The following is a 72,089-nucleotide window of genomic DNA, read 5'->3' as shown; positions in this document are numbered from 1 at the left end:
CATTGCAATTTCCTCTGTCCTAATTTTTGGCAACTTTTGCTTGGAAGGCATAGGCAAAGACTATGGGAGACCCACTCCCCTATAATGGGAATAATGTTTTTAATATGCGGTACTGCATGGCTCTTGTAAGGGGCATTGCAAGTTCCTCCATCCTAATTTTGGGCAGCTTTTGCTTGGAAGGCATAGGCAAAGACTATGGGAGACCCACTCCCCAATAATGGGAATATTGTTTTTAATATGCTGTACTGCATGGCTCTTGTAAGGGGCATTAAAATTGTTTGTTAAGCTACTGTGACCTCCACGTCTCTTCCAAGGGGCATTAAAATTGTCTTTTTAATTTACTGTGACCGCCATGTCTCTTTCAAGGGGCATTAAAACTGTCTTGTTATACCACTCTGATCTCCTCGTCTCTTCCATGGGGCATTAAAATTGTCTTGTTAAGCTACTGTGACCGCCATGTCTCTTTCAAGGGTCATTGATATTGTCTTTTTATTCCACTGGGAACTCCACCACTCTTCCAAGGGGTATTGATATTGTCTATTTATTCCACTGCGACCTCCACCACTCATCCAAGGGGCATTGATATTGTCTTTTTATTCCACTGTAACGTCCACCACTCTTCCAAGGGGCATTGATATTGTCTTTTTATTCCACTGAGACCTCCACCACTCTTCCAAGGGCCATTGATATTGTCTTTTTATTCAACTGGGACCTCCACGTCTCTTCCAGAGGGTATTAAAACTGTCTTGTTAAACCACTTTGAACTGCACGTCTCTTCCAAGGGGCATTAAAACCGTATTGTTAAGCTACTGTGACCTCCACATCTTTTCCACGAGTCATTAAAACTGTCTTGTTAAACCACTCTGAACTCCACAGCTCTTCCAAGGGGCATTTAAATGTTGTTTTGAATTACCTCTAACCTACACGACTCTTCCTACGGGCATTGCATTTCCTCCTAATTTTAGTCAACTTTTGCTTTTCAATGCATAGGCGAACGCTAAGGGAGACCCACTCCTCAATAATGGGTAGAAGATTTTTAGTACGCTGTAATCCACGTCTGTTTCAAGGGGCATTGCAGTTCCCCATAATTTTTGGAAAGCCTTCCATTCACTGCTTAGGCCAACAGTGTACAGGAGACCCAGTTGCTATAAATGGAAAAAAAGGTTTAGTAAAGGCCATCTCACCTCCATGTCACTTCCAAGGGACATTGGAGTGCCTCGAAATTTTTGGTAGGCATTGCACTCACTGTATGCTCTATAACTGTGTAGCCGTACCTCTCCTTTTGGTACAGAAACATATCCTACAAGACATGTGTGGTTAACTGGCCTGATATTGATGTGAATGGTCCCTGTTCCTCCTGCTCTTTCTCCTTTGCCACCACCTCATCCATCATTCATCACCAGAAGCTTTGTTTTACGGGAGTCATAGAACTGGGATAGTAGCAGGAACACATCCAGCAATCCTCGGAGGAGGTAGGATATGCGCCAAAATGCTGACCACCTCAGGCCTAGCCGCTACTACATACATGCACCTGCATACCAAGGAACAGAAAGCAAAGGAGATGGATGGCCTCATGATCATGAATTATTTACTCGTCGTGTAGGAGGCCGACCACTGCTGCTGTCTGCCTTCTGAACTTTGTGCTGAAGCCTGATTGACCCAGGACTCACAATCCTCTATGTCTGGATGACGTATTGCATCCCAGTGTCCAACTGTGTCCCGGCTTTCACAATATTAACCCAGTGTGAAGGCGTCAGTGAGATGGACCATCCCTGGCCACATTCACTTGTCCACATGTTTGTGGTTAGGCTGTCCTTCGCACTAAATCCACTGGGGAGGGCACAGGTAATGTTTTGGTATGCACACTCGTGTATAAGGCGCACCGGGACAAATAGGGTCGGCTGGGGACCGTTTATGGACACCCGGCCACCCCCAGGCGGCTGGGGACCGTGTGTGGGCACCAGTTAACGGGGCGGCTGGGGACCGAGTATTGACACCTGACCGCCCCCTGGCGGCTGGGGACAAAGCGTGGACACCCGGCTGCCGGGCGGCTGGGGACTGAGTATGGATACCAGGCCGCCGACGCAGCCATGACGTGGTGGCCAGATTCCACTTCCACATGCCTTAAAGGCCCAATTTCAAGTGCAAGCAAGCTAGCTGTATGGTATTGCACCTGGGGGTGGGTGGGTGGCACGCTGCATACTTGCGCTTGCATTGCAAGGAATGGGTGAGGTACAATTGAACACTGCCCTGGGACAAGGACTTGAACGGGGATACTTGCAAGTCTGCAACGACAGGTGCAGGGCGGGAGGCATCTTCGCATGTGCCATGAACAGGGGGTTGGCGTGCACACACTACAGTGGAATAGGCTGTCCTTCCCACTAAATGAACTGGGGAGGGCACAGGTAATGTTTTGGTATGCACGCTTGTGTATAAGGCACACCGGGACAAATAGGGGCGGCTGGGGACCGAGTATGGACATCCAGCCGCCCCATGGCGGATGAAGACCGAGTGTGGACACCCGGCCACCGGGCGGCTGGGTACTGAGTATGGATACCAGGCCGCCGACGCAGCCATGACATGGTGGCCGGGTTCGGCCTCCACAAGCATAAAAGGCCTCATTTCAAGTGCAAGCAAGCTAGCAGTATGGTATTGCAGCCTGAGGGTGGGTGGGTGGCAGGCTGCACACTTACGCTTGCATTCCAAGAAAACAAAGCAGATGCTAACTTCTATCATCATCATCATGCTCCTCACCTTGGCACTCTCAACTCCCCTGATGGAGAAGCCAGGGCCCACCGGAAGAGTCTGGTTGTCTGGTGAGCTCGTCCATTGCTGCCCTAAAGCAGGCCAGTCTAAGAAAAGTGTGGGGAAGGTTAACGGGACAAATAGTGGTGGCTGGTGACTGAGTATGGAGACCTCACTGCCGAAGCAGTCATGAGGTAGTGGCCAGGTTCGGCCTCCTCCAAACTAAAAGGCCCCATTTCAAGTGCAAGCTAGCAGTATAGTATTGCAGCCTGCAGGTGGGTGGGTGGTTGGCTGCATATTTTCGCTTGCAATGCAAGGAATGGGGGAGGTACAATTGAACACTGCCCTGGGACAAGGACTTGCATGGGGATAGTTGCAAGTCTGCATCTTCTGATGCGACAAGGATCACTTCTGATGGGCACACTTTTAAGCAGTGACGTGGGTGTCAGAGATGCTTCCGGGGGTCTTCCCCATTCTGTTCCCATGTCTTTTAAGCACTGTATGCATGTGTCACACAGAACATGGCAAGATAAGGTTGTAAAATGTTAAAATGACATTTCACAGTGAATGCATTTGTCACGGTTGAAAGCAATATAAAAGTGCAAAAATACATAAAAAATGCTACTTGTGAACATAGCCCAAGGTGTGGAGGAGTATTTTTGTTTTTGGTTATTTATTTTACCTAATACACAAGTCTTTACCCTGGAAAGGATGTTCCTTATCATATTTTACAGGAAAACAGTTTCAGTTTCGTTTTTGGATGCTTCATTGTGAGCCCGTAAAAGTGGCTTAATACCTCTGACCACGTTGTTGACAGCAGTGACCTGGAGGTCAGAAATGCTTCCTGGGGCAATCCCCATGCTGTCCCCATGTCATTTTAGCACTGTCACTATTGTTTTGGGCACTTTTTAGGCTTTCTACAGACTGCTGGGGGTGCCGCCGCAAAAATACTCGGGTCTCCCATAGACTAACATTGGGCTCGTTGCTCGGGTCGAGCACCCGAGTATCACGGTGAGCTCGGCCCGAGCTTCGAGCACCCGAGCATTTTAGTGCTTGCTCAACACTATTGCTTACCAACCACTAATTGAACTGCCTTTAACAAGTGTATGCAATACAGAGGGAGAAAGCATTCCCTTAACATAGTGTACGCAGTGCTGATACTTATTAATGAAAATGGAGTGACCAAACCATTTACTTACTTTTCAATTTCACACAACATAATAAAATTCACTGCCAGGTTGGAAATTGAACAAATGCTCAAAGGAGAGTGACATATCCACTGAAATTACCTACTTTTTCTCATATGTTTTCAGGACAACAGAACTAACTGTAATAAGTTTTTATTACTAGTGTTGAGCATTCCGATACTGAAATATCGGGTATCGGCCGATATTCGCGGTATCGGAATTCCGATTCTTAATTCCGATACTTTTAGAATATCGTATACTGGAATCGGAAGTTCCCATAATGCAATGAGCCAGTTTCATTTTATTCAGCCAATGAGGATCCTTAGAAGTGTGGGCACATCCTGTTAGGCATGTAAGCATGTTAACTAATGGCATGGCTCTGATTGGTTGCTGAAATTATGTCATGATGCACTATAAAAGCCGCCGCCGCCATTTTGAGCTCACTCTGCTGTGAATTCAGTTAGGGATAGGACGCTGTTGTTCTGAGGGACAGTTTTAGCTACCTATTTGCTCTATTCTGCTTTACCCAAGCTACTATATAAATCGCTGTGCTTTGCAGTGGTAGTGCACAGTTCTCTGTGCTGCTCACCGCTGTCTGCAAGGTCTCTGTGTGTGAGTGCAGCTCACGCTGTAGTGTGTGCTTCAGCCAAGTCTGGTTGTAGTGCGCTCAGTGTGCGTCACTGCCTCATACATTGTCCTTTTTTGCTAATTGATAATTTTTCCTGATTTCTCCTATTAGTGTGGTGGTTCCATCCGTATTCAGCTAAATTGGTTCCAAACACACTATATAGGAGTAGATAGAGAATTTTTTTTTGTCTTGCAGCGCTAGTGCACAGTGCTCTGCATCTGCACTGTTCACGCCTGTCTGCCAGGTCTATGTGTGTGAGTGCAGCTCATGCTGTAGTGTGTGCTTCAGCCACATCTGGTTGTAGTGCGCTCAGCGTGCGTCACTGCCTTATACATTGTCCTTTTTTGCTAATTGATCATTTTTCCTGATTTCTCCTATTAGTGTGGCGGTTCCATCCGTATTCAGCTAAATTGGTTCCAAACACACTATATAGGAGTAGATAGAGAATTTTTTTTTGTCTTGCAGCGCTAGTGCACAGTGCTCTGCATCTGCACTGTTCACGCCTGTCTGCCAGGTCTATGTGTGTGAGTGCAGCTCATGCTGTAGTGTGTGCTTCAGCCACATCTGGTTGTAGTGCGCTCAGCGTGCGTCACTGCCTTATACATTGTCCTTTTTTGCTAATTGATCATTTTTCCTGATTTCTCCTATTAGTGTGGCGGTTCCATCCGTATTCAGCTAAATTGGTTCCAAACACACTATATAGGAGTAGATAGAGAATTTTTTTTTGTCTTGCAACGCTAGTGCACAGTGCTCTGCATCTGCACTGTTCACGCCTGTCTGCAAGGTCTCTGTGTGTGAGTGCGGCTCACGCTGTAGTGTGTGCTTCAGCCACGTCTGGTTGTAGTGTGCTCAGCGTGCGTCACTGCCTCATACATTGTCCTTTTTTGCTAATTGATAATTTTTCCTGATTTCTCATATTAGTGTGGTGGTTCCATCCGTATTCAGCTACATTGGTTCCAAACACACTATATAGGAGTAGATAGAAGAGCCTTTCTGTAGCATTGTGCCCTGCAGCCCCAGCCAGATTAGTATTAGCCTATTTTTTGTAGCCTCATCTATTGCATTGTAGGTTACCTTCCTGCATTGTAATAGCTACAAAAAGTTTGTGATACTATCGGTATTACATCTTTGGGCACATCCAGTGTCTTTTTGTGACAAAAAAAAACCTAAATAAAGTTCACCAAACACTCCACTTCACAGTTGTGTAGGCCACATTAGCTCATATTAAAGTCTAGTCCACACTTTATAAAATTAGTGTTTCTTATACCTGTTAGCAGCTGTTCAGGAATAAGCACACTAAGCCCTTACTACTTTTCTGCCTATCTTTATCAGTCTACCAAGATGAAGAAGGCAGGGAGTAAGGCATGTGGTCGTGGGCGTGGAGTTTCTGCAGGGAGAGGACTTGAGGATTCTGTGCCTGCAGGGAGAGGACATGGGGATTCTGTGCCTGCTGCAGGCACCAGTGACTCAGCATCCCCCAGTTTTACCAGGGAACAGTCCTTTATGCGCAGCTTTGTAGGAGCTAGCCGTACCCCACTGCTGCGAGAAGACCAAATTGAAGCCGATGTCGGAGGGATGGCAGCTAACGCATCGACTTCAATTAGTTCCAGATCCTCTCAGGTCCTGAGCACTGAAGAGCACCCATCTGTCTCTTCACCACCTGCCAAATTGCCCAGGCAGTCAGAGAGCCCTGGACTGGAGCCATCTCTACTTCTGTTCTCTGAATCTCTTGGCTTGGAAAGAGGGGGCCAGCCAAGCAGAATTCGAGAATTTGAAGAAGAGGTAGTATGCAGTGATGCGCAACCATTTTGTCTCTCTGAATCTGAAGAGGCGGGTGGGCCAGTGCCTATGGTCAGCAGCACACCTCTGTACGCATCTGATGATGAGACTCAGGTGCCACTTTCTGGTGCATACTGTTCTGTCGAGACAACCCAGGAGAAGCAGTTGTTTGAAGAGGGTGATGTAGATTATGAGGTCCTTGACCCATCATGGCGTGAGGGACAGGAAGGTGGTGGGAGCAGCTCTGAGGAAGAGATTCCCCGAACAGCCCAAAAAGGAGGGAGAGGGAGGGGGCAGACTTGGTTGCCTGTAGCCTCCACCAATTAGGAGCATGGCTCTACCAAAATCCAAAGCAGGCGCTCCCAAGACTTGCAGTGCCTGGTCCTTTTTTGACACAGTTGCAGATGACATTTGCTTTGTCAAATGCAAGCTGTGTAAGCAAAAGGTGAAAAGAGGGAAAAGTGTCAGCAACCTCAATACCACAAATATGTGGAAACATGTGCGGACCAAGCAAGTGGTGGAGTTACAAAAACACACTGAAGACCTAGGTCAACCTACAGTGCCACCTACCACCTCTTCAGCTCGTGTTGTAGCCTCTTCCTCCAGCTCACACACAGATGGTTCGGCTTCCTCACAGGATCACCATGGAAGAACCTCTGGCACTGTTGTAAAGAGACACAGTGTAATTCCACCCACAGCACCACTTTCCCTGTCTTCCTCACACTACGAGGCCAGTCTACAGCCATCATTAGCACAGGCATGGGAGAAAAGGCGCCCATACTCGGCAAACCACCCCCGAGCACAGGCTCTGAATGCTGGCATTGCTAAACTACTGGCCCTTGAAAGGCTATCATTCAGGCTGGTGGAGACTGACACCTTCCGTAACTTGATGGCATTGGCAGTCCCACAATACAACGTGCCCAGCCGCTTTTATTTCAGAAGGCAAGACGTCCCTGCCCTGCAACAGCATGTGGAGGGAAAAATTAAACATGCGCTACAAAACACCGTCAGTAGCAAGGTCCACCTGACCACCGATGCATGGACCAGTAAGCATGGACAGGGACGATACCTTTCCCTCACTGCCCATTGGGTAAATGTTGTGGAGCCGGGTACAGATCTTGAGAGTGGCGTTGTACATGTTCTGCCAACTCCAAGGATTGCAGGAATCCAGTCAGTACACATTGACTCCTCCTCATACTCCAGTTCTTCTGAATCAGCGCTGCAGGAGCCGTCACGGTCTACCTCCACATCGACCCGTGAACGGTTACCTGTTATGGTGACCAATATGAGCACAGCCGTGGCCAAACGTCATCAGGCCGCATTAAAATTAATTTCTTTGGGGAATTGAAGCCACACAGCGCAGGAGCTCTGGAATGCCATCAAGCAGCAGAGCAACGTGTGGATTGTGCCAATGAATCTCCAGTCAGGCATGGTAGTGTGTGACAATGGCCGAAATCTGGTGGCATCTCTGGGCCTATGCAACCTCACTCACATCCCATGTCTGGCACATGTGCTCAACTTGGTCGTGCAGTGTTTTTTTTATGGACTATCCGGATCTTGATGCACTGCTTCACAAGTTCCGCATAGAGTGCGCTCACTTGCAGCGTTCTGGCAACGCAAGATTGTGCATTGCAGCTCTGCAGCGCCGATTACGTCTTCCGGAACATCACATCATATGTGACCTACCCATCAGGTGGAATTCAACGTTACATATGTTGGAGAGGTTGTGTGAGCAGCAGGCAGCAGTAATGGAGTACCAGCAGCAGCAGGCGCAAACAAGCCGCAGTGCGCGCCGTTCACACTTCACCACCACTGAGTGGGCCTCTCTGAAGGACATTTGCCACGTTTTGCATGCCTTCGATTATTCCACGCGGATGGCAAGTGCAGATGATGCTCAAGTCAGCTTGACTATCCCCCTTATCTGCATGCTTGAAAAAACACTGCAAGCACTAAGGGAGGAGGTTTTGGAAGAGGTGGAGGATGAGGAGTCACAAATGACATCTGGTTCTGTACAGTCTGCGCAACGTGGTTCCTCACAAAGGCCTAGGCAGGGGACACTTTGTGAGGAGGATGAGGAGGAGTCAATGGAGGAGGAAGATATCTGTCCAGAGGAGGGAGGTACACAATGCTCTAGTAGTCAGTATCTAGAGCGAGGGTGGGGTGATGCAGAGCAGGCAGAGATCACGCCTCAAGCAGGGGACAGCGTTTCTTGGCCAGTTGGCAGTCTGCAGCACATGGTTGATTTCATGCTGCAGTGCCTGAGAAACGACCGCCGCATCGCCCACATTCTCAAAACGGCTGATTATTGGGTGTCCACCCTCCTAGATCCTCGCTACAGGGACAACTTACAAAGCCTCATAACACCGTTGAACCGGGAGCATAAAATGCGGGAGTACCAAGACTCACTGGTGCATTCCATCATGTTCTCCATTCCAACCGAGAGCAGTGCTGCTAGTGCTTTACAAAGCAGCTCAGTGCGTCGAGGCAGTGGAGGAAGCTCTGCACAAAGAGGGAGCAGAAGCAGCGCCTCAGCACAAGGCAAGACCAGTATGGCCCAAATGTGGAAAAGTTTTGTGTCCCCGCCACCACAAATGTCTACACCATCACAGACGGCTCCAGTCAGCAGGAGGCAACGTTTCCATCAGATGGTGACAGACTACATGTCTTGTCCTCTCAGTGTACTCCCAGACTGCTCTTCCCCCTTCAAGTTTTGGGTCTCTAAGCTGGATACATGGCCAGAGCTTAGCCAGTATACATTAGAGGTGCTGGCTTGCCTTTTTGCTAGTGTATTATCGGAACGCGTCTTTAGTGCCGCAGGTGGTGTACTAAGAGACCGTCGCATGCGCCTATCCTCCGATAACGTTGACCGGCTTACTTTTCTGAAAATGAAAAAGGCCTGGATCTCGCATGAATTTTCCTGACCTCTTCCAGAATAAATAATTGGTTGGCAACAGTATCCAGGTCCCCTGTTGTGTTCATGTTTCCACCACCTGAACTGTAATCCCTGAGCTCCAACACCGCCAGTTGCTGCTCAGAAGTGCCATCTGCACAGTTAACACTTGCTCCAGTGTTATTGGGGTTCAGTAACGTCAGCTGATCCCAGCTGTGTGTCCTGCAAATTCTCCTGCTCTGTCCACATCCACTGTACTACTAATTTAAAACTTGCTCCAATTACACCTCTGGCTCCTCTGTTTTTAGTATTTACCCTGGGCTCCAACACCGCTAGTTGCTGCTCAGAAGTGCCATCTGCACAGTCAACGCTTGCTCCAGTGTTATTGGGGTTCAGTAACGTCAGCTGATCCCCAGCTGTGTGTCTGGCAAATTCTCCTGCTCTGTCCACATCCACTGTACTACTAATTTAAAACTTATTCCAATTACACCTCTGGCTCCTCTGTTTTAATTATTTACCCTGGGCTCCAACACCGCTAGTTGCTGCTCAGATGTGCCGTCTGCACAGTCAACGCTTGCTCCAGTGTTATTGGGGTTCAGTAACGTCAGCTGATCCCCTGCTGTGTGTCCGGCAAATTCTCCTGCTCTGTCCACATTCACACTTCTACAGATTTTAAAGTTGCTCCAATTACACCTCTGGCTCCTCTGTTTTCAGTATTATCCCTGAGCTCCAACACCGCCAGTTGGCGCTCAGTAGTGCAGTCTGCACAGTCAACACTTGCTGCCGTGTTATTGGGATTCAGTAATGTCAGGTGTTCCCCTGCTGTGTGTACGGCAATTTCTCCTGCTCTGTCCACATTCACACTACTACTGATTTTAAACTTGCTCCAATTAGGCCTCTGGCTCCACTCTGTTTTTAGTATTTACCCTGGGTTCCAGCACCGCCAGCTGTTTCCCAGCAGTGTCTTTGGCACGGGTACTCCCTCCTGCCCAGCCTGGTTCCAGCACGCCAGCTGTTTCCGGGTAGTGTCAACGTCACTTTGCCTCCAATGCGTTGTCCTGTCGTGTTGTGGTCGGGTTAGTCGACTCTATGATGCCTGCAGTTTAGGTGACTCCTATGTGGGCTGCGGGATCTGGCAATGAAGGCTGGTTCAATAATGCCAATAAGACAAGTACCCCCTGCAGGACTGTGGGTTTCGATAACTGTAACAGGCTCGCGGCCTTGCAACTTTTTTTTTTATGGGTACCTTCTGCTACCCATCCGGGTTCCAGTACCGTCAGCTGGTTCTTGGCAGTGCCTTTGGCTTAGGTGCCTCCTTCTCAGTATCCAAGTTCCACCAATGTCTGCTGGTCCTTGGTAGTGCTTTCTGGCATAGGTACCTCCTGCTTAGTAACAGAGTTCAAGTACTGTCAGCTGGTCCTCGGTAGTTCCATTGGCTCTTGTACCTTCTGCTACCCATCCGGGTTCCAGTACCATCAGCTGGTCCTCGGCAGTGTCTTTGACATGGATACTCCCTCCTGCCCAGCCTGGTTCCAGCACGCCAGCTGTTTCCGGGTAGTGTCAACATCGCTTTGCCTTAAATGCGTTGTCCTGTCATGTTGCGGTCGCTTTAGCCGACTCTATGGTGCCTGCAGTTTAGGTGACTCCTATGTGGGCTGCGGGATCTGGAAATGAAGGCTGGTTCCATAGTGCCAATAAGACAAGCACCCCCTGTAGGACTGTGGGTTTTGGTAACTGCAGCAGGCTCGCGGCCTTGCAACTTTTTTTTTCATGGGTACCTTCTGCTACCCCTCCAGGTTCCAGTACCGTCAGCTGGTTCTCGGCAGTGCCTTTAGCTTAGGTACCTCCTTCTCGGTATCCAAGTTCCACCAATGTCTGCTGGTCCTTGGTAGTGCTTTCTGGCACAGGTACCTCCTGCTTAGTAACCGAGTTCCAGTACTGTCAGCTGGTCCTCGGTGGTTCCATTGGCTCTTGTACCTTCTGCTACCCATCCATGTTCCAGTACCGTCAGCTGGTCCTCGGTAGTTCCATTTGCTCTTGTACCTTCTGCTACCCATCCGGGTTCCAGTACCGTCAGCTGGTTCTCGGCAGTGCGTTTGGCTTAGGTGCCTCCTTCTCGGTATCCAAGTTCCACCAACGTCTGCTTGTCTTTGATAGTGCTTTCTGGCACAGGTACCTCCTGCTTAGTAACCGTGTTCTAGTACCGTCAGCTGGTCCTCGGTAGTTCCATTGGCTCCAGTACCTTCTGCTACATTTCCAAGTTCAAGCTTTTTGAAATGGTTCTTGGTAATCACTCTGGATCTCCCTGACGAGGACCCTGAAGACGAGGACCCTGAAGACCACCCCGAAGAAGACGAGTACCCCGAAGACGAGGACCCTGAAGACGAGGACCCTGAAGACCACCCCGAAGAAGACGAGGACCCCGAAGATGACGACCCTGAAGATGAGGACCCTGAAGACGATGACCCTGAAGACCACCCCGAAGAAGACGAGGACCCCGAAGACGAGGACTCTGAAGACGAGGACCCTGAAGACCACCCCGAAGAAGACGAGGACCCCGAAGACGACGACCCTGAAGACGACGACCCTGAAGACCACCCCGAAGAAGACCAAGAAGATGACCCTGAAGAAGATGACCAAGAGGACAAAGAACAAGAAGACAACCACCAAGATACAGAAGAACAAGAGACAGAAAACCAAGAAGCAGAATACATGCAGAACAAAAAGCGGAAGAACATTAAGCATAAGACTAAAAATCAGAGCAAAAGATATTATCTAAATTATAAGCAGAAGATGACTAAGCAATGTATGGGGGTGAGTCCGTTCCTCCTCGTGGTGCCCCTGGAAAAGACCTGCGGCTTCAGGCCAAACTGAACGTGGACCAATCCTGTTGTAAATCTTTTGTGACGGGCAGAACGAAAGGTGTAATGTTCAAACTTTTACAGATATCAACTACAGGAATGCCTGTCACAAATAAGAATATGATGAAGAAGAAGAATATGAAGAAGATGAAGAAGTAGAATATGAAAAAGAATAATAGTTGAATAAGAAGAATATGAAGAATGTAAAAAAAAGAATAATACGAAGAAGGTGAAGAAGAAGAAGATGAAGAAGGTGAAGAAGAAGTTGATGTAAAAGATACTGATGCTGAGGATGATGAAGGAGAACGTGTGGGAGAAGTAAAAAAGAAGGTAAAGAGCATGGAAGTAGTGAAACATAAATATCTGACAAAATATAAAAAAAAACTTAACATAGTCAATATTTCCGTAACTCAGAACGTCTTAAAAAAAATATTAATTCCTGCTATTCCATTTGATTGGGGTAAACCTCTATGCCTTTATTGTCTCCCCCACCTCCCCCAATACATTCTACATTATTCTTAGTTGTTTTCCTTCATGTAGAATTAACCTACAAGGAAAGAAAGGGTTTATTTTTATTCCGATATTTGTGTCCCATTGACTTGCATTGGTTTCCGGCATCGAAATCGGCGATATCCGATACTTTTTGGGTATCGGTCCGATCCAATCCGATCCGATATTTCCCGATATCAGAAGGTATCGCTCAACACTATTTATTTCCTGACCACTCATAGACCATAAATCTGAAATTGGTTTTGGGTTTACGAAGTTGATCAGTATGGTGATGTGAAAATGACAACTAGCCTATTCCACAGTTTTCACCTACATTTGTGTTCTTGGGATACAAAAAAAGTTTACACAAGATTGACCATCATTCAACAGAAGACAAGCCTTGGCCTAGACTGGAAATAAAAGTTTACATTACTCAACAGACAGCTGGTTCTCAAAGGAGTAATGAAATGAAAACTGTATTTACCTCTTTGAGTAATCTTGTAAGAGCATAGAAGAGTATTCAGCACCCCCTGAAGATGTTATACTATACAGTATGTAATGTGCTATAGTGATGCATTTCCCAGTTGCTGCATTGATTTATAAGTTAATGGTAAAAACTAATGCTAGCTGATGGAGTTTTTGGGAAGGAAAGGGCTAGCAATTGGTGGGAAACTCAGAGAGGGGCTAGAGCAAAATAAGGGGTTGTAGAGGCCTAATACACCAGAGTGCCTGTAGTTACAGCACAGTGAGTATCAGGCAGACAGAAGGCAAATTCTATCAGAAGAGGAATCCCAAAAAAGTAGCAGAAGCATTAATTTGGAAGGGACTATAGCTGGGAACATTTGGGAACAATGGTGGAGTAGAGCTACTGGGAGTCCTGAGACTGCTTTGGCCTGGCAAGGTCACCCTGATACAGTAGTGAACTGTGAGGTGGCAAACTAGTGTGCAAGATTTTAGAGAAGGACTTCTATGTCTTACCTCATGAGAACATCTGAAAAGGTATCTGATGCAGCCAGTTTGGAGGAAGTAGTGACAATGGATTTTGCGAAAATGGTTTTGTATGATTGTGAGACCATAATTATGAAGAAATGTAAAACACTGCCATGCACAACCATCTCTATGAAAACTTTGTCTATGTCATCTGTGAATACCATCCAGTCTCATACCTTTGTTTACGTCTTTCAAACATCATTTGCTTTAATAAAATATTTTCTGTTGTTAGCTATAATAGCCTTTCTTGCCTCCTTGTTTAACTCCTTCAACACATTCCATCTAAGGCTATTGCTACCGGCCTTCAAGGAAGCATTACCAATAGCATGAGGGAAGACATTGTCACCACATCACATCTGTTACTGGTGTTTAGGATATCCAAATCTCTGTAGGCCAAATGGAACCTCATAAAAGTATGCCATTCCTGATGTCACTGGACAACAAAGTGTCTAGAATTGCCACCAGCTAAGGATCTACATAGAACGGACGAGAAGCTCTCAATGCAATGCTTTTGAAACATTGTCTTTGCTCTTCAGTTACTTATAGCATTGTTTCCACACCTTGCTGAGATGGCATATTGTTTAATACATGTAAGGATATAATTTTATACTAATGTAAATGTGCAAATCAGGCGTTTCTTTATTTTCTAAATGCTGCAATATAAATAAAGATAAAATAAAAAATGAAGCAATTCAAGTATGTGCAAAATAAAAAGAATATAACATTTACCCTTTAGCAAAATGTATATTAATATTAACCTGGAAGTTAAGTTGTTAAACAATCATTGAAATGACATCTTATAACATAAGATCTCAAAGCCAATTAAATTTTGCTTTTAAAACTTTGAAACACCTTATTCCATCTTTCATCTCCCATACTTATCTGTCTGCTAACTAATGTCTGATTTTCAATCTTGGATCTGTGTTAAATGTAGCATTGGAAAAATGAATCCATCTGAAGAATCTTTTAATTAAATTTTCCCCGCTGTCATGTGCTTCTGACAGCAACATTAAATTTTTGCACGCATTTGCTAGGGAAGGTATATGAAGAAATAATGAAGCTTGGAAATAGTGTAAGTAGATGAACTTTTTCAAGTAAATAAATCTATAGCTACAACTTTAAAAAAAAACACCAAACCCCTTTGTGCTACCATAACAGCTCTGACCCATCACAAGACCTTTATATCTTCTCTGGTATATGTGGAATTTTCTGTATCTTCCAGGGTGTGGCCTACATGGATTAGACTCTTAAAGCACATTTTTAAGCAAATTGAGACTGCGACCACATAATGTGGTATGCCACTGTTTCTAGCCCTTTTTCTTTTTTGTGGGGTGGACAAGTAAAGACATAGGGCTAAATATGGCTGCTTAATAGAGCACTCATGGCTTTTCAAGAAAGTACATTTCCCAACATCAGTACTGTCTAGCATTATAAAACACAATAGGCAATCAGGAGATGTGTGGCAATGGCCACCCTGGAAGCACCAATACACTATAGCTTTAATACAAATATGGCAGCCTGGAGATGTATCGCTAGTCTGACTGTGCAATGGCAGATCAAAAGCAGAAACTGCATGGTAGAAAAACAGAACATGGTAACAACAGTACAACGGTATAGATGGCATGTTGGACAGGGAGTAGAAAAAGCCTATTGAGGGTGAATATTTTCACCAACCATTGTATGCTCCCATTGCTCCTTCAAAAGTTGGATCCCCAACAGAGAAAGGCACATCGGACTCATACGTGAGGGAGCACAATCAACACATCTTCTGGAACTTCTTGCATCTTTTGTAGAAATAAGACTATCACTAGGAGAAGGCAAACAGCTTGAACCTTGCTCATTTTGCTGGAAAGTTTTCTTTCCTACATATGAGCTGGTGATGCAATTTTATGTGCTGACCGAGTGACATTGTTTCTAGTTGATATAAGCCAGGATGCACATCTCAGTTGTCTTTGTGTGGAAAATGGCCACAGCTCCTTGTTCCCTGTTGGAAAATTTGACTTTACCAAATGAGCTGTTGATGTAACTTTATGTGCTGATGGAGAGCCATAGTTTTTGTCTGCATGATAAGGCTGTGTGCCCACGTAGCGTTTTTCAAGCGTTTATGCTGCGGAATTTCCGCAGCATAAACGCTTGTGAAACGCTAGGTAATCCGGACCCCATGGTCCCCAAGGGGATTCTGCATGTTCTATGCACATGCTGCGGATTTTTCCGCAGCGTTTATGCTGCGTACAAAAATCCGCAGCATGTCATTTAATTTTGCGGAAGCGCAGCGGAACTCCCGCCATTGACTTGCATTGAGACGCATAGAAACCGCGACTGTACATTTTTACAAGCGGCTTCTATGCGTCTCTATGTGCGGACTCTCATCCAGACCTGGGTACCATTGTACCTGTAAAAAAATAATAAAATAACAAATAAAGTTTATATTCACCTGTCCGGCGGCTTCTCTCTGAATGCCGGCATCGCTTGAGGACCTGCGGTGACGTCACAGTCATGTGACCGCAGGCCCTTCACTGCTCTGTCTCGCGAGATGCCGGCATCCAGGAGCCAGACAGGAAGCAGCGCTGCAGCCACGCCGGGGCCTCGGGGGTGAGTATAGCTTTATTTGTTTTCATTTTTACGGTTCACACTGTATAAATCCATGCTGTTTGCATGGATTTATACAGTGTGACCTAGTTGTCAAGCACTTTCCAAGTGATGCTATCGCCTGGAAAGCGCTTGTCAATCTGCATGCAGAAACGCATGTGAATCCGCATGTGGATCCGCATGTATTCTGCAGGAAAAACGCATGCACAATCTGCATGCGTTTTTTTCTGCCAGGGAGATGCAGAAATGCTGCAGAAATTTTCTGCTTCATTTCTGCATCATGGGCACATAGCCTAAGGCTTATTTTTCTCAACTTGAGCTCCACCTCCCCTGCTCTGAGTATCACTGAGGTCAACAAGTTCTTCCTCTGATGACATCATCTCATTGCAACCTATCTGGTTCTCATGTCATATCCACCAAAGAATCATCATCAATCCTAATTCAGCAGCCAGTTGCCTGATCTCCTTTCTCCTCAACCTGATTCACATCATGAGATTTGCCTTGTCTCAGAGTGCTACTATCCCTTTCAGAGCCCTTACCACCAAGCTTCGCAGAGTGAGCAATACAGCTTTAAAATATTGTGCTTCATCTCCACCTGCCTCCTGTCATCTATCATTTAAGTAAAAAACTGACTGTTCATCTTTTAAAATATATCAACTGAAATAAGTTTTATTGTAAAGTATCTTTCTAGTCCTCATTGTGCTATAAAAAAAAAGACCAGTAAGATTTTAACCCCTTCACGACATACATAAACGTATGTCATGTGGCATATCCCTACCTTTGATGTAAGCTCACATGCTGAGCTTGCATCTTTCTCTGCACATAACAGCTGATTGAATCAGCCGTTATGTACTTCTAACAGCCGTGGGTGGAACAGAGTTCCACCCGCGGCTGTTAACCTATAAGGCCTACTGTCAATCTCTGACAGTGGCATTTAACATACGTGATGACAGGTGGGCATGTCATTCCACGCTTCCATTGCCACATCCATGATGCGATTGCGGGGCGCTGATGGGTTGTCATGACAGATGATGCTCCTATGAATGCCAGCCTGTGTCTGGCATCTTTAGAGATTGTGATTTTCTATATACATACAGTAGATGTACTGCTTTGTATAGCACAAGCGATTTGATGATCACAGCTTCAAGTCTCCTTAGGGGACTAACACATGTACATTAAAAAGTGAAAAAAAAAAGTTATGAAAAATATGAAAAAAAAACCGCACAAAATTTTAAGTCAGACCCTTTTTTCCCCATTAAAAATAAAACAATTAAAAAAATACAAAAAACAAATATTTTGTATTGCTGAGTTCATAAATGTCTAATCTATCAAAATATAAAATAAATTAATCTGATTTGTAAATGGCATAGCAAGAAAAAAACACAACAATTATGTTTTTTTGGCCTTCATAACATTGCAATAAAATGTAATAAGAGGTGATCAAAACATTGTATCTAGCCAAAATGGTATCAGTAATAGCGTTAGCTCAGGGCACAAAAAATAAGCTCTTACACAGCACAATATTCCAAAAAATGAAAATGTTATGGATCCCAGAAAATGGCGATAGCAACAACATTTTTTTCCTTTACCAAATTCTGCAATTTTTTTCACCACTTACATAGCAAACATATATAGTTTTTTTTTTATCTGTGTACTGACCTGGAGAATCAAATTACCTGGACAATTTTACCATATAGTGAGCAAGGTAAATAATAAACTCCCCAAAATATTGAGAAATTTAACTTTTTTTCAATTTTACAGCACTTGTAATTGTTTTCCCATTTTTCAGTACACTATATGATAGAATGAATGGTGTCATTTAAAGCTGCCCTCATACGGCTATATTGATGGAAAGCTATGAAAGTTATGGCTCTTGGAAAAAGGGGAAAAAAAATGAAAGCGAAAAAATTGCTATCTCATGAGGGTGTTAAAGTACTGCAATACATCACAGTTTAATTAATTTGCAGTAAGCTTGCTATGCAGGTCCAAAATCTCCCAATTACTTGAATGTCTGATTTATTATTCACAGACTGTGACTATCACTACCATTTTCGATGTACCATATTTTGCGTACTATAAGACGCAACAGACCATAAGACGCACCCCAAATTTTTGGGTGGAAAATAGGAAAAAATTGTTTTAAATAAAATGGTGGTGCGTCTTATAGTCCGTTTTAACAGTAGCTTCCCAGGGGGTGGTGGCAGTTCAGCGGGGTCACAGGAGGGCATCGTCGCTGCTTCAGTAGGCCGGCGGTGCCGCAGGAGTGGAGAGATGCTGAGGGCCACTGGCTTCTGAAGAGGTGGCTTCAAGGCGGTACAAGGCTGCGGGTCTTGGGCTCTCATAACATGTCAGTCCCTTTACTCATTGATTTCCCTGCGGTGGACTCTTGGAAAATGTCTGCCAAAGGCAGCGCATGCGCATATTGAGATCTCGGGAGTTGAAGATCTCAGGCGCCTTTTTCCCAAAGCCCACCACAGGGAAATCAATGGGAGAGGGGACACTGCTCACTGGTGCGGACATCTTATGAGAGCCCCATGCATCTTATATTCCGAAAAAGTACAGTACTTCAGCACTACAGTAATACACTAAATTCAGATGAAGCCTTTTTTCTCTCCCTATGTGGAATGAACTATACGTTCTGTTCACTCATCACTGAGCTGTAAAATACTACAATTGTATTGCTAGATAGGCTGTCTTCTTTTATAGAGGCAGTGATAGTTCCCCCCTTATTGACTGTGCTAGACCATGTGAGGTAATAGCTGCAAGGCATTATGGGGAAGCCAGAAAATCCACTCTGACATTAAGAGCCCTCTCCCAGGCTGCTGCAGTCTTCAGCAGCATGTGAAATGTTTCAGGGCATTTTTTTTTACAATCTTAACAAAGTGAGTCACAAATGGTTGAAACTTGTGAGGACTTGAGAATTTCAGAAAATTTGACTTGAAGTCGATCCACTCATCTCCTAAGAGTTGCAGGCCCTGTCTCCCAAAAGACTTAATAAAGAATTTGATTTATTTTTTTGAGTACACAAGTTCTTTATATTGTTACCAGTTAAATTACCGTATTTTGTGGATCATAAGATGCACCAGATTAAAAGACACACCCCCTGACTTTTGGAGTGGGAACTAGTAAAAAAATTTTTTTTACAAATAGTGGTGCATCTTATAGTCCGCTTTTACACTAGCTTAGTGGGGTGACATCTGCGGTAGAGCGGGGTCCAAGGAGGCATGGTCGCTTCTGTTGAAAGCTGGCAACAGAAGCAAAAGTGGGGCGATGCTGCGAGCATCAGGCTAGGAGGAGAGAGTGTTCAGAGGTGTGACACTACGGGGCGATGCTGCAGGTCCTAGGCTGGTAGACGAGGGTGTTCGGCAATGCAGGGGCTCCGCCAATATTTGTGAAAGTCCAGAGCCCCTGCACTTCTATGGCTTTCAATGTGGATGACTGGGAAAATGGCCCCCGCACCACCGAATACCCCCTCCTACCAGCCTGGGACCTGCAGCATCGTCCCACTCCTGTTGCCGCCAGCTTCCGGCAGCCGGTAAGTTACATATGGATTAAAAGATGCACCGCTAATTTTCCCCCCAAAAAAGTGTGTTTTCTAATCCAAAAATATGGTAGATACTTGTTTCTTTCATTTCTAGGCTCATGCATAAAGTGTTGCATGTTTAAGGGACTTAAATAGTGATGAGCGAGCACTAAAATGCTCCGGTGCTCGAAGCTCAGGTCGAGCACATTGGAATACTTGGGTGCTCGACCGGAGCAACGAGCCCAATGTAAGTCTATGGGAAACGCAAGCATTTTTCTGGCGGTCCACCCCGGCGGTCTGCAGAAGGTCAAAAATTGCCCAAATCGATGGGAACAGTGCTCAATTAAACGTCAGGCAGGCAGAATATATAGGCAGACAGGCAGGCAGGGTATATAGGAGGGTGCATAAAAAACATAGCAGGGCACTTGGAACACACTAGTGCCCTCCGATTTTCATGAACCCGTCTCTTTAAAAAAGCCTGCCGGCAATTCATCAGCGGCATACACCGGTACCCAACAATTTAGAACAGAAAGAATAGAGCATCACACATAGATTAGATAGATAGAAACATGTCAGTCACATATATAATAAGTACAGTGACAGTGTTGGTTACTGTACTTGTTATTTAGTGTTAAAATAAAGAATTTATTGAAAAAAAAATAATAGTGTTTTTGTCTCTTTAAAAAAGCCAACCGGCAATTCACCAGCAGCATACATCGGTACCCAACAATTTAGAACAGAAATAATAGAGCATCACATATAGATTAAATAGATAGAAACATGTCAGTCACATATATAATAAGTGCAGTGACAGTGTTGGTTACTGTATTTGTCATTTAGTGTTAAAATAATGGATTTATTAACAAAAAAATTGGCGTGGGGTTCCCCTTAATTTTAGTCTCTAGTGGAGGTTAAGCAGATGGCTGGGGAAGATGTTTGAAGCCTGGGAAGAGGGTAATACCCTCGGAGCTTCCCAGGCTACTAATATCAGCCCCCAGCTGAATACCTAGCCTTTACTAGCTATTAAAATGGGGGGCCCAAAAAAAATTACGTGGGGTCCCCCTATTTTAATTGTTAGCCAAGGCAGACAGGTGGGGGCTGACATTAATAGCCCAGGAAGGGTGCCATGATTATTTGCCCCCTCCCAGGCTAGAAACCATAGGATGCGCCAATTCTTGCACTTAGCCTCCCTCTTCCCACTGCCCTGTAGCGGTGGCAGTGGGGTAATAGGGTTGGGGTTGATGTAAGCTTATAATGCCAGCTGACATCAAGCCCAGGTTAGTAATGGAGAGGCGTCTAAAAGACACCCCCATTACTAACCCATAGTGAAAGTTAAAAAAAACCACAAACACCCAGAATAAAGTCCTTTAATTGAAATAGTCACAATTCTTAAATGTTCTAAATTAAACTCTACTTACCGTCATGCCCATTCCAACTTAAGCCAACGATCTCCTGCAATAAAAGTAAAATAATAAATCAACCTCATCCTTACCTTTCCATGGTTCCCAGGACATCTTCAGCTCTGCTACATTGACATGACAGGCTGGATCGCAGCAGAATGCTGCCATCCAGCTTGCCATGACGCAGACACTGAGAAGCTCCTCAGTGAAACTCCTAAGTGTCCTGCTGTGATGGCATCCACATGAGCCGAGTTCATGTCCAATGGATGCGCCATTTCTGGGGCGGCTGACGGCTGGTGTTTCTAGCCTGGGAGGGGGCCAATATTCATGGCTCCCTTCCTGGGCTATTAATATCAGCCCCCAGCTGTCTGCCTAGCCTTTGCTAGCTATTAAAATAGGGGGGACCCCACATTATTTTTTTGGTGGGTCCCCTAGTTTAATAGCTAGTAAAGGCTAGGTATTGAGCTGGGGGCTGATATCAGTAGCCTGGGAAGCTCCATGGGTATTACCCCCTTCCCAGGCTTCAAACATCTGTCCAAGCCGATTGCTTAACCTCTGCCAGAAACTAAAATTATGGGGAACCCCACGCCAATTTTTTTTTAATAAATCCTTTATTTTAATACTAAATGATAAGTACAGTAACCAACACTGTCACTCTACTTATTACATATGTTACTGACATGTTTCTATCTATCTAATCTATGTGTGATGCTCTATTCTTTCTGTTCTAAATTGTTGGGTACCGAGGTATGCCTCTGATGAATTGCCGGGTGGCTTTTTTAAAGAGACGGGTTCATGAAAACACTATTATTTTCTTTTTAATAAATCCTTTATTTTAACACTAAATAACAAGTACAGTAACCAACACTGTCACTATACTTATTAGATATGTGACTGACATGTTTCTATCTATCTAATCTATGTGTGATGCTCTCTTCTTTCTGTTCTAAATTGTCGGGTACCGGTGTATGCCGCTGCTGAATTGCCGGCTTTTCATTTTTCACTGTGAGCACTGTTCCCATCGATTTGGGCAATCACTGTAATGCCACAACCACCATGGCTGTGACATTACAGTGAGTGGCAGACAATCCCTGCATGATTGGTGCTCTTAATAGTGCCAAACATGCAGGATGGGGACCCGAGCTCCCGCCCGAGCATCTCAAAAGTACTCGGCGAGCTACGAGCATGTCGAGTACTGAGTTGCTCGGGTGAGTACCGAGCAGTGGCGAGCATGCTTGCTCATCACTAGACTTAATTACTTTTTTATTTTACATCCTTCTAGTTTGTTTGTTTCCAAACTAATCTTCTACTTCTACTCTGATTACATTTTCTCCTTCCTTAATTTTGACTAAACTTCCCCTCTGCCTATTATATTCATAATTTTTCTCTCTATGTTCATATAAATACTGCAAAACTGGCAGCACTCCAGAAATGTGAGAAAAAAACTGTGGTCTTTATTCACTCATGTGTGTGTGATGTTTTGGCTCTTCAAACTGTGTGAGCCTTTCTCAAGCCATGAACATTCACAGTGCGTAAACAAGGTATGCATCAGAAAAGCCTAGTGAATGTATACAGTGCAATATTATCATTTATTATAATTAATTGTTATTATTTATTATTATTGTAGCGCCATTTATTCAATGGTGCTTTACATGTGAAAAGGGGTATACATAGCACAAACAATTACAATAATCTTGAACAAAACATGACGGCGACTGGTACAGGAGGAGTAAGGACCCTGCCTGCGAGGGCTCACAATCTACAAGCGGTGGGTGATGATACAGTAGATGAGGGTAGGGCTGGTCGTGGAGCGGTATGGTGGAGCGATGGTTAATGCAGGTTGTAGGCTTGTCAGAAAAGGTGGGTCTTCAGGTTCCTTTTGAAGGTTTCCATGGTCGGTGAGAGTCTGATATGTTGGGGTAGAGAGTTCCAGAGTAGGGGGTTTGCGCTGGAGAAATCTTGTATGCGATTGTGGGAAGAGGAGATAAGAGGGGAGTAGAGAAGGAGATTTTGTGAGGATCAGAGGTTGCATGCGGGTATTTCCCGGGAGACTAAGTCTATATGGATATATATGGAGCTATATGGAGTAGACAGGTTATGAATGGCTTTGTATGCCATGGTTAAGGTTTTGAACTGGAGTCTCTGAGCAATGGGGAGCCAATGAAGAGGCCGGGGAATAGCGGGAGGACAGGTGGATTAGTCGGGCAGCAGAGTTTAGGATAGATTGGAGGGGTTCGAGAGTGTTGGAAAAGAGGCCACAGAGCAGGAGGTTGCAGTAGGCGAGGCGGGATATGATAAGGGCATGCACTAGTGTTTTTGCAGATTCATGGTTCAAGAATGTGCGGATCCGGGAGATATTTTTAAGTTGGTGTTGGCAGGAAGTGGAAAGGGCTTGCATATGTGGTTTGAAGGAGAGTTCAGAGTCCAGGGGTACTCCAAGGCAGGGAGCTTGAGGGACTGGAGATTGTGGACAGCCATTGACGTTGATAGATAGGTCAGTTGAGGGGGTTGAATGAGATGGCGGAAAGATGATGAATTCTGTTTTGTCCATGTTAAGTTTTAGAAATCCAGCAGAGAAGAAGGTAGATCTGTGTGTCGTCGGCATAGAGGTGATAATAAAAATCATGAGGCTCTATGAGCTGTCCCAGGCCTAAGGTGTAGATGGAGAAGAGTAGGGGTTTTAGAACGGAACCTTGAGGGGGGTGAAATGAGGAGGTGGTGTGTGAGTGGGAGACACTGAATATCCAGTCTGTTAGGTACGAGGTGATCCAGAATAGGGCCAAGTCTGTGATGCCGAGAGAAGAGAGAGTCTTGAGTAAGAGGGAAAGGTCCACTGTGTTGAAGGCAAATGACAGGTCCAGGAATCACAGAATCATAGAATCATTGAATGGTAGAGTTGGAGGGGACCTCCTGGGTCATCTGGTCCAACCCCCTGCTGAAAGCAGGATTCACTAAATCATCTCAGACAGATGTCTGTCCAGCCTCTGTTTGAAGACGTCCATTGAAGGGAAACTCACCACCTCTCGTGGCAGCCTGTTCCACTCATTGATCACCCTAACTGTCAAAAAGTTTTTTCTAATATCTAATCTGTGTCTCCTCCCATTCAGTTTGGCAGAGGACAGAGTAGTGGAGGAGGAGGACAGGAGAAGGACAGAGTAGTGTCGCTTCAATTTGGCAGTTATTTGGTCATTGGTGACTTTAGTCAGTGCAGTTTCAGTAGAATGGTGTGGTCGGAAACCAGATTGTAGGCGATCAAAGAGGGAGCAGGAGGAGAGGTGGGAGGACAGTTCAGAATGGACGTGTTGTTCCAGTAGTTTTGAGGCATAGGGGAGAAGTGATATGGGGCGATAGCTAGTCAGAAAGGATGTATCAAGGGATGGCTTTTCGAGGATGGGTGTGATTGAGGCATGAAAATTGCTCTTCCGTAATGGTGGAGAAGGTGGTTATGGAGGAGGAGGATTGAGCAGGTGTGGGCAGGGGCTGTGGGGACTTTAGGCAAAAGCTTTGATTAACGGTGTCAATCTTCTGCTTGAAGAATGAGGCAAAGTCATCGGCTGAAATAAGAGGAGAGGGAGGAGGCACTGGGGGATGGAGGAGAGAATTGAAAGTGTTGAATAGTTGTTTGGGGTTGTGAGATAGGGAGGATATGAGAGATGAGAAGTATGTGTGTTTTGCTGCAGTGAGTATGGACTTGAAGGTAGTGAGGGACTGTTTGAATGCAATAAAGTGCTCATTGGAGTGGGACCTTTTCCATCTATGCTCAGCAACCCTGGAGGCCCGTCGCAGTTCTTTAGTTAGGCTGGTGTGCCTGGGTTATCTGTCGATTGTGCGAGCTATCTCCTTATATGTCATTCTACATATAACAATAACTCATTTTTGTTCTGTAACAGTTCACATGTATTGTGCATACAATTTTAAAAAACTTTAATTGCATCATAATGATAATGTGATAACACTAGTGCTGAGCGAACGTGCTCACCACTGCTCGGTACTCGCCCGAGCATCACTGTGCTTGACAAGCTCGGCGCTCGGCGAGTATTTCTGGGTTGCTCAAGCGGAAACTCGGGTACCCTCCCTGCATGTTTGGTGCTGTTTAGAGAGCCAATGGACATGTAGGGATTGCCTGCCATGGACTGTAATGCCATAGCCATATTTGTTGTGGGAATTACAGTGATTGGCTGGCCGCACAGCATTATCAGGTCTATATAAGACCCGGCACCACTATGCTCGTCACAGTCTACCCCAGAATCAGGCAGAGTTGAGAGAGGTGCTGCTGCGTCATGGAGAGATTTGCTTGTTTATAGTTAGTATAGGTATTCCACAACATATATATATATATATATATATGAACTAACAGTCCTTCTGAGGACTAATCCAGCTGCATATATTCAGTGGTGATAGCAGCAGTTAGGTAGGCAGGCAGGGTATGTGGCAGACTGCAGTGCATGATACAGCTCAAGAAGGTCCATTGAACGTTCCTGCTTCTGCTGCTGTAGGTAATTATAGATATTTGTAAACCTAGCCCCAGGTAACAGGGGCTGCTTCAGCTTCCGGGGACCACTTAGCCATAGCCGATTTCGTCCCTTTCAGAAGATCGGTCAGTGGGGCTGCTATCAGGGCAAAATTAGGGGCAAATCTTCGATAGTAGCCCAAAATGCCTAGAAATGCCCTGACCTGCTTCTTCGAGAGGGGCTGTGGCCAGTTCAGGATCACCTCAACCTTATTTATTTGTGGTTTTATTTCCCCTCTACCCACCACGAAGCTCAGATATTTGGCTTCCTCCATCCCCATAGCACATTTCTTCAGATTGATGGTAAAGCTCACCTTCCTTAGGGCATCAAGTATGGCTTGAACTTTGCCAAGATGACTTTCCCAGTCCTTGCTGAATATGACGATGTCATCTAGGTAGGCCGCTGCATACTTTTTATGGGATGCTAAGATCCAGTCCATGGTTCTTTGGAAAGTGTCCGAAGCTCCCCGCAACGCAAATGGCATCCTGACGTATTGATAACATCCGTCTGGTGTTGAGAAGGCCGTCTTCTGCTTGGCCTCTTTAGACAGGGGAATTTGGCAGTATCATTTGGTGAGATCCAGAGTGGTGATGTACTGAGCGGGTCCTAGCCTTTCAATAAGCTCATCAACCCTACGCTTTGGGTAGACGTCGAATGTCGAGACCTCGTTCAGCTTCCTATAGTTGTTGCAAAACCGCCATTCTCCATCTGGTTTTGGCACTAAGACTATGGAACTGGACCAGCCACTCGTGGACTCTTCAATGACTCCCAGGCTAAGCATCCACTGCACCTGTTTCAAGATCACAGCTTGGTGGGCTTTGGGAATCCGATATGGCTTCAAGTTTACCTGGACATTAGGCTCTGTAAGAACCTCATGCGCTATGACCTGAGTACAGCCGGGTAGCAGTGAGAATAGGTCTTGTTGCTTTTGGGCATGCGACAGCAACTCTGCCACCTTGACCTCTTTCACGTCGGCATCAGCCTCAACCACCAGATTAGGAGTTTCCACGGGTTCTCTGTCCTGCTACGATTTAATCAGGTTATCATGGTAAATTTGGTAGGGCTTCCTCTTCCCTGGTTGGTGGATTTTATAGTTGACTTCCCCAACTTTCTCTTCCACCTCATAAGGGCCCTGCCACTTGGCCATGAACTTTCTCTCCACTGTGGGCACTAGCACAAGTACTCTATCTCCTGGATTGAACTGTCTCAACTTGGCTGACCTATTATACATCCGGGACTGTGCCTCTTGTGCCTTGAGGAGGTGCTTATTCACAATGAGCATCACACTGGCAATCCTCTCTTGCATCTGGGCAATGTGCGCCACCACACTCCTATAGGGAGTGGTCTCAGCTTCCCAGGACTCTTTTGCCACATCCAGGAGTCCTCAAGGGTGTCGGCCATAGAGTAGTTCAAATGGGTAGAAGCCTGTGGAAGCTTTGGGAACTTCCCTGATGGAGAACAACAGATAGGGAAGCAGACAGTCCAAGTCTCGGCCATCCTTCTCCACTGCATTCCTCAACATTGCCTTCAAGGTTTTGTTAAACCTCTCCATCAGTCCGTCTGTCTGGGGATGGTACACCAAGGTTCTCAGTTGAGCAATCTGCAGTGCCTTGCACAATTCCGTCATGACTTTCGACATAAATGGAGTCCCGTGGCCAGTTAGAATTTCCTTAGGCAACCCCGTTCTAGAAAACATATGTTGTGCCCTGACTGCCAGGGTTACACCCAGACACGTCAGGATCTCAGCTTTAAGTTTGCTATACTCTTTAGAGTCTTGCAGGGCCAAATCAAAGTATGCTTTCTGTGGTTCCCCAGTCAGATATGGCGCTAGAACCTCCGTCCACTGCTCCGGTGGTAGTCTCTCACAGTACGCCATCCTCTCAAACAGAGCCAGGAACGCCTCAACGTCATCCCCCGGAGTCATCTTTTGCATGGTTTTCCTCATCTGGGTCTCGTTATTTCGGCCTGGAGGTGGTGCGACTTCTCTGACATGGACAGCCTCTACCAGGAGCGTCATCAGTTCCTGCTGCTGTCACTGCTGCTACATCTGTTACTGTTGAAGCTGCAACTGTTGAATTAACAATTTATTGGTCTCCTGTTGAGCTTGCTGCTAATGCATATTCGCCTGCACCAGTTGCTCTATCAGCTCCTCCATGCTGCCAGATGAACCATGCTGGCTGGCAGCCTTCACCCAGGACATGTATGGTTCAAACAAACTGGTGGTTTATTAAATGTTCATAAACCAGGCAGGAAATAAAGCTATCACAGCCTCTTTCAGGTTCCAAAAAGGTATAACAAAACAAAACACAAAGTAACTAGTGATGGGCAAGCACTAAAATGCTTGGGTGCTCGATGCTCGGGTTGAGCAAATTGGAATACGCGGGTGCTCGACCCGAGCAACGAGCCCAATGTAAGTATGGGAAATATGTTAAGGAACATCCTTTCCACGGTAATGACTTGTATATAAGGCAAAATAAATTATCAAAACCAAAAATACTCCTCCACACCTTGGGCTATGTTCACAAGTAGAGATTTTGATGCACTTTTGCATTGCTTTCAACCAAGACAAATGCATTCACTAGGAAATGTCATTTTAACATTTTAAAACCTTATCTGGCCATGTGGTGTGTGACACATCATCAGACACATGCATACAATGCTGAAAAGACATGGGAACAACATGGGGAAGACCCCTGGAAGCATCTCTGACTCCCCGTCACTGCCTAAAAGTGTGCCCATCATAAGTGATCTTTGGCGCATGCGAAGATGCCTCTCGCCATGCACCTGTCATTGCAGACTTGCAACAATCACCATCCACATCCTTGTCCTAGTCCAGCGTTCAGTTGTACCTACCCCATTGCTTGGAATGCAAGCGCAAAGCTGTCCACAACCTCATGGCGGCGGTGACTGGGTATCCATACTCTGTCCCCAGCCACCACTATTTGTCTCGGTGTCATCTCCGCCTTCCACAAGCACGGGTCCCACAACTTTACCCGTGCCCTCCCCAGTGAACTTACTAGGAAGGACCGCCTACACCCAAACATGTGGTCAAATGAATGTGGCCAGGGATGGTACGGAGCCAGTCCACAGCTTTTTTTTCTGAGTTGCATTTCACCAGAGCCATATTCTTTAGCTTGGTGAAAGGACTTGGGAAACCATATCTACTCCAGCTGTCATTTCTTCCAGGAGGTCCTCTAAAGCTGCTTTCACTTGAAATGTGGCCTTTTAGGCTCATGGAGGCGGAAGATTTTCACAACCTCATGCCTCAAGCATCATGTTCATACTCGGTCCCCAGCCGCCACTATTTCTCCTGGTGTTGTCCCTGCCTTCTACAAGCGCAGGTCCCTTAACATTACTGCTGGTACTTTTCCTTAGGAATTTGCTTGCCTACTACCAGCCTTGAATATTTCCAGTAAACTATGGTACGACGCCATGGTATTAGCATTGCCCCCAGTACCAGCAGCAAAGCCATCCCCAATATCCTTCTCAGGAAATGACTGGCATACAGGGAAACCGTATCTAATCTGGGTGTCATTTCTCCCAGGAAGTCCTCTATTACAGCTTGTTGCAGAAGCAATGGCAGCCCGTCCAACATCAGCTCGCACTTGTCAGTAGTGCTTCGACACACAAACATTTTTCTTTGCGCATTAAATCTCATGACTACAGAGTTGGGCAATGGCCTGATTTGCAATGCGGTTTGAGAAGTAACATGCATAAGCACATCCAATCCACATTAAAAAAGAAGCCATAGATTGTCCGGGAACCTTCCCCCACACTTTTCTTAGCCCGTACTGCTTCTCGACAGGGTTGGACGGGCCCACCAGAGAACGGGAGACTCCTCCAGTGGGCCCTGGCTTCTCCTTCAGGAGAGTACATAATGCCAAGGTGAGGCCATGATGATGATAGAGGCCACCGTCTGCTTAGTTTTCTGTTACTTTGAATACAAGTGCAAGTATGCAGCAAGCCAAACAGGCCGCAATACTAAACTGCCAGAATTCTTGGCAGCTGCTTGCACTTGAAATGTGGCATTTTAGGCTCATGGAGGCGGAAGCTTTTCACAACCTCCTGCCGGCGGCTGGGTGTCCATACTCGAGTCCCATAACATTGCCCATGCCCTCCCAAGTGCACTTACTGGGAAGGACCGCCTAACCACAAACATGTGGACAGATGAATGTGGCCAGGGATGGTACGGAGCCAGTCTGTAGTTTTTTTTGCTTAGAGTTGTATTTCAGCACAGCCATATTCTTTAGCTCGGTGAGAGGACTGGCATAGAGGGAAGCCGTATCTACTCTGGGTGTTATTTCTCCCAGGAAGTCCTCTAATGCAGCTTGTTGCAGAAGCAATGGCAGCCTGTCCAACATCAGCTTGCACTTGTCGGTGTAGCATCAGCGTGTCTGCCTCCTGCCGGGCAGAGACGCTGTTCCCCTCACCGCCGCTTTCCTGGTCCACTGTCTTCCTTCTCTCCTGCTGCTGTGGCATGCACTGCGCGCAGCTTCCCAGGCACTGTGCTTAGGGCGTGCGCGCGCTCCCTCCCTCTTAATGGGGCCATGCCTACCGTCCTATAGAGTCCCCGGCCAATGGCCGGAGGACTTCTCCTTTATAAGGCACCTCCTCCAAAATGGAGGGGCCTGTGCAAGGTTGTTGTTCCGTGTGCTAACACTTGCTTAAGCCCTCAGGTCCCGCTGCCTGACAGTTCAGCCCACCAGTCTCGCTAACAGTTCTGCCTGCCAGCCTGCCTACCTGGAGCACCTGCCAGTTACCTGCCGTGCTCGCCAGCATGTATACCGAGAGCACCTGTCTCTGCCAGTTACCTGCCGTGCTAGCCTGCTTGCCTACCCGAAGCACCTGTCTGGCTATCTGCCGTACCAGCCAGCTTATCTACCCGGACCACCTGTCAGCCTTCCTGCCGTGCTCATCCGTTGTATTGGTCACATCCTGTCATCTGACCCATGGGAGTCACCTGCTCTCACACAAGGTCGGCCCAAGAGTGGCACCTGGTCCACCTTCCCGGTCCCTCCCTGGTTCACGGAGTCGACTGAGCCGCCGTGTGACCTGGGTCAGTCCGAATAGGCACTTAGTTATGCCCCTCTGGTCCCTCTTGCACCTCAGCACAGAGGTTCCACCACCCGGACCCGTAACAGTTTGCACAGGCCATGGAACCCGGTGGCCCCCAAGCTCCTTCGCTCTCTGACCTGTACCAGGAGGTCTCACATCAGAGATCCCAGCAGGAAACTATCCTGTCCTATCTGCGAACTGTCAACTCCTGCCTGGACACGCTGACCACCCCGTCTGTGTCCATCTCTTGCCAAGCGGCACCCACTCCGGTGGCACCTCAACCCAGTGGCGCTGTGGCACCCGGCTTGGGACCCCGGCTTTCTGCTCCTCCATGTTTTGATGGTGACCCCGTCTTATGTTGGGGCTTCATAAATCAGTCCATGCTGCACTTTGAACTCCTGGCACACAGTTCACCTCCGACCGGGCCAAGGTGGCGTTCATCATGTCTCACCTCACCGGGGAGGCATTGGCATGGCTAAACCCTCTGTGGGAAAGAGGGGATCCCCTGGTGTCCGATCTTCTGGCTTTCCTCGCTGCCTTCCGGAAGGTCTTCGATGAGCCCGGACGAAAATCTTCTACTGCCTCCTCACTTCTCCATCTCTGCCAAGGGAGTCTCACCATGGGCCAGTATGCCATCCGTTTCCGAACCCTCGCATCTGAACTTGCCTGGAACAACGAGGCCCTGGTGTCCACCTTTTGGGAGGGTCTTTCCGGATGGATCAAGGATGAGCTAGCCGGTTGTGACATCCCTTCCACCCTGGACGACCTAGTTTCATTAGCTACCCGGATTGACATCCGCTTTCTGAAACATGCAATGGAGCCTACCCGGTAGAGAAGATTTCCGCGGCTCTCTTCAGCATTCCAAAGGCCAGCATCGCAACCAGCAATTCCCCGGGCATGTTCGCCTGAGCCTATGCAAATTGACCAAACCAAGATGGTCAAGTCTCTCCTGGAGATGTGCCGAGCTGAAGGGACTTGTTTCTACTGTGGCAGTATAGAGCATCTGATCTGTTCCTACCCAGTGAGGCCGGGAAACTCCAGTGTCTAGGACCCCTTGGAGAGGTCGTCCTAGGCAAGAGTAAATCCTCTCATCCTTGACTCTGTCTGTTTCTATTTCCAGTGGTGAGACCCGCTTCTTCGAGACAGCCCATCTGGATTCCGGAGCCACTGGGAATCTCATTCAACAGGCTGTTGTAGAGCAGTATCAGAATCCTACCGTACATCTGACTGAGCCATTGGCGGTTGCCTCTGTGGATGGGAGGCTTCTTCCGGATACCATCTTGCTCATCACAGAGTTTGTAACCCTTCAAGTGGGAATTCTGCACTCAGAGAAGATCTCCTTTCATGTGCTGTCCGGTCTCTATCACCCCCTCTTGCTTGGTCTACCCTGGTTACACAGACATGAGCCCGTCCTGAATTGGAGATCTGGTGAAGTGCTCCGTTGGGGTCAGGAATACCATGAGTCCTGTCTGGTTCCAGTTCGTCCAGCTCGACCCCCGTCTACTCCGGCTAATTTATCTGGTCTGCCAGCACCCTACTGGTCCTATGCGGACGTCTTTTACAAAAAGGAAGCGGAGACACTACCACCTCATAGGCTGTATGATTGGCCCATCGTCCGGGTACCTGGTGCTTCTCCTCCCCGCGGGCGAATCTACCCTTTGTTGCTGGCTGAGACCCGGGCCATGTCTGAGTACATAGAAGAGAATCTTGCAAGGGGTTTTAACCAGAAATCCACCTCTCCAGCTGGAGCAGGATTCTTCTTCGTCCAGAAAAAAGACGGCTCTCTACGTCCCTGTATCGATTACAGGGGCCTTAACCAGATTACCATCAAGAATAAGTACCCTTTGCCTCTCATCTTGGAGCTGTTTGACCGCCTGAAAGGCACGAAGATCTTCACCAAGCTCGATTTTTGTGGGGCGTACAATTTGGTCCGGATCCACCAGGGCAATGAGTGGAAGACGGCATTCAACAACCAGGACAGTCACAATGAATACCGGGTGAGGCCCTTTGGTCTCTTTAATGCTCCAGCCGTCTTCCAGGAGCTAGTTAAAGACATCTTCCGTGATCTCCTGTATTCTTGCGTGGTGGTGTACCTGGACGATATCTTGGTTTTCTCTCCGAATCTGCCCTCACACCGGAGAGATGTTTGTCAGGTTCTGCTAAGGCTCTGGCAGAATCGCCTATACACTAAATTCGAGAAATGCCTCTTTGAGCAGACCACACTACCTTTCCTGGGCTAAATTATCGCCGAGACTGGTCTGCGGATGGATCCCGAGAAGGTGTCTGCCGTCTTAAATTGGTCCCAACCGGAGGGGTTGAAGGTGATTCAGCGATTCCTGGGCTTCGCAAACTATTACCGCCTCTTCATTCTTCATTTCTACTTCCGGACTGCTCCCATCTGTGCGGGAATGGACTTCCGAAGCGGAGAGGGCCTTCGTCTCCCTTAACCCCTTTCCAACCCATGACGTCTTAGTACGCACATTTGCGTACCCCCGGTTCAGGGAGGGCTGCTGCGCTGAGCCCTACTGAACGGAGCACATGTAATCTGATTCTTACAGCTGACATGTGCCCGCAACAGCCACGGGTGGCTGTTAACATGTTAAATGCTGCTGTCAATCCCCGACAGCGGCATTTAACGAACGCTTCCGGGTTGCGCGTAATAAGCCCCGCCCATCGGCAACCCCGTCACGTGATCGCGGGTCACCGATGGGTGAGCATGACAACCCAGGGTCTGCAGCAGACGCCTGTGGTTGTCATGATCTCGTCGCTATGAGCGCCACCAAGTGGTCGGCGCTCATAGCACAGGACCATTTCTGCTATATGCAGGGGATCTACTGATCCCGTGTATGTAGCAGAGCCGATCAGACAACTGCTGCTTCTAGTCTCCTATGGAGACTATTGAAGCATGCAGTAAGTGAAAAAAAAATGTTTTTAAAAATATAAAAAAACTAAAAAAAAAATAGTTTAAATCACCCCCCTTTCGCCCCATTCAAAATAAAATATATATAAAAAAAAAAACCACATACACATATTTGGTATTGCCACGTTCAGAATCACCCCATATATCAATATAAAAAAAGAATTAATCCGAGCGGTAAACGGTGTAACGTGAAAAAAATTCTAAACGCCAGAATTACGTTTTTTGGTCGCCGCAAAATTGCAATAAAATACAATAATGGGCGATCACAACATCGGATCTACCCCAAAATGTTATCAATAAAAACGTCAGCCCGGCGCACAAAAAATAAGCCCTCACCCAGCCCCGGATCACGAAAAATGGAGACGCTACAGGTCTCGGAAAATGGTGTTATTTTTTTTTCATTTTTTTACCAAATTTTGGAATTTTTTTTCACCACTTAAATATAAAATAAATTATACGTGTTTGGTGTCCACGAACTCGTAATGACCTGGAGAATAAGAATGGCAGGTCAGTTTTAGCATTCAGTGAACATGGTAAAAAAATAAATAAAAAACAACTGTGGTGTTGCACTTTTTTTGCAATTTTACCGCACTTGGAATTTTTTTCCCGTTTTCCCGTACACGATATGGTAAAACTAGTAATGGCGTTGAAAAGTACAACTTGTTCCGCAAAAAATAAGCCCTGACACGGCCATATTGCCCAAAAAATAAAGACGCTATGGCTCTGGGAACAAGGGGAGCAAAAAACGAAAAAGCAAAAACGACAAAACCCAAGGTTGCGAAGGGGTTAAACATGCCTTCTCCTCCGCTCCTGTGCTTCACCGCCCAGATTGCAACAAGCAGTTCTTCCTAGAGGTTGATGCTTCCTCCTCCGGAGCCAGAGCGGTGCTTACCCAGAAGTCCTCTTCCAGGAGGTTTCCTCTCCAAGCTCTTCTCCTCGTCCGAACGCAACTACTCCATAGGAGATCGTAAGCTGCTGGCCATCAAATTAGCGCTTGAGGAGTGGCGCTACTTGCTGGAGGGGGCTCTGCACCCGGTGGTGATTTACACTGACCACAAAAACCTCGCTTATTGGCAGAACGCCCAAAGACTAAATCCGCGTCAGGCCAGGTAGTCTCTACACTTTGCTCGATTTTGCTTCACTCTGCATTACCGCCCGCGGACAAGAACATTAAGGCTGACGCTCTATCCCACTCATTCCTGTCTTCTGACAAAGAGGAGGAGCCTCTACATATCATTGCCCCTCCAAAGTAATGACTGTTGCTACATTTGACCTGTCTCATCTTCCACCCGGTAAGACGTTTGTAGCGGTTCCGGATCGAAAGAAGGTTCTACTCTGGGGCATTCATCCAAACTTGCCGGTCTTGCTGGCCAGAGGAAGACCTTTCTGCTCATCGCCCAACATTACTGGTGGCCTTCCCTGCGCAAGGATGTTGCGGTCTTTGTTGCCGCTTGTTCCTCCTGTGCCCGTAACAAGGTTCCCAGGCACTCTCCATCCGGCCATCTCCTTCCTCTTCCCATGCCTTCCGCTCCGTGGCAACATATTGCAATGGACTACATCACGGATCTCCCTGTTTCTGCCAGTTATGCTGTCATTTGGGTGGTCGCCGCCCGCTATTCTAAAATGGCCCACTTCATCCCTCTGCCTGGTCTCCCGTCTGCATCTGTGCTGGCTAAGGACTTCATCCATCACATCTTCTGTCTTCACGGCCTACCCCTCCATATTGTATCTGATCGCGGGGTTCAGTTCACTTTGCACTTCTGGAGAGCTACGTGCAAGCTGCTGGATGTCTCTTTGGAATTCTCTTCTGCTTATCATCCTCAGTCCAATGGTCAAGTGGAATGTATCAACCAGATCCTTACCAGATTTCTTCAGGACTTTGGCAACGCTCACCATAATGATTGGGTTGAGCTCCTGCCCTGGGCCGAGTTCTCCTATAACAACCATGAGAGCGAGTCTTCTTCTGAATCCCTGTTCTTTGTGGTCTATGGTCAACACTACTGGATTCCGTTTCCTGTCTCCTCTTCAGTGGACAATCCTGCCGCGGAGTCTCTTGTCAGTGAATTTTCGGCTATTTGGGAGGACACTAGATCTGCACTTCTTCTGTCCTCCGATCGGATGAAGATACATGCTGATATGAGACGTCTGGATCCTCCTCAATTCTGTCCGGGAGACAAGGTCTGGCTTTCATCCAAATATGTTCATCTCAAGAAACCTTCCTATAAGTTGGGTCCGCGGTTCATCGGTCTGTTCGAATTTCTGCAACCAAATCAATCCCGTGGCTTACAAGCTGAAACTCCCAGTCACCTTACAGATTCCCAACTCCTTTCATGTATCCCTCCTCAAATCTGTTGTCCTTAATTCTTTCTTTGACGATCCAGGTACCGCTCCAGCTCCAGTCTCTGCTGAGGACGTCTTTGAGGTAGAAAACATTTCCGGGAACCTTCTCCCACACTTTTCTTAGCCAGGGCTGCTTCTCGGCAGGGTTGGACAGGCCCACCAGAGAACCAGAGACTCCTCCAGTGGGCCTTTGCTTCTCCTTCAGGATAGTTCATAGTGCCGAGGTGAGGCCATGATTATGATAGAGGCCACCATCTGCTTAGTTTTCTGTTACTTGGAATGCAAGCGCAAGTATGCAGTCAGCCAACAGGCCGCAATACTAAACTGCCAGATTTCTGGGCAGATGATTGCACTTGAAATGTGGCCTTTAGGCTCATGGAGGTGGAAGCTGTCCATAACCTCATGGCGGCGGCGGCCGGGTGTCCATACTCCGTCCCCAGCCGCCACTATTTCTGTGTCGTCTCCGCCTTCCAGAAGCACGGGTCCCACACCATTACCCGTGCCCTCCCCAGTGAACTTACTAGGAAGGACCACCTAACCACAAACACATGGTCAAGTGAATGTGGCCAGGGATGATATGGAGCCAGTCCACAGCTTTTTTTGCTGAGTTGTATTTCACCACAGCCATATTCTTTAACTCGGTGAAAGGACTTGGGAAACCATATCTACTCCAGCTGTCATTTCTCCCAGGAAGTACTCTAGAGCTGCTTTCAATTGAAACATGACCATTTAGGCTCAAGGAGGCAGAAGCTTTTCACAACCTCATGCCTCATGCCTTGTGTCCATAGTTTGTCCCCAGCCGCCACTATTTCTCCGGTGTTGTCTCTGCTTCTACAAACGCGGGTCCCTGAACCTTACTGATCATAATTTTCCGTGGGAATCTGCTTGCCTCCTACCAGTCTGGAATATTTCCAGTAAACTATGGTATGATGCCATGGTATTAGCACTGCCCCCAGCACCAGTAGCGAAGCCATCTGCAATTTACTTCCCAGGAATTTTATTTGGTAGACTGAGTGACTTCCCAAATACATTAGTTTCTCACAAAGGAGCTGAAGATAGAGTGGCGGTAGGTGCAAGTTTCTCCAGCCTGTTAGATATCAGAGGGTGAACGGCAGCACATTGGATCAGTGGTTAGCACTGAAAACTTGCAGCCCTGGGATCCTGGGTTCAAATCCCAGCAAGAACAACATCTGCATTGATTTTGTATATTCTTCCCGTGTTTGCGTGGGTTTCCACCTCAGTAAAAACGCAGCCATAGAGTGTCCGGGAACCTTCCCACACACTTTTCTTAGCCAGGACTGCTTCTCGGCAGAGTTGGACGTTCCCTCCACAGAATCCTCTCGTTTTCCCTTGTTTCTACCTCAGGAGAGTTCATGATAGCGCTAACTTTGCAGCTGCTATGGGGCTCTTGAGCGGGGGAGAAATGTGAGCCCTTAGAATCAAATCCTCTGGTGGTCCCAATGTTTTTCAATATGGAACAGCTTCTCAATGGGAGTTGTATTTCACCACAGCCATATTCTTTAGCTCGGTGAATGGACTGGCATAGAGGGAAACTGTATCTATTCCGGCTGTTATTTTTCCATCACCAGGGTCTGCCCATTGTCACACATGACCATGCCTGGCTGTATGTTCAGCGGTGAGAGCCACAGATCAGGCTGCTGTGTTATAGCGATCAACAATTCTGCTGTGCTGGATGGTTTGTCATCTAAGCATTAAGCATGTTAGCTTCAGCACAGCCTGTTGCCGCTTGGCCAAGGCAGTGCTGCAGTGCTTTCAGCTTGTGACTGATGTGGTCATTTCGGAGATGGAGGAGGAGGTGCAGGAGCTGACCAATATGATTACATTGAGGTTACATTGGCGACCCTGTTTTTTAAACTAAAGAAAGATCTTACTGTTTTGTTTTTTTTACGTTATTTTTTAAGACAAGTGCATTAACCGCCAAATGTCATTTTAACATTTTACAACCTTATCTGGCAATGTGGTGTGTGACACATCATCAGACACATCCTGTATCATTTATGATGGAAAGACTCTGAAAGTCACAAAGCCTAATTTTATAGGGCCATCAGGCGGCCCTTACTATTCTTAAAAGGCTGGCAGTCGGCCCTCGCTATTTTTAGAGAGCCATCAGCCGGCTATGCTTTGTTGTTCCCATTATTAACAAGTGGGTCTCCTATACTGTTATTGTGTATGCAGTGACTGCAAGGGCTTCCAAAAATTTGGACACAACCCAATTCTCCTTTGAAGAGACATAGAGGAGGGTCTCAGTAAAAAAAATGTTCCTATTACAAAGGGTCTCCTATAGTGGTAATGCTCATGCTGTGACTGCAAAGGCTGCCAAAATTTTGGAAAAACCCCAATAAGAATTTAAAGACACATAGATCAGGGCCACAGTAACGAGTACGACATGTTGCTATTAGAAAGGAGAGAGTCTGCTATACAGTTATAGGATATGCAGTGAGTAAAACGACTGACCAAATTTAGGAAAAACCCCACTAAGAATTTAAAGACACATAGAGCAGGGGCACAGTAACAAGTATGACATGTTCCCAATAGAAAGGAGAGAGTCTGCTATACAGTTATAGGGTATGCAGTGAGTCCAACAGCTGACAAAATTTAGGAAAATCCCCACTAACAATTTAAATACACATAGAGCAGGGCCACAGTGACGAGTACGACATGATCCCATTAGAAAGGAGAGTGTCTGCTATACAGCTATAGTGTATGCAGTGAGTCCAATGGCTGACCAAATTTAGGAAAAACCCCACTAACAATTTAAAGACACATAGAGCAGGGCCACAGAAAAGATAAATTCCCATTAGAAAGGAGAGGGTCTCCCATAGTGTTGGCCTATGCAGTGAATGCAAGGGCTGCCAAAAATTAGGAGGCACTCAAATGCCCCTTGGAAAAGACTTAGAGGGCCTCATAAAAACATGTTCCTCTTAGAAAGGAGCGGGTCTCCTAGACTTGTAATGCCCATGCACTAAGTGTATGGGCTGACAAACATTTACCCCAGGGAGGTATACATGAACATACTTTTTAAACAATTTTTTTTATAGGCATCATAAACACCCTTAAAAAAAATTATGCGGATGTTGCATCACGGACCATGGTCACCCTGGTGATATGGTGGTGGAGGATGAGGAGAAGGAGAAGGACAAGAGCAAATAGCCAAAATCAGGAAGCGTATACCCATGTCTGGGTGTGAAAAGGTGCATGGGAATTCACCTCCCAAAAAAAGACACTGGATTTGAGTTTATGTTACGCTGCTATCACTCGGTGGTGTTGAGAAGTCTGGCCCAATCCAGCCCTTGTTCATTTTTATAAGGTTCAGCCTGTCAGCATTTTCAGTTGACAGGCGGATGCGCTTATCAGTTATAATTCCACCAGCGACACTAAAAACCCGCTCTAATAAAATGCTAGCGGCAGGGAGGCCAGGACCTCAAAGGCATAGAGAGCCAGTTCATTCCATGTATCCAACTTGGGTACCAAATAATTATAAGGCACAGAGTAATCATGGAGGATGTTGGTACAGTCGGCAAGGTACTCCCTCAGCATCTTCCCAAACTTTGCACTCCTTGTGAGAGTACCCCACGCCTCAGGGCTTGTGCGATGGGAGGGGCTGAGTAAATTCTCTCTGAACGTTGACAGTGCTCCCCTGCCTCTGCTGGAATGGAGTTGTATCTCTCACCTGTACTCCTTGGTTGTCCTCTGTCGCCAGCTTTTTCCGATGGGAATTTTTTTAATTGTTCCGCAACAAAGGGCCTTCTGGTACTTCCCTATTTTTGTAGACCTGTCCACCACAGGAATAAGAGATATAAAGTTCTCCTTGTACCGTGGGTCTAGAGGTGTCACCAACCAGTAATGACTGTCACACAAAATTTTGAGAAAGCTATTGTCATGGGAAAGGTAGAGTAACATAAACTCAACCATTCGTTCCAGAATACTAACAGGCAAGACTTCCATGTCCTCACCAAGAGCACGAGTGACCATGCTCTCCTCCTCTTCTCAGTTCTCAGGCCATCCACACTGATGAGACGGTATGACAGTTGTGCAGGTAGTACCGTCTATAGCACATGAAACTAGCTCCTGTTCTTCCTTCTCCTCCTCCTCTTCTTTGTTGTCACCCAATCCACGTTGGGATGAGATGAGGCTGGGCTGTGTGTAATGAGCCTGTATGGTTCCTTGCTTGATCTCATCGTGCTCTGCCTGCAAAGCATCCTCTTTGATTGTGAGCAGAGTGAGTTTCAGAAGACAGAGAATTGGGATGGTGACACTAATTATGGCATCATCGCCTCTCACCTTCTTGGTGGAGTCCTCAAAATTTTGGAGGATGGTACATATGTCTGACATCCATGTACACTCCTGAGGTCTTATGTGTGGAGTCTGAACTGAATACCAACGGCCTTGTTTATGCTAGTACTCAACAACTGCCCTTTTCTGCTCACAAATCCTTCCCAACATCTGCAGTGTACAGTTCCAACACGTGGGGACATGACACACCAGTCTGTGAGCCGGAAGCTGCAGACATTGCTCGCTCGCTCGCCCAAGCATCTCAGTACTCGAGATGCTCGGAGCTCGCCGAGTACTTGCGCGATGCTCGGGCGGGAACTCAGGTCCCTGTCGTGCATGTTTGGCGCTATTTAGGCAGGGATTGTCTGCCACTCACTGTAATGCCACAGCCTTGGTGGTTGTGGCATTACAGTGATTGCCCAAATCGATGGGAACAGTGCTCACAGTGAAACATGAAAAGCCGGAAATTCATTATAACCTGACATCAACCCCAGCCCTATTACCTCACTGCCACCGCTACAGGGCAGTGGGAGGAGCGAGGCTAAGTGCCAGAATTGGCACATCCTATGGATGCACCATTTCCGGGGTGGCTGAGGGCTGGTGTTTCTAGCCTGGGAGGGGGCCAATATTCATGGCACCCTTCCTGGGCTATTAATATCAGCCCCCAGCTGTCTCCCTAGGGGGACCCAACGTCATTTTTTTGGGGGTGCCCCATTTTAATAGCTAGTAAAGGTTAGGTATTCAGCTGGGAGCTGATATTAGTAGCGTGGGAAGCTCCGTGGGCAATACCCCCTTCCCAGGCTTCAAACATCTGCCCCAGCCGTCTGCTTAACCTCCGCTAGAGATTAAAATTTCGGGGAACCCCACACCAATTTTTTTTTAATAAATCCTTTATTTTAACACTAAATGACAAGTACAGTAACCAACACTGTCACTGTACTTATTATATATGTGACTGACATGTTTCTATATATCTAATCTATATGTGATGCTCTATTCTTTCTGTTCTAAATTGTCGGGTACCAATGTATGCCGCTGATGAATGAAATGCTCGAGTTTCCCATAGACTTACATTGGGCTCGTTGCTTGGGTCGAGCACCCGAGTATTCCAATGTGCTCAACCTGAGCTTTGAGCACCCGAGCATTTTAGTGCTGGCTCATCATTACTCCTGAGGTCTTATGTGTGGACTCTGAACTGAATACAGATGGCCTTGTTGATGCTAGTATTCAACAACTGCCCTCTTCTGCTCTCAAATCGTTCCCAACATCTGCAGCGTAGAGTTCCAACACGTGCGGATATCACACACCAGTCTGTGAGCCAGAAGCTGCAAACACTGCTGAAGCATGGCAAGGACGCTGGAAGCTGTAGGTGACTTTCTAAAATGGGCACACAGGCGGCGTACTTTGACAAGCAGATCCTGCAGCTCCGGGTAGGATTTAAAAAATCGCAGAACTACGAGGTTAAGCACATGGGCCAGGCATGGCACGTGAGTGAGATTGCCTCGCCTCAGAGCCGCCACCAGGTTTCGGCCATTGTCACAGATGACAATGCCTGGCTGTAGGTTCAGCGGTGTGAGTCACAGATCTGCCTGCTCTTTCAGAGCTGTCCACAACTCTTCAGCATTGTGCGGTGTGTCACCTAAGCATATTAGCTTCAGCACAGCCTGTTGACCCATGGCCGAGGCAGTGCTGCAGTGCTTCCAGCTTGTGACTGATGTGGTCATTTTGGAGATAGAGGCTCAAGAGGAGGAGGAGGCTAAGGAGGAGGTGCAGGAGCTGTAGACTGTGGGGGCAACCCTGATTGACCTAGGGCCTACAATCCTTGGCATCGGGAGGACGTGTTCCGTCTCAAGGTCCAACTGAGTCCCAGCTTCCACTATGTTAACCCACAGGGCTTTAAGCGAGATGTACCGTCCCTGCCAACAAGTGCTTGTCCACGTGTCCGTGGTTATGTGGACTTTCCTGGTAACTGCATTATTGAGGGCACGGCTAATGTTTTGGGACACATGCTTGTGTAATGCGGGGACGGCACACCGGGAGAAATAGTGGTGGCTGGGGACGGAGTACCGAGGAACGGCCGCCGCCATCAGGTTGCGGAATGCTTCCGTCTCCACGAGCCTAAAAGGCAACATTTCTAGCGCAAGCAGTCGCGAAATGTGGGAATTTAGTAGTGTGGCCTGTGGGGCGTTGGCTGCATATTTGCGCTTGCATTCCAAGGACTGGGCTATGGACAACTGAACGCTGCACTGGGACAAGGACGTGGACGTGCTTCCTGATGCTGCTACTTAAGAGTGTGCAATGACAGGTGCAGGGCAGGTAGCATCTTCGCATGCACCTTGGACAGGGGATAGGCTTGCATGCATAACAGCTGAAGAAGCAGTCGTGCCACCCGCTGTTCCTGGAAACTGGGGCTTGGCCCACAAAGTCGGGTGCTTTGCTGCCATGTGCCTGATCATGCTGGTGGTGGTCAGGCTGGTCATTTTGCCACCCCTGCTGATGCTGGCCTGGCAGGTGGTGCAAATGGCCTTTTTTGGGGTCATTTGCAGAATCTTTAAAAAACAGACTCGGGAAGACCTAACAGTTGTACTGGCAACGTCCTTTGTGTTGGTGTTACGGGGAATGGTTGCCTGCCTTCTTTCTGCGGCCACCACACTGCTTCTTCTTGCCTGCTGGGGTGCTCTGCCACCCCCCCCCGTGTGCTGCTCTCCTCGCTCTGCATGTCCTCCTTCCAGTTTGGGTCAGTTACTATATCATCCACCACCTCTTCTTCCACTTCCGCACACTGGTCCTCCTCCTGACTTTCTGGCAATTGTGTCTCATCATCGTCCACCTCTTGTGACACTTTCCCACCGTCACCTTCGTGTGACCATGGCTGCTCAAATATTTGGGCATAGCTGCATGTAATCTCCTCTTGCCCTGCTTCAAGTGGACCGGGCTATAGGCCTGAATCTATAAATGGAAAATTGAGCAGCTCTTCAGAGTGTCCAAGTGTGGGATCAGTGGTCTCGGGGCACTCAGCATGGAGGGAGGAAGGAGGTTCATTGTGAGGAATATGCGGTCCAGACTCACGACTACTGAGACTGGACCATGTGGAAGACAGGGTGGTGCTGGTGGTTGTGGTGGCTAAGTGACTGGAAGCATTATCTGCTATCCAAGGTCAAGCGAGAAGATGTGGGTGTTTGTTGTGGCACTATTACAGCTTGTCCACGGCTTCGGACTCTGCATGCACCATCACCATCACGTCCAGTTCCCCATCCCTTGCCACGTGCCTTGCCCATTTTAAATGGAGGACAATATCTTCCACGCTCACTACAAATGACTGAATTTGGAGCAAACTTATATGAGATCCGTGTGACGGACAAACCACATTTTTAAATTCTTGGCCTGTAGGTAACTATTTTGAACAGCAAACTGCTGTCAATTGCCTCACTGACACACTGAAAATTTTTTAAATGGAGGTCAGAAATGGCAGTATTTTCTGAAAATGTATATGTAATCCATGTGATGGAGAAAAGGCAGTTTTAAAAACCAGGCCAGTATGTAACCATTTTGAACAGCAAATTGGTGTCAATTGCTTCACTTACACATTGAAACAAATTTTAATGGTGGCCTGAATTGGCAGTATTTTCTGAAACCTATATGTGATCCGTGTGACAGAAAAAACACAGTTTTAAATACCTGACCTGTAGGTAACTATTTTGAAGAGCAAACTGGTGTCAAGTGCTTCACTGACACACTGAAACAAATTTTTAATGGAGGTCAGAAATGGCAGTATTTTCTGAAAATGTATATCTGATCCGTGTGACGGACAAACCACAGTTTTAAATAGCTGACCTGTAGGTAACTATTTTGAACAGCAAATTGGTGTCAATTGCTTCACTGACACACTGAAATAAATTTTTAATGGATGCCAGAAATGGCAGTATTTTCAGTGCAATTATATGTGATACATTTGATGGACAAACCACAGTTTTAAATAGCTGGATTTTTAGAGCAGTAATATGGAAAGGACCTGGCTGTATTCTGCAGTGCCAATAAGCAAATGCAACAGAAAAACGGTGTTCTCTGGATTGCTTTTTAAGCAAATAATGATGATTAAGATCCAAAAAAAAATTATTCCTGGCCCCTGAGACCTGGACCTATTTCTAGAAATATCTAACAGCAGCAGCAGACAAAACTGGAATGGAGCCTCTTGTGCTATGTGCACTGCAGTCTTCTATATACACTGCCTGCCTGATATCTCTGCAGATGGATTAATCCTCAGAAGGACTGCTTGTTGAGATGGATATGTGTCTCTGTTATAGTTTGTTACACCTATACTATCTAGAAACAAGCAAATCTCTCCCTAGCTCAGCAGCATCTCTCCCTACACTGTCTGATTCCGGAGTGACTGTGACGAGCATGGCGGCGCCAGGTCTGATATAGACCTGATGTCGCTGTGCCGCCAGCCAATCACTGTAATGCCACAACCAACATGTCTACGGCATTACAGTGATTGGCAGGCAATCCCAGCATGTTCATTGGCTCTGTAAAGAGCGCCAAATGTACAGGAAGGAGACCCGAGCTCCCGCCAAGCAATCCTGGAAATACTTGGCTAGCGCCGAGCAGTAGCGAGCATGCTCGCTCATCACTAAAAGTAGCAAGTCGATGTACAGCACGGCCTCAGCAATTTAAATGCAGATGCTTTTCTCTGACTTCAAAAAGGTCTGAGCATCCCATGCAAGCCTGCTCACCTTGCACAACACACAGACAGACTGAGACATGCGTAGCTGTCTTAAATCAAGCCTTCCAAGACCTGGACTGGAGGTAAGTGAGCAGCTGAACCCCCAAGCTCTTTCAGCTGCTCGTAAAACCCGACCCTTTAATCCGGGCCCATTAACTACCTCTCAGCACTATGTGTTCTGGAGCTTGCTTCTCCAGGTACTACATCACCGAAGCTTGGCACCTCGGGGACACATGCCTTCCATCCACAACCTGTCCAGGTACAACCTTACAATATATATACAGTATTTATATATATATATATATACAGTACAGACCAAAAGTTTGGAGACATCTTCTTATTTAAAGATTTTTCTGTATTTTCTTGACTATGAAAATTGTACATTCACACTGAAGGCATCAAAACTATGAATTAACACATGTGGAATTATATACTTAACAAAAAAGTGTGAAACAACTGAAAATATGTCTTATATTCTAGGTTCTTCAAAGTAGCCACCTTTTGCTTTGATGACTGCTTTGCACACTCTTGGCATTCTATTGATGAGCTTCAAGAAGTAGTCACCGGAAATGGTTTTCACTTCACAGGTGTGCCCTGTCAGGTTTAATAAGTGGGATTTCTTGCCTTATAAATGGGGTTGGGGCCATCAGTTGTGTTGTGCAAAAGTCTGGTTGATACACAGCTGATAGTCCTACTGAATAGACTGTTAGAATTTGTATTATGGCAAGAAAAAAGCAGCTAAGTAAAGAAAAACGAGTGGCCATCATTACTTTAAGAAATGAAGGTCAGTCAGTCTGAAAAATTGGGAAAACTTTGAAAGTGTCCCCAAGTGCAGTTGCAAAAACCATCAAGCACTACAAAGAAACTGGCTCACATGAGGACCGCCCCAGGAAAGGAAGACCAAGAGTCACCTCTGCTTCTGAGGATAAGTTTATCCGAGTCACCAGCCTCAGAAATCGCAGGTTAACAGCAGCTCAGATTAGAGACCAGGTCAATGCCACACAGAGTTGTAGCAGCAGACACATCTCTTCAACAACTGTTAAGAGGAGACTTTGTGCTGCAGGCCTTCATGGTAAAATAGCTGTTAGGAAACCACTGCTAAGGACAGGCAACAAGCAGAAGAGACTTGTTTGGGCTAAAGAACACAAGGAATGGACATTAGACCAGTGGAAATCTGTGCTTTGGTCTGATGAGTCCAAATTTGAGATATTTGGTTCCAACCACCATGTCTTTGTGCGATGCAGAAAAGGTGAACGGATGGACTCTACATGCCTGGTTCCCACCGTGAAGCATGGAGGAGGAGGTGTGATGGTGTGGGGGTGCTTTGCTGGTGACACTGTTGGGGATTTATTCATAATTGAAGGCATACTGAACCAGCATGGCTACCACAGCATCTTGCAGCGGCATGCTATTCCATCCGGTTTACATTTAGTTGGACCATCATTTACTTTTCAACAGTACAGTGACCCTAAACACACTTCCAGGCTTGACCAAGAAGGAGAGTGATGGGGTGCTACGCCAGATGACCTGGCCTCCATAGTCACCAGACCTGAACCCAATAGAGATGGTTTGGAGTGAGCTGGACCGCAGAGTGAAGGCAAAAGGGCCAACAAGTGCTAAGCATCTCTGGGAACTCCTTCAAGATTGTTGGAAGACCATTTCCGGTGACTACCTCTTGAAGCTCATCAAGAGAATGCCAAGAGTGTGCAAAGCAGTCATCAAAGCAAAAGGTGGCTACTTTGAAGAACCTAGAATATAAGACATATTTTCAGTTGTTTCACACTTTTTTGTTAAGTATATAATTCCACATGTGTTAATTCATAGTTTTGATGCCTTCAGTGTGAATGTACAATTTTCATAGTCAAGAAAATACAGAAAAATCTTTAAATGAGAAGGTGTGTCCAAACTTTTGGTCTGTACTGTATATATACGGTACAGACCAAAAGTTTGGACACACCTTCTCATTTAAAGATTTTTCTGTATTTTCATGACTATGAAAATTGTACATTCACACTGAAGGCATCAAAACTATGAATTAACACATGTGGAATTATATACTTAACAAAAAAGTGTGAAACAACTGAAAATATGTCTTATATTCTAGGTTCTTCAAAGTAGCCACCTTTTGCTTTGATGACTGCTTTGCACACTCTTGGCATTCTCTTGATGAGCTTCAAGAGGTAGTCACCGGAAATGGTTTTCACTTCACAGGTGTGCCCTGTCAGGTTTAATAAGTGGGATTTCTTGCCTTATAAATGGGGTTGGGACCATCAGTTGTGTTGTGCAGAAGTCAGGTGGATACACAGCTGATAGTCCTACTGAATAGACTGTTAGAATTTGTATCATGGCAAGAAAAAAGCAGCTAAGTAAAGAAAAACGAGTGGCCATCATTACTTTAAGAAATGAAGGTCAGTCAGTCCGAAAAATTGGGCAAACTTTGAAAGTGTCCCCAAGTGCAGTTGCAAAAACCATCAAGCGCTACAAAGAAACTGGCTCACATGAGGACCACCCCAGGAAAGGAAGACCAAGAGTCACCTCTGCTTCTGAGGATAAGTTTATAGGAGTCACCAGCCTCAGAAATCGCAGGTTAACAGCAGCTCAGATTAGAGACCAGGTCAATGCCACACAGAGTTCTAGCAGCAGACACATCTCTACAACAACTGTTAAGAGGAGACTTTGTGCAGCAGGCTTTCATGGTAATAAAGCTGCTAGGAAACCACTGCTAAGGACAGGCAACAAGCAGAAGAGACTTTTTTGGGCTAAAGAACACAAGGAATGGACATTAGACCAGTGGAAATCTGTGCTTTGGTCTGATGAGTCCAAATTTGAGATCTTTGGTTCCAACCACCGTGTCTTTGTGTGACGCAGAAAAGATGAACGGATGGACTCTACATGCCTGGTTCCCACCGTGAAGCATGGAGGAGGAGGTATGATGGTGTGGGGGTGCTTTGCTGGTGACACTGTTGGGGATTTATTCAAAATTGAAGGCATGCTGAACCAGCATGGCTACCACAGCATCTTGCAGTGGCATGCTTTTCCATCCGGTTTGCGTTTAGTTGGACCATCATTTATTTTTCAACAGGACAATGACCCCAAACACACCTCCAGGCTGTGCAAAGGCTATTTGACCAAGAAGAAGAGTGATGGGGTGCTACGCCAGATGATCTGGCCTCCACAGTCACCAGACCAGAATCCAATCGAGATGGTTTGGGGTGAGCCGGACCGCAAAGTGAAGGCAAAAGGGCCAACAAGTGCTAAGCATCTCTGGGAACTCCTTCAAGATTGTTGGAAGACCATTTCCAGTGACTACCTCTTGAAGCTCATCAAGAGAATGCCAAGAGTGTGCAAAGCAGTCATCAAAGCAAAAGGTGGCTACTTTGATGAACCTAGAATATAATTCCACATGTGTTAAATCATAGTTTTGATGCCTTCTGTGTGAATGTACAATTTTCATAGTCATGAAAATACAGAAAAATCTTTAAAGGAGAAGGTGTGTCCAAACTTTTGGTCTGTACTGTATATAAATCAAACTAATTCATCACAGTTGCCATGATGTGCCACTTCATCATGGATATAATAGATTAAAATATTAGGGCGTATATTTTGGTTCGTTCCAGAATCCAGATTCTCACAGTTTTTTATTCATGTTATGGCTATGTAGAATCTGTTGTTTGAGAGAAATTAAATTTTTCAAAACTTATTATTATTTAAAAAAAAAAATTTCACTAGTTTCTTGCTAAATGACACGGATTCTAAGCCTGAGTATCACCTTAATGCATTTCCAGGAAATTATTCATGAAGACAGGAAAAAAGCCTTTTGATTGTGGAGTGCTGCCAATAGCAGTTAAAACTTTGCATCTGTGTTTGGACTAAGATGAATACTATTTCGAGAAAGTGTGATGTTTGTGTAACAAATGGAAATTCATTTATGTAAAAAAAGAAAAATTGTATTATTTTCTAAAACGAAAATACTCTTCAAATACTTTCTTATAACTTTTCCTGTAACAGATTTGCATATGTATTTGCCAATGTCTCAGGTTTTCTGGTGTTTAGTTACGGCTATAACTATAACATAACAGAGTTAAAAAACAAAAGGAAGAAATTTTATTTGTCTGTTCAAATTTAAAAAGGTCATGCAAAAGGAATAAAGTTCTTTTACAATTTCAGCTGTTGGGGTTATGGAAATTTCTATTCGAACACTTTATACTATAGATACAACATTGAAAATATTTAAAAATGAGACCTCCACCAATCTTAATCCTAACATCCTTATATAAATATGACAAAACCTACACACATTAGCAGTGCATTGACCAAAATGAAATGTTTTAAATCTTTATTAGTCAGCAAAATCAATTTTTGATAAAAAACAAATTAAAGAGCATGTCAAAAAAATACAGAGATTGGAAAAAGTGAAAATATTTCACACACAAGAAAATTAAGTAAATCATACTTCTTATAATATATGTATGCCTAGTACTAGCTGTCATGATCATAAGGCAATGAAAGTAATTGATAAGGTGATCATCTGTCAGAAATTTAAACCCAGTGGTCTGTTTTCAAAAAAGTGCAGCTTAATAGATATCAAATATCTCCTCATTCTACTCGTTCACCATCTATTATGCTGTACTTTTTTGCATACAGACCACTGGGTTTAAGTTTCTTATAGATAGTCCACTTATCAATTACTTTAGTTGCCTTATAATCTTAACAGCTAGCCACTAGATATACCTATAGTATAATAAAATAGTATGATTTACTCATTGTTCTTGGATGTGAGATATTTTCACTTTGCCATTTGTGCATTTTTTTATACATGACTGCTAAATTTATGCCTTGACCTGTGTTGTGGATATGTCTTTTGCGTGACATCCTTTTTTTTTTTTTTTTTATCAAAAAATGTGTTTGCTGACTAATAAAGATTTATTAAATGTTATTGTGCCAATTGCACTCCTAATGCTCATAGATGTTGTTGTTATTAAAGGAGGGCCCTATACTTTTCAGGTTAATTATAATTATAAGTATTTACTTAAATAAATAAGACTTACCACTTGGAACCATGAACAGAATGCTTTTGATATTGGTAAAATTCTCAGCTGGTAGACTCCTATTGACTTGATTTTTATCCTTTATATATTTTCTTAGAAACATAACTTTTGTTTGGAAATCTATTAAATATTAGCAATGATGAAAAATGGAAAAAGGGATAATAACAAATACATTTTGGGAATATTATCTATTTATTAAAAGTGTTAAAATAGTGTATGATGTAAACGAGGCACAAATTGTTCCCAAAAAATAATACACATGGCATATTATGTTTGTTTCAGATTCTTAAAGGGGTAGTCCCATCTCCAAGATCCTATCCCAATATGTAGTAGGTGTAATAATAATAATATTAGCAAATACCTCTAATTAGAAATGTGGTATAGTATTTTTGATTCTCTATACCACTTACCTCATGTGCAGGCAATGCAGGACCTTAGGCATCCATGGTTATGACCACTAGCAGCTAGCTAACTGTCACTTTATCAGTAGACATAACCATGGATACCTAAGGTTCTGCAATGCCTGCACATGAGGAAAGAGACATAGCCAATCAGAAAAACTATGCTACATTGCTAATTGAAGGTATTTGCTAATATTACTATTATTACACCTACTACATATTGGGATAGGATCTTGGAGATGGGAATACCCCTTTAAGCATGCTACACAATTCCCTTTCTTATGCCACCTCATAACAAAATATAATGCCAGCTCATAACAAAGTATGATGCACATCTATGACAAAAATGTGACGCACATTTATAATTTATTTAGCAAGTTGTACATTTATCTCTTTATTAACACTTCTTTGGTGCATTTTGCAATAATTATGGGCCTTTTTCATGTTGCAGTATTTTTTCATAATTTGTGGTTTCCTTTAACACCTTAATGACTGCCATAACGCATTTTTATAGCGGCAGTTAAGGGAACTTATTCCTCAGTGCGGTGAAAATGTGTCGCTTAGGAGTAAGGCTGTAGCACCCTCCAGAGTTGAAAATTCTCTGGTGTCTCAGTCAATCAAACCTCCTTTTGTCCCCCTCTAGGTAAATAAAAATTAAAAAAAAAAATAATAAATTCTTTCCAGGGTTAGGGTTAGGGTTGTGCTACGGTTTGGATTAGGATTAGGGTTAGGATTACAGTTAGGATTAGGGTTGTGCTAGGGTTAGGGTTGTGGTAGGGTTGTGTTAGGGTAAGGGTTGTGTTGCAAGGGTAAGGATTAGGGTTAGGGTTGTGTTAGGGTTAGGATTAGGGTTAGGGTTCTGTTAGGGTTACGGTTAGGATTAGGTTTAGGGTGGTGTTAGGGTTATGATTAGGGTTAGAGTTATATTAGGGTTACAATTAGGGTTAGGGTTGGGGTTAGGTTTGTGTTAGGGTTGGGATTTTTTTATAAAGTAAAGAAAAAATTGATGATGACATGGCGACTAGCATTGAGTGCAAGTGCTCGCTACTTGAGTTTGCATTGGGTGCTTGGGTATGCACGGATGTTTGAGTGACATGCTCGAGTCCTCGCCCCACATGTTTCACGATTGTTATACAGCCAAAAAAATATCGGGATTGCCTGACATACGTGAGCAGTATGGTTTATTTGGGTGTCTAACAACCAAGAAACATGCGGAACGGGGACTCGAGCATGTCACTCGAGCACCCGCGATACTTGGTGCATACCTGAGCACCCGATGCAAACTCAAGTAGTGAGCACTTGCCTTCAACACTAATGACAACATATTCAAAATGATGACCTAATGTTATCAAATTCTGTGTCGTACCTCTGGGTTCAAAACTTTCACTATACCCCTTGATAAAATACTTGAGGGGAGTAGTTTACAAAATGGGGTCACTTGTGGGGGTTCCCACTGTTTAGGCACTTCAGGGGCTCTCCAAACGCGACATGGTGCACACTCTCGATTCCAGCCAGTTTGAAAAAAATTTTGTGGGAAAAATGTGAACATTTTATTTTTAAGACTCAGTGTTATAAACTTTTGTGAAGCACCTGGGGGTTCAAGGTGCTTACCACGCATCTAGATAAGTTCCCGCAGGGGTCTAGTTTCCAAATGGGGTCACTTGTGGGCATTTTCCACTGTTTAGGCACATCAGGGGCTCCCCAAACATGACTTGGCATCCACTAATTATTCAAGCAAATTTTACACTCAAAAAGTGAAATGGCACTCCTTCCCTTCCGAACCCTGCCGTGAGCCCAAACAGTGGTTTTCCCCACATATGGGGTATCGGCTTACTCAGGAATACTTGCACAACATATTTTATGGTGCAATTTCTCCTGTTATCCTTTTGAAAATGCAAAATTGGGGGCTGAAAAACAATTTTGTGGGAAATATGTGAAAATTTTATTTTTATGGCTCAATATTATAAACTTCTGTGAAGCACCTGGTGGTTCAAGGTGCTCACCGCACATCTAGATAAGTTTTCTGAGGGGTTTAGTTTCCAAAATGGTATCACTTGTGCGGGGTTTCCACTGTTTAGTCACATAAGGGGCTCCCCAAATGCAACATGGCATCCGCTAATTATTCGAGCTAATTTTACATTCAAAAAGTCAAATGGCGCTTCTTCCCTTCCAAACCCTGCCGTGAGCCCAAAACTTGGTTTTCCCCCACATACGGGGTGTCAGCATACTCAGGAGAAATTTCAAAACAAATTTTTTAGCTCATCTTCTCTTGTTACCCTTGAGAAAATTAAAAATTTGGGGCCTGAAGTAAAATTTGCATGAAAAAAGATAAATGTTAATTTTTTCCTTCCACGTTGCTTCAGTTCCTGTGAAGCACGTGAATGGTTAATAAAGTTCTTGAATGTGGTTTTGAGCACCTTGAGAGGTGCAGATTTTTAGAATGGTGTCACATTTGGATATTTTCTGTCAAGTATACCCCTCAAAGTCACTTCAAATGTGATGTGTTCCCTAAAAAAATGATTTTGTAAATTTTGTTGGAAAAATTAGAAATAGCTGGTCAACTTTTAACCCTTTTAACTTCCTAAAAAAAAAAAATTTTGGTTCAAAAATTGTACTGATGTAAAGTAGACATGTGGGAAATGTTATATATTAACTATTTTGTGTGACTTATCTTTCTGATTTAAGGTCATAAAAATACATAGTTTGAAAATTGCAAAATTTTTAAAATTTTGGTCAAATTTCCATTTTTTTCAAAAATAAACACACATCATATCAAAGAAATTTTACCACTATCATGAAGTACAATATGTCGCGAAAAAACATTCTCAGAATCAGTGGGATCCGTTGAAGCGTTCCAGAGATTTTACCTCATAAAATGACAGTGGTCAGAATTGTAAAATTAGGCCTGGTCATTAAGTAATTGGCTCCGTCCTTAATGGGTTAAAGTTCCATTCAATATGTGGAAAAGGGAAGAAACTCATTACATGACACTGAATATTATAATAGATTTTCAAATATTTTCAAAATTCTTGGTATATTTTTTAAAATAACAACTATCTATTCTTTGCTCATTAGATTGAAACAATATTTAACAAATGACAGCTAATCATAAGCGGCAGTAGTAATGTCATTAAACAAGGCTAGTAAATTACCATGATAGTCATATGATTGACTACAACTGTTATGTCTTGGGTGTAGCCTGTAAAAAAAACTCCAATGGGGAACCATAGAATGGCTACACTAAGCAAGGTTTGAGGTATGTACATGTATTTATTCCAAAATACAGCTTATTGTTTTTTTGATTTTAGAAAACAACTTAATGGGTTCAACAGCTCAAAAGTAGGCAGCTCTTGCTTTTATGTTGTTCCCACTGCTCCTCTTTGAGAAGGTGTGAATGTGGCCAGGCTCATCCTTGGACTACATTAAGAATAAATGTATTGCAGCTTCCTGAATCGCATTTGCTATACACACCTCAGGCCAATAAGAGGCCGGCAGCTGATGTTGGTGGTCACGTCACAGACGACGTCTGATGACACTTCCTTGCATCGCTTCACTGCACTAGATGTGAAGGAAAAGAAGGACACAGTTTGTCGTGCGAGCTGGAAATGGTGAAAAGAATTATTATTATTATTATTATTTTTAAAATGTATTGGAGCAGAGACCCAGGATGGGGGACATTATTACAGAAAGAGGTCCAGGGTGGAGGGCATTATTACATGACAGGGGCCATTATTACAGGAAGGTGCTCAGTATGGGGAACATTGTTATAGAAAGGGGCCAGTATTTTGGGGGCATTCTTACATTTCAAGGGACATAATTAAAGGAAGGGCCGAGGATGGGGGACATAATTATAGGAAGAGACCAGTTTATGATAGCAAATGGTGAACATAATTACTGTATGGTGGACAATTGGGGGCATTATTACTAGTGTTGAGCCACCTCCGTAGTGTTCGAGTTCGGTTCGGTTCGTCGAACACCCGTGTGTTCGCCGAACTGTTCGTCGAACACCTTCGAACACCGTTAAAACCAATGGCAGGCAAACAAAAACACATAGAAACACATAGAAAACACCTTCAAAGGTGTACAAAAGCTGACAAACTGCTCAGAAGACACAACTAACACATGGAAAAGTGACAAGTACATATAGTCATGCGAAAAGAAAAGAGGTGGAGGAGTAAAAGGAGGGGGAGACACAAATATAGGCATGTCATGCCCTTCTAAAATCCAAAAAGTGAGAAGCCGACACGTTCAGTCCGCTCCTGCCCGTGCCATCTCCGTGTCGCCGGGTTTGTGCCAGATCCGCGGTGAACCCTGATGGCCAGCCCCCCTCTCCCAATACTGGTGCCTGTCCGCTGGTGGGTTGAGCGAGCCCCCCTGTGGTGGAGGCAGCTCTAAGCTTTTTAATTTAAATTGTCTCTCTAATTTGAATGAATACACTTTAAATCCATTTACAAGGATCTATTGGAGGGCAAGTCTCATGCCAGCAGCCGCGTAATTCCAGCTCCAGTAGCGTCCACTAAAGCTGCTGCAGTTAAAAAGGTTTTATAAGGATCGATCTCGGCTGTCCACCGCAAGGAATCCTACTGCCAGTCCCAGCCCCTATGCCTTGGGGTGCCTCCTGATGCTCTTCACGGAGTATTCCGTGGTACCGAAGCATTTCCTTTGAAAAAATTAAGTGTCCAAACTACAGGTGGTGTAGCTTGCTTAACAGCCGGGATAATCCGCTGACTAGCAGACACTGCTACTAGGCACAAAGTATTTCCTGGGCTAGATGCAGTTAAAAATTTGTAATTAGATACTCTCGTTGGATGCTGAGAAAGCATTCCATAGAGTCTCCTGGCACGCCATATATGATTCTCTTAAAAAGCTTGGGGTAGAGGTCTAGGGGACCCTTTTATAGCCAAAATCACGGCCCTGTATCACAATACGTCACCTAGGCTGAAGATAAATGGAACTGTAGCACCCTGAGGGCTCGGTTGCTACAGAGGTATTGCACCTCACCCAGAGGTGTGATATCTCACTCTCAGGTAAGGATGGAGTGTGGATCAGGACCCGACACCTGCGTGCACTACACCACATTGCCGTGGGGCAGGGCGACCAATATGCCTCTGAGATGGGCACGACAGTCCCTGTCCCTGGCTGGAGTGGGGGGAGGGAACACTGAGGAAGGGGAACCCTGTAGTGCAGGAGCAGGGAGGAAGCAGTTCCTGGGTGCATTGAGAAGGGAGTATAAAAGGTGGGCACCATCTTAGTTCAGTGCAGAGAAGTCTGAGCAGAAGTGGCAGGGAGCAGGGGCTCTGCATGAGCTCTGCTCCAGAGGCGGGCCTAGTAACAGAGGCCCAGGCCTGGAAGAGGGAAAAGGAAGGAAGAGGAGCGGAGAAGGCGCCAGGAACGAGGAATGAAGGGATCCCAGGGGTGTGGACGGGCGAGTCGCCACCACACGCCCGAATCCACCTGTGTGGAGGGGTCAGGCCGAAGGGGGAGACCGGTCCCCGAAACTAGTGGAGGCAGGAAACGACCCTCAGCTAGAAACCGGAGGCTCTGACATTTTATGTGGCGCAGCCCCTCGCTACACCCGCTAGGAGGGCACCACATAGGGTCAGGGAAACTGGCGCCAAGTTTACCAAGAGGAGGCCCGAGGCAGCCGGACAGAAGGGTTGGTAAGAAAGGCCAGACAAAGGACACACAAAGGGGGTCCTGTGAAGCGCTCCAAAGTTATCTGGGAGTTGGCTGAGCCCCTCACCTGGTGAGCACAGTATGACGTGGGCAGCCGTTACCTGCAGACGTCGTCTGGATAATAAGAACTGTGAGTAAAGGCCCTGGACTGCATCACTGACTCCGTGTCGTTACTGCTGCTGCCCTGCACCATCACCCCCATCCTCAGCATACACTGCCCTGAGGCTATACTCCTCCCATGGGGAGTTATGCTACGCTCTGCTGCACCCACAACTCCAGCCTCAGCGGTCTGCCCTGCAGCGGCGGTTCACACTGACCGCAATCCACGGGTGGCGTAGTCGAACATTTAAACATCAAAACCACATAAATAGTTCCGCCACTGGTTTGACCACCCTGAGCCACGGAACCGGGTCACCGCAACGAAGACTACAACCACCAGCATCCACCAAAAAGGGTCCAGCTCCGGGTGTCCCAAGGCCCAGGGGGTGCACAGAACATTTTCATCACCTTTCACAATCACCAATGGGACAAGGCAGGGATGTCCTCTGTCCCCTCTCTTATACATCCTAGTGACGGAGCACCTGCTCTCATCAATTCGCCATAACCCCAATTTTAGGTGGATTGAGGTGGGAGGCACCGAGTACAAGTGCTCTCTATTTGCTGATGATGTCCTAGTATATATCACTCAATCACATATATCCATCCATGCTGTTATGGCTGAAATAGATCACTTTGTTACATGGTCAAATTTTAAAATCAATGCAGCTAAGTCTGAGGCCCTCGATGTCTCCCTCCCCAAATCCATATAGGATTCCATCCAGTCCAACTTTCCCTTTGCCTGGCCCTCACAGGGTATCAAATACTTAGGAATTCCTATTCATAGAGACCTCTCCCATCTATGTTATCTTAATTTTGGGCCCTTTATTGAACAACTCCATACTAGAGATGAGCGTTGTTCTACTCGAACTGTTCGCCAATCTCAAATTCGAGCTGTTTTGGGCGGTGTTCGAGCCGGTCGGCGAACACGAACATTTTGAGAAAAATTCGGCTATTCGAGGTTATGTTCGATAACTGTTCGTGCACCAAAATCATAACTGGATTTTTTCTCAGTAATGATGAAAATTAATGTTAATACGCAGTTTGAGTGTACAGCGGGGCGGGGGGAGGGGCAGGGGATGGATCTCTGCAGGAACAATGAAGATCTCCATTTTTTTTTCTCTTTCCCGCATTTGCAGTGGGGAGGTGCAATCTGTCAGCCTATCAGCAGCGCACACACGGAGCAAAGTGCTTTTTTTCACACAAGCAAGGGCATGTGTGATTGGCAGTGTATGTCACATGTCCTTGCCCTATAAGACCAAGCCATTTTCCCCGTCGCCACCATTTTCTCACTGCTGCAGCTGCGTGTTAGACGGCACCGCTGTTGCTGTGTGCGCTATACCATGTTAATTTCAAGCCAATTTTCGCACAAATATACAGATAGCTTGGGAGTAGGGAATAGTTGTGATTGCAGTCCTTTTAAGGACTAGGTTACAGCATTTCCTACGACTTTTATCAGGCAGGTCTGTGCTCTTAAATAGATAGATTGTGGGAGTAAAGACTAATTGTAATTGGAGTCCTTTTCAGGACTAGGTTACATCAGTTCCTATCAGTTTTTGCCAGGCAGGTCTGTGCTAGTGCTGTGCAAGTTTTTTTCACAGCATTTGGCTGAATCTAGCAAAGCTAATCCTTTTTGGCCTATTGCAGAGTGTGTTAGTCAGTGGAGTAGCCTATCTGTGTTGCAAGATATACCACCTGTGTATAGAATACCAATTTTTTTACTGCACCTAGTGAAGTAAAATCTTTTGGGCATAGCATCATCCTATTAGTCCATCTATACTGACCTCCATCAGGTTGCAAACTGAATATAATTTTTTTCTGCATCTAGCTCTGAAAAAATATTTGGGCTTCTAGCGGTGTGTGGGACTTGGTCTATTAGTCCATCTATACTGACCTCCATCAGGTTGCAAATTAAAAATAATTTTTTTCTGCATCTAGCTCTGAAAAAATATTTGGGCTTCTAGCAGTGTGTGGGACTTGGTCTATTAGTCCATCTATACTGACCTCCATCAGGTTGCAAATTGAATAAAAAAATTTTCTGCATCTAGCTCTGAAAAAATATTTGGGCTTCTAGCGGTGTGTGGGACTTGGTCTATTAGTCCATCTATACTGACCTCCATCAGGTTGCAAATTAAAAATAATTTTTTTCTGCATCTAGCTCTGAAAAAATATTTGGGCTTCTAGCAGTGTGTGGGACTTGGTCTATTCGTCCATCTATACTGACCTCCATCAGGTTGCAAATTAAAAATAATTTTTTTCTTCATTTAGCTCTGAAAAAATATTTGGGCTTCTAGCAGTGTGTGGGACTTGTTCTATTAGTCCTTCTATACTGACGTCCAGCAGGTTGCAAATTGAATATAATTTTTTTCTGCATCTAGCTCTGAAAAAATATTTGGGCTTCTAGCGGTGTGTGGGACTTGGTCTATTAGTCCATCTATACTGACCTCCATCAGGTTGCAAATTAAAAATAATTTTTTTCTGCATCTAGCTCTGAAAAAATATTTGGGCTTCTAGCAGTGTGTGGGACTTGGTCTATTAGTCCATCTATACTGACCTCCATCAGGTTGCAAATTAAAAATAATTTTTTTCTGCATCTAGCTCTGAAAAAATATTTGGGCTTCTAGCAGTGTGTGAGACTTGGTCTATTAGTCCATCTATACTGACCTCCATCAGGTTGCAAATTGAATAAAAAAAATTTCTGCATCTACCTCTGAAAAAATATTTGGGCTTCTAGCGGTGTGTGGGACTTGGTCTATTAGTCCATCTATACTGACCTCCATCAGGTTGCAAATTAAAAATAATTTTTTTCTGCATCTAGCTCTGAAAAAATATTTGGGCTTCTAGCAGTGTGTGGGACTTGGTCTATTAGTCCATCTATACTGACCTCCATCAGGTTGCAAATTAAAAATAATTTTTTTCTGCATTTAGCTCTGAAAAAATATTTGGGCTTCTAGCAGTGTGTGGGACTTGGTCTATTAGTCCATCTATACTGACCTCCATCAGGTTGCAAATTAAAAATAATTTTTTTCTGCATCTAGCTCTGAAAAAATATTTGGGCTTCTAGCAGTGTGTGGGACTTGGTCTATTAGTCCATCTATACTGACCTCCATCAGGTTGCAAATTGAATAAAAAAAATTTCTGCATCTAGCTCTGAAAAAATATTTGGGCTTCTAGCGGTGTGTGGGACTTGGTCTATTAGTCCATCTATACTGACCTCCATCAGGTTGCAAATTAAAAATAATTTTTTTCTGCATCTAGCTCTGAAAAAATATTTGGGCTTCTAGCAGTGTGTGGGACTTGGTCTATTAGTCCATCTATACTGACCTCCATCAGGTTGCAAATTAAAAATAATTTTTTTCTGCATCTAGCTCTGAAAAAATATTTGGGCTTCTAGCAGTGTGTGGGACTTGGTCTATTAGTCCATCTATACTGACCTCCATCAGGTTGCAAATTAAAAATAATTTTTTTCTGCATCTAGCTCTGAAAAAATATTTGGGCTTCTAGCAGTGTGTGGGACTTGGTCTATTAGTCCATCTATACTGACCTCCATCAGGTTGCAAATTAAAAATAATTTTTTTCTGCATCTAGCTCTGAAAAAATATTTGGGCTTCTAGCAGTGTGTGGGACTTGGTCTATTAGTCCATCTATACTGACCTCCATCAGGTTGCAAATTAAAAATAATTTTTTTCTTCATTTAGCTCTGAAAAAATATTTGGGCTTCTAGCAGTGTGTGGGACTTGTTCTATTAGTCCTTCTATACTGACGTCCAGCAGGTTGCAAATTGAATATAATTTTTTTCTGCATCTAGCTCTGAAAAAATATTTGGGCTTCTAGCGGTGTGTGGGACTTGGTCTATTAGTCCATCTATACTGACCTCCATCAGGTTGCAAATTAAAAATAATTTTTTTCTGCATCTAGCTCTGAAAAAATATTTGGGCTTCTAGCAGTGTGTGGGACTTGGTCTATTAGTCCATCAATACTGACCTCCATCAGGTTGCAAATTAAAAATAATTTTTTTCTGCATCTAGCTCTGAAAAAATATTTGGGCTTCTAGCAGTGTGTGGGACTTGGTCTATTAGTCCATCTATACTGACCTCCATCAGGTTGCAAATTGAATAAAAAAAATTTCTGCATCTACCTCTGAAAAAATATTTGGGCTTCTAGCGGTGTGTGGGACTTGGTCTATTAGTCCATCTATACTGACCTCCATCAGGTTGCAAATTAAAAATAATTTTTTTCTGCATCTAGCTCTGAAAAAATATTTGGGCTTCTAGCAGTGTGTGGGACTTGGTCTATTAGTCCATCTATACTGACCTCCATCAGGTTGCAAATTAAAAATAATTTTTTTCTGCATCTAGCTCTGAAAAAATATTTGGGCTTCTAGCAGTGTGTGGGACTTGGTCTATTAGTCCATCTATACTGACCTCCATCAGGTTGCAAATTAAAAATAATTTTTTTCTGCATCTAACCCAGCCAATAGTTTTGGCCTAATACCACAGTTTGGCCACTCAGCTCTGCTCGGTTACCATCCATTGTTTTTTTGTGCAAACAACTCCAGAGTTGTGAATTAGTTAACCACCAAAATGAGTGGAAAAAGGCCTGCTGCTGGTGGAAAGGGGAATAGGCGTGTTGGGAAGGGGAAAAAAGGTTGTGTCCGTGGGGTAGGTGCAGAAGAAAGACCATCTTCCAGCCAAACTAAAATGTCTACTTCTTTTAGCGGACAATGTGATAAGATCCCTTTCTTACGGCCACGCCAATCGCTACAAATTCCAGATGAGGCACAAAAACAGCAGGTGCTTCAACGGATATCAAGTGCTCCTTTAAGTGGGCTCTCCTCCACATCAACTTCAACATCACAAATACTCCAGTCCTCAAAGGTGTCACCCAAATCGCACTTGCTTCCTCACAGCTCCAAACTCTCCAGCTGCCCGTCTGAGTATGAGGTAGAACAGATGGTTGAGTCTGCAGAGCTGTTTACTCATACTATAGCCTGGGAATCAGAGGTCGACTCCAGCGCTTCTGTGAATCCAGACGAGGAAATGATCTGCACTGATGCCCAGAATCTTTGAGTCGGATCCAGGACCAGACGCAGAAGGTTCTGACCATAATGTAGACCCTCATTCCCAAACTGTAACTCCTGTTGGTGGAGACAATGAGGAAGACGATGATAAGACTCAAATACCTGATTGGAGCGACAACTTTAGTTTTTTGTCAGGGCAGGAACAGATTGGCTCTGAGGACGACGGGTGTGATAACGCACAGTGTGATGATGATGAGGTCGGAGATCCCACTTACTGTCAACCCACAGTCAGCCAAGAGATGAGGTCAGCAGAGGAGGTGGAGGAAGATGCTAGTGACGACGAGGTCAGGTTGCGCCTTCCTGGACAGAGACGTAGTACTGGAAGCACGTCAACAACTGCATCCTCAAACACAACTCTGCCTCTCACCACAAGTCGTGGTGGCTCTTCAGGTCGCATGGGTGCTAAGCCTTGCATAGCCTGGGCATTTTTTCAGATCGATAAAGATGACCCAACTCGTGTTATCTGTAACATTTGTCAGCAAAAGCTAAGTAGAGGCCAAAAAATACTTAGTTTGAGTACTTCATGCATGAACCGGCACATGGACATGAAGCATAAGTTGCAGTGGGAAGCTCAGTGTGCTACAATGCGGTCTAGCCTGCCGGGCCAACCACCGTCTGCCATATCTTGTGCATCCGCGGCCTCTTCATCCTCTGTGACTGGGGGGACAGCAGTCACACCTGTTTTGGGGCGCAGACCTGCCACCTCTTTACCCGCAACAGCCAGCGTGATTGGCAGGTCATCATTTTCTTTGGAGGTGGTAACACCAGCTGGTCTTGAGCGCTGTCCGACATCGATAGCACCACCTTTGGATCAAGGCAACCTAACATGTCCGCCTGCATCTTCCTCACAGACCGGCAGTTTGCCGGGGACACCCTTATCAACCCCGTCTAAGCACAATAGCCAGCCCTCGGTCCCTCAGATGTGGACAAGTAAAAGACCATTTCCTCCTAGCCATGAGAAAGCTAAGAGGTTGAATTTCACCATCTGCAAGCTCTTGGCTACAGAAATGCTGCCTTTCCGCCTGGTGGACACAGAGGATTTTCGAGACCTTATGTCCGTCGCAGTGCCCCAGTACCAGATGCCCAGTCGGCACTACTTCTCAAAGAAAGGTGTGCCTGCGCTCCACCAGCATGTCGCACACAACATCACCGCTTCTTTGAGAAACTCTGTGTGTGACAGGGTGCATTTCACCACAGACACTTGGACGAGTAGGCATGGACAGGGGCGTTACATGTCGCTGACTGGGCACTGGGTAACTATGGTGACAGCAGGACAAGGGGCTGCTGTCCAAGTCTTGCCGTACCCACGAGTTGTGCGTCAATCCTCTTTATGTCATTTTTCCTCCACTGCTTCTGCCTCCTCAACCTCCTCTCGGTCTTCCACCTGCACCCAAAGCCTGTCTGGTCATGCCACAAGCTTTCTAACTGCGCAGAAGGGATCCTGCACACCTCCTTACTATGCTGGCAGTAGGGCTCAACGTCATCAGGCGGTTTTTACATTGAAATGTCTGGGAAATGTGAGTCACACAGCTGAGGAGTTGTGGTCAGCTCTGGAGAACCAATTTCATGAATGGTTGTCTCCACTGGACCTGAAACCAGGGAAGGCCGTGTGCGACAATGCTGCAAATCTGGGTGCGGCCCTTCGCCGGGGCAATGTCACACACGTGCCTTGTATGGCTCACGTGTTGAACCTGGTTGTCCAGCAATTTTTAGCCCACTATCCCAGACTAGATGGCCTTCTGCAGAGGGCACGGTCGCTGTGTGCTCACTTCCGCCGTTCGCATCCCGCAGCTCAGCGACTTACATCTCTACAGAAGTCGTTGGGCCTGCCACTTCACCGGCTAAAATGCGATGTGCCTACCCGGTGGAATTCAACTCTGCACATGTTGCAGCGACTGTGGCAGCACCGACAAGCCCTGGTGCAATACGTTCTGACGTATAGCCTGGGCCAACGAGATTCAGAGGTGGGGCAAATCACGCTGGAGGAGTGGTCTCAGATCAGGGACCTATGCACCCTTCTGCACAGTTTTGAAATGGCGACGAAGATGTTTAGTGCTGACGATGCCATTATCAGCATGACTATTCCGGTGATTTACATGCTGGAGCACATGTTAAACAGAATTCGGAGTCAGGTGGTGGCACAAGAAGAGGTGGAGGAAGTAGAGGAGGAGGAGTTGTATGCGGAAGGGCTAACATCTGCAAGGTCCAGACAGTCGGCAGCACCAAGGCGGCAGGCATGTGAGGGTGGGGGAGATGGTTTAACCAGGGCGCATGGTAGCAGCCAAACTAGTGAGGAAGGTGCAGGAGCCCAGGAAGAAGTGGAGGACGAACTGATGGAAGACTCATCAGATGAGGGAGACCTTGATCACATTTCTGTTGTGCGAGGTTGGGGGGAGAGGACAGAGGAAGGAAGCATGATTGTTACCTCGCCACCAACACAACAGGGACTTGGTGCTCCTGGATGCGCAACACACATGAGTGCCTTCTTGCTGCACTACCTGCAACATGACCCTCGAATTGTGAGAATTAGAAATAATCCTGACTACTGGGTTGCCACACTGTTAGATCCCCGGTACAAAAGTAAATTTGCAGAAATTATTCCTGCCATACAAAGGGATGCACGCATGCAGGAGTATCAGCAGAGACTGTTGCAGAATCTTATATGTGCTTTTCCACAAAATACCAGTGGTGCACGTAGTGAATCTCACAGTTCCAACTTGCCAACCGTGGGACCGTCAAGTGTTCAGCACTCAAACCGTAACAGAACCACAGTATTTGCTGGTAACATCAATTTTGCGGAATCATTTCACCACTTTTTTAGCCCATCCTTTGCAAGGCCACAGGAGACAAGAAGTCTGACACATAGTCAACGCCTAGAGACGATGGTACAGGAGTATCTCCAAGTAAACATTGAAGCCACGACTGTGTCACGGGACCCTTGCTCTTTTTGGGCTTCCAATCTGGATAAATGGCCGGAGCTAGCCACTTACGCCTTGGAGATCTTGTCATGCCCCGCAGCCAGCGTTCTGTCTGAATGTGTGTTCAGCGCTGCTGGTGGTGTGCTGACAGATAAGCGCACGCGGCTCTCCACTGATAATGTAGACAGACTCACGTTCATAAAGATGAACAAATCATGGATCCGAAACGACTTTTCTACCCCTGTGTCATCCTGGGGAGAGTAAAAGCTTGATGATTGGTTAAAATCACCCTACCAACCGTTTTAAGCTTTCAAATTACTAATCATGTTTATCTGTATCTTGACTGGAAAATAATTTGGGCTTTGTAGCAGTGTGCAGCACTGATCCTATTAGGCCATCTATAATAAGCTTCACCAGATTTAAAATTAAAAATAATTTTTAGCTGCATCTAGCCCGGAAAATAATTTTGGGGCTCCGAGATGCGCAAGACACATAAGTGCCTTCTTGCTGCACTACCTGCAGCATGACCCTCATATTGTCAGAATTCGAAGTAATCATGACTACTGGGTTGCCACACTCTTAGATCCCCCAAACTTTTCGATCAACCTTTTCATTTTAATAAAGACCAAAAAAATGGTCATTTTTGAAATTATAAGCATTAGCAGGTTGTTAGAAACTGAAATCAAACAGTTTTCAACTCAAAACTTTATTCTAGGTGATGTTACATTTTCACATAGGACCCCTTGTTCGAAAGAAGCTTCTGAACTCTCTCGTCCATTGAATTTGTCAGGTTTTGGATGGTTTCTGCTTCAATTGTTTTGCATGAGGACAGAATACCCTCCCAGAGCTGTTGCTTAGATGTGAACTGCCTCCCGCCATCATAGACACTCCTTTTAATGATGCTCCAAAGGTTCTGAATGGGGTAGAGGTCAGGGGAGCATGGGGGTCACACCATAAGTTTGTCCCCTTTTATGCCCATATCAGCCAGAGATGCAGATGTTTTATGTGCAGCATGAGATGGTGCATTATCATGCAGAAAAATGATCTTGCTGTGAAATACACGGTTCTTCTTCTTGAACCATGGCAGGAAGTGCTGTTTGAGAAAATCCACATACATTATGGAGTTCATCTTTAGCGCCTTCAGGGATCCTAAAGGGGCCGACAATCTCTCTCCCCATGATTCCAGCCCAAAACATTACTCCACCTCCTCCTTGTTGGCGCTGTAGCCGTGTTTGCGTGGGGTGTCCATCAACCAGCCATCCTCCACTCCATTCATCTGGACCATCGAGCGCTGCACGGCACTCATCCGTGAACAAAACAGTTTTGAAATCAGTCTTCATGTAATGTTTGGCCCACTGGAGCCGTTTCTGCTTGTGTGAAGTGGATAGAGGAGGTCGACAGGATGGCGTATGCACAGCTGCAAACCTCTGAAGGACCCTGCATCTTGTTGTTCGGGGGACGTTGGAGGCACAAGCAGCTTCAAAAACTTGTCTGCTGCTATGACAAGGCTTTTTTGCCGCTGCTCTTTCAACCTGACGTAATTGCCTGTAGGAAAGAGTCCTCAATTTGCCCTTATCAGCACGCACACGTGTGTACTGTGAATCAGCTACATACTTCTTGATCGCCAAGACACTTCATCCTGATCATCGCACAATGTTGATTGTAGTCATGCCTTGACCTAAACACTCCACAATTTGTTGCTTCTCAGCAGCCGACACATCCTTTTTCTTTCCCATTTTGGCAGAAAATGTAGGCTGCTTAATAATGTGAGAGAGCCTTCTTAAGTAGTCTTGCCTTTCATTGGACACACCTGCCAAACTAATTAGCACAGGTGTCTGCAATTGCTTACAGTGATATAAAGAGCCCTGACACACATCACCATCAATGAGTTTAACTGACAAACAAACAAATTCTTCCCTTATCACTCCTAAACACTTTTTGCATAATAATTTGGAACGCGGTGTACATGTGCTTTTCCACAAAACACCAGTGGTTCACGTAGTGAATCTTACAGTTCTAACTTGCCAACCGTGGTCTGTATGGAATTGTTCAATAAAGGGCCCAAAATTAAGATAACATAGATGGGAGAGGTCTCTATGAATAGGAATTCCTAAGTATTTGATACCCTGTGAGGGCCAGGCAAAGGGAAAGTTGGACTGGATGGAATCCTATATGGATTTAGGGAGGGAGACATCGAGGGCCTCAGACTTCGCTGCATTGATTTTAAAATTTTACCATGTAACAAAGTGATCTATTTCAGCCATAACAGCAGGGATGGATATATGTGATTGAGTGATATATACTAGGACATCATCAGCAAATAGAGAGCACTTGTACTCGGTGCCTCCCACCTCAATCCACCTAATATTGGGGTTATGGCGAATTGATGAGAGCAGGTGCTCCGTCACTAGGATGTATAAGAGAGGGGACAGAGGACATCCCTGCCTTGTCCCATTGATGATTGTGAAAGGTGATGAAAATGTTCTGACGCACCCCCTGGGCCTTGGGACACCCGGAGCCGGACCCTTTTTGGTGGATGCTTTTGGTTGTAGTCTTCGTGGCGGCGATCCGGTTCCGTGGCTCAGGGCGGTCAAACCAGTGGCGGAACTATTTATGTGGTTTTGATGTTTAAATGTCCGACTACGCCACCCGTGGATTGCGGTCAAAGTGAACCGCCGCTACAGGGCAGACCGCTAACGCTGGTGTTGTGGGTGCAGCAGAGCGTAGCATAACTCCCCACGGGAGGAGTATAGCCTCAGGGCAGTGTATGCGGAGGATGGGGGTGATGGTGCAGGGCAGCAGCAGTAACGACACGGAGTCAGTGATGCAGTTCAGGGCCTTTACTCACAGTTCTTATTATCCAGACCATGTCTGCAGGTAACGGCTGCCCACGTCGTACTGTGCTCACCAGGTGAGGGGCTCAGACAACTCCCAGATAACTTTGGAGCGCTTCACAGGACCCCCTTTGTGTGTCCTTTGTCTGGCCTTTCTTACCAACACTTCTGTCCGGCTGCCTCGGGCCTCCTCTTGGTAAACTTGGCGCCAGTTTCCCTGACCCTATGTGGTGCCTTCCTAGCGGGTGGAGCAAGGGGCTGCGCCACATAAAATGTCACAGCCTCCGGTTTCTAGCTGACGGTCGTTTCCTGCCTCCACTAGTTCGGGGACCGGTCTCCCCCTTTGGCCTGACCCCTCCACGCAGGTGGATTCGGGCGTGCGGTGGCGACTCGCCCGTCCGCACCCCTGGGATCCCTTCATTCCTCGTTCCTGGAGCCTTCTCCGCTCCTCTTCCTTCCTTCTCCCTCTTGCAGGCCTGGGCCTCTGTTACTAGGCCCGCCTCTGGAGCAGAGCTCATGCAGAGCCCCTGCTCCCTGCCACTTCTGCTCAGACTTCTCTGCACTGAACTAAGATGGTGCCCACCTTTTATACTCCCTTCTCAATGCACCCAGGAACTGCTTCCTCCCTGCTCCTGCACTGCAGGGTTCCCCTTCCTCAGTGTTCCCTCCCCCCACTCCAGCCAGGGACAGGGACTGTCGTGCCCATCTCAGGGGCATATTGGTCGCCCTGCCCCACGGCAATGTGGTGTAATGCATGCAGGTGTCGGGTCCTGATCCACACTCCATCCTTATCTGAGAGTGAGATATCACACCTCTGGGTGAGGTGCAATACGTCTGTAGCAACCGAGCCCTCGGTGCTACAGTTCCATTTATCTTCAGCCTAGGTGACGTATTGTGATACAGGGCCGTGATTTTGGCTATAAAAGGGTCCCCTAGACCCCTACCCCAAGCTTTTTAAGAGAATCATATATGGCGTGCCAGGAGACTCTATGGAATGCTTTCTCAGCATCCAACGAGAGTATCTACTTACAAATTTTTAACTGCATCTAGCCCAGGAAATACTTTGTGCCTAGTAGCAGTGTCTGCTAGTCAGCGGATTATCCCGGCTGTTAAGCAAGCTACACCACCTGTAGTTTGGACACTTAATTTTTTCAAAGGAAATGCTTCGGGACCACGGGATACTTAGTGAAGAGCATCAGGAGGCACCCCAAGGCATAGGGGCTGGGACTGGCACTAGGATGCCTTGCGGTGGACAGCTGAGCTCGATCCTTATAAAAGCTTTTTAACTGCAGCAGCTTTAGTGGACGCTACTGGAGCTGGAATTACGCGGCTGCTGGCATGAGACTTGCCCTCCAATAGATCCTTGTAAATGGATTTAAAGTGTATTCATTCAATTTAGAGGGACAATTTAAATTAAAAAGCTTAGAGCTGCCTCCACCACAGGGGGGCTCTCTCGACCCACCAGCGGACAGGCACCAGTATTGGGAGAGGGGGGCTGGCCGTCAGGGTTCACCGCGGCTCTGGCACAAACCCGGCGACACGGAGGTGGCACGGGCAGGAGCGGACTGGCCATCTCGGCTTCTCACTTTTTGGATTTTAGAAGGGCATGACATGCCTATATCTGTGTCTCCCCCTCCTTTTACTCCTCCACCTCTTTTCTTTTCGCATGACTATATGTACTTGTCACTTTTCCATGTGTTAGTTGTGTCTTCTGAGCAGTTTGTCAGCTTTTGGACACCTTTGAAGGTGTTTTCTTTGTGTTTCTATGTGTTTTTGTTTGCCTGCCATTGGTTTTAACGGTGTTCGAAGGTGTTCGACGAACAGTTCGACGAACAGTTCGGCGAACACACGGGTGTTCGACGAACCGAACCGAACTCGAACACTACGGTGGTGGCTCAACACTACTCCATACAGACCACGGTTGGCAAGTTAGAACTGTAAGATTCACTACGTGAACCACTGGTGTTTTGTGGAAAAGCACATGTACACTGTGTTCCAAATTATTATGCAAAAAGTGTTTAGGAGTGATAAGGGAAGAATTTGTTTGTTTGTCAGTTAAACTCATTGATGGTGATGTGTGTCAGGGCTCTTTATATCACTGTAAGCAATTGCAGACACCTGTGCTAATTAGTTTGGCAGGTGTGTCCAATGAAAGGCAAGACTACTTAAGAAGGCTGTCTCACATTATTAAGCAGCCTACATTTTCTGCCAAAATGGGAAAGAAAAAGGATGTGTCGGCTGCTGAGAAGCAACAAATTGTGGAGTGTTTAGGTCAAGGCATGACTACAATCAACATTGTGCGATGATCAGGATGAAGTGTCTTGGCAATCAAGAAGTATGTAGCTGATTCACAGTACACACGTGTGCGTGCTGATAAGGGCAAATTGAGGACTCTTTCCTACAGGCAATTACGTCAGGTTAAAAGAGCAGCGGCAAAAAAGCCTGGTCATAGCAGCAGACAAGTTTTTGAAGCTGCTGGTGCCTCCAACGTCCCCCGAACAACAAGATGCAGGGTCCTTCAGATTTTTGCAGCTGTGCATACGCCATCCTGTCGACCTCCTCTATCCACTTCACACAAGCAGAAACGGCTCCAGTGGGCTAAACATTACATGAAGACTGATCTCAAAACTGTTTTGTTCATGGATGAGTGCCGTGCAGCGCTCGATGGTCCAGATGGATGGAGTGGAGGATGGCTGGTTGATGGACACCCCACGCAAACATGGCTACAGCGTCAACAAGGAGGAGGTGGAGTAATGTTTTGGGCTGGAATCATGGGGAGAGAGATTGTCGGCCCCTTTAGGATCCCTGAAGGCGCTAAAGATGAACTCCATAATGTATGTGGATTTTCTCAAACAGCACTTCCTGCCATGGTTCAAGAAGAAGAACCGTGTATTTCACAGCAAGATAATTTTTTTGCATGATAATGCACCATTTCATGCTGCACATTAAACATCTGCATCTCTGGCTGATATGGGCATAAAAGGGGACAAACTTATGGTGTGACCCCCATGCTCCCCTGACCTCTACCCCATTCAGAACCTCTGGAGCATCATCAAAAGGAGTGTCTATCATGGCGGGAGGCAGTTCACATCTAAGCAACACCTCTGGGAGGGTATTCTGTCCTCATGCAAAACAATTGAAGCAGAAACCATCCAAAACCTGACAAATTCAATGGACGAGAGAGTTCAGAAGCTCCTTTCGAACAAGGGGTCCTATGTGAAAATGTAACATCACCTAGAATAAAGTTTTGAGTTGAAAACTGTTTGATTTCAGTTTCTAATAACCTGCTAATGCTTATAACTTCAAAAATGACCATTTTTTTGGTCTTTATTAAAATGAAAAGGTTGATCGAAAAGTTTGGGGGATCTAAGAGTGTGGCAACCCAGTAGTCAGGATTACTTCGAATTCTGACAATATGAGGGTCATGTTGCAGGTAGTGCAGCAAGAAGGCACTTATGTGTCTTGCGCATCTCGGAGCCCCAAAATTATTTTCCGTGCTAGATGCAGCTAAAAATTATTATTAATTTTAAATCTGGTGGAGCTTAGTATAGATGGCCTAATAGGATCAGTGCTGCACACTGCTACAAAGCCCAAATTATTTTCCAGCCAAGATACAGATAAACATGATTAGTAATTTTAAATCTGGTGAAGCTTATTATAGATGGCCTAATAGAATCAGTGCTGCACACTGCTACAAAGCCCAAATTATTTTCCAACCAAGATACAGATAAACATGATTAGTAATTTGAAAGCTTAAAACGGTTGGTAGGGTGATTTTAACCAATCATCAAGCTTTTACTCTCCCCAGGATGACACAGGGGTAGAAAAGTCATTTCGGATCCATGATTTGTTCATCTTTATGAACGTGAGTCTGTCTACATTATCAGTGGAGAGCCGCGTGCGCTTATCTGTCAGCACACCACCAGCAGCGCTGAACCCACGTTCAGACAGAACGCTGGCTGCGGGGCATGACAAGATCTCCAAGGCGTAAGTGGCTAGCTCCGGCCATTTATCCAGATTCGAAGCCCAAAAAGAGCAAGGGTCCAGTGACACAGTCATGGCTTCAATGTTTACTTGGAGATACTCCTGTACCATCGTCTCTAGGCGTTGACTATGTGTCAGACTTCTTGTCTCCTGTGGCCTTGCAAAAGATGGGCTAAAAAAGTGGTGAAATGATTCCGCAAAATTGATGTTACCAGCAGATACTGTGGTTCTGTTACGGTTTGAGTGCTGAACACTTGACGGTCCCACGGTTGGCAAGTTGGAACTGTGAGATTCACTACGTGCACCACTGGTGTTTTGTGGAAAAGCACATGTAAGATTCTGCAACAGTCTCTGCTGATACTCCTGCATGCGTGCATCCCTTTGTATGGCAGGAATAATTTCGGCAAATTTACTTTTGTACCGGGGATCTAACAGTGTGGCAACCCAGTAGTCAGGATTATTTCTAATTCTCACAATTCGAGGGTCATGTTGCAGGTAGTGCAGCAAGAAGGCACTCATGTGTGTTGCGCATCCAGGAGCACCAAGTCCCTGTTGTGTTGGTGGCGAGGTAACAATCATGCTTCCTTCCTCTGTCCTCTCCCCCCAACCTCGCACAATAGAAATGTGATCAAGGTCTCCCTCATCTGATGAGTCTTCCATCAGTTCGTCCTACACTTCTTCCTGGGCTCCTGCACCTTCCTCACTAGTTTGGCTGCTACCATGCGCCCTGGTAAAACCATCTCCCCCACCCTCACATGCCTGCCGCCTTGGTGCTGCCGACCGTCTGGACCTTGCAGATGTTAGCCCTTCCGCATACAACTCCTCCTCCTCTACTTCCTCCACCTCCTCTTGTGCCACCACCTGACTCCGAATTCTGTTTAACATGTGCTCCAGCATGTAAATCACCGGAATAGTCATGCTGATAATGGCATCGTCAGCACTAAACATCTTCGTCGCCATTTCAAAACTGTGCAGAAGGGTGCATAGGTCCCTGATCTGAGACCACTCTTCCAGCGTGATTTGCCCCACCTCTGGATCTCGTTGGCCCAGGCTATACGTCAGAACGTATTGCACCAGGGCTTGTCGGTGCTGCCACAGTCGCTGCAACATGTGCAGAGTTGAATTCCAC

The sequence above is a fragment of the Phyllobates terribilis genome, unplaced genomic scaffold (genome assembly GCF_046119375.1).
Source record: "Phyllobates terribilis strain yellow unplaced genomic scaffold, ASM4611937v1 Scaffold_3__8_contigs__length_932513732, whole genome shotgun sequence".
Classification (NCBI taxonomy): domain Eukaryota; kingdom Metazoa; phylum Chordata; class Amphibia; order Anura; family Dendrobatidae; genus Phyllobates; species Phyllobates terribilis.
The sequence above is the reverse complement of the archived record's forward strand: the minus strand, read 5'-3'. Positions refer to the sequence as shown.